The sequence below is a fragment of the Heterocephalus glaber genome, unplaced genomic scaffold (genome assembly GCF_053883595.1).
Source record: "Heterocephalus glaber isolate CG9 unplaced genomic scaffold, H.glaber_assembly_v1.0 deba00001733, whole genome shotgun sequence".
NCBI lineage: Eukaryota > Metazoa > Chordata > Mammalia > Rodentia > Bathyergidae > Heterocephalus > Heterocephalus glaber.
The window spans coordinates 18,040,228-18,108,745 of NW_028258444.1; the positions used below are offsets into that span (position 1 = coordinate 18,040,228).

The window sequence follows — 68,518 nt, forward strand, 5'->3', positions numbered from 1 at the left end:
GGGGCTGTAGCTCAGTGGTAGAGCACTTGCCTAGCACGCACTAGGCTCAATCTGCAACACCACAAAAAATATTAAAAATAAAATAGAAATAAAGATATGTAAAACAACCCACATTCATTCAGTCCAATAAATATGCCCTGTCCATTGTACCACTCCTAACATGATTGCTACCACTAACAACCACTCAGTCTCTCAGCTTCTTCTAGGGCCCGGGGTTGGAGTAGTCCTTGGCCAACCACACCCCATGACTACCCCCCTTCCTGGGAATGGAATGATTGTCAACTCAGAGGAACCGAGTGTCTCTCCCCCACCTTCTTGGGACCTGCCATTATTCATGCATTCCACAAACATTTGAGCCCCTTCCATGTATTAGGCACCGTTCTGTTAATCAGAAGCTGGGGATACAGTAATTGAACTCAGCAAATGGGGTCTGTATTCTCATGGAGCTTGCCTTCTAAAAACAAATGAATAGATGAGAAGACAGTTGATACTAACAAATTCTATGAACTGGGGATGAATTGGAACTGACTGATGGAGAGGCCTACGCTGAGCTGTCAAGAGAGGTTTTTCTGAGGAAGTGACATTTGCATGGAGACCTGAATGACAAGGAGGCATCCATGCAGAGGATCTGGGTAAAGAACCTTCCAGGCAGAGGGAACGGCTCATGCAAAAGCCCTAAGGCAACAGCAAGCTCACTGTGCTCAATAAACAGAAAGTCAGTGAAGCTGAAGACAGCAGGAGATGAGGTCAGACAGGAAGACAGGCCCTGGCTAGTGTGGAAGCTCATCAGCCAGGACAAGGAGTTTGGATTTCATTCAAAGAGTAATGAGAAGCCTTTGGAAGGTGTTAAGCTCGGAAGTGGCATGATATGATTTATTGTTTTAAAAGATCACGCTGGCTGTTGGGTGGAGAATAAATTGTGGGATCAAGGGATGCAAGGAAAACCACTTAGGAAGCTGTTATATTGGACCAGGTGGAAAGAACAGTGGCTTGGACAAGGACAGTAACGGTGGCAGTTGGGAAGTGGAAGGACTCAGATCCTGTGAAGCTGGAGTGCCCTGGTGACCTGCCTTGGTCCTCTCCGTATAGGCACATCAAATAATTATTGACAGGTGACAAATATTTACGAAGCGCCTACTACATGCTAGGCACTGAAAGTTCCAGCCCAGGGGAGAAGCCACGTTCCGCCTTCTTCTGCCCCACTGCCACAGGAAGGTCTAGTCTGGGAAAGTTATTGCCCACCTCAACCCCACCCCATTGGCAGGGCCAGGGGCACACCCCTCACCCCACCCCAACCTGCCCTGTAGCCCAGTGCTAAGCTGGTGTGGACGGTGTGGGGGAGTGTTTACAGGTGGAGAATTGATGTCATAAAAAGAGGAGTTCAAAGTCCTCTCAAGGTCTCAAAGCAAAGACCAGGGGAATCCAAAGCTTTCAGAGTGGGGAGAGGAGTGCAGCTCGAGCCACAAGAACCAGAGAAACCTCTTGATGTCCACAACCACAACCCAGCCTTGACAGCCTCACTCAAGCCAGACTTCCTCCACCTTCACCACCACCCTATTCTTCCCCATCAACTCCCTCCCACACCCCCCTCCCTGGTAAAATTTATGAGTCTCCTATGCCCTCTGGTGGCATATTCCTGACACGGCTGCCCATAGTTACTCTAGCATTTCACTAATCAGAAGCTCACAAGCTCCTAGGGCCAGTTTGGGAAATTCTGGAAATCCTAGGAAGGGCTGGAAGAGTCAATTCATTAGAACAAAGGGCTACATCAGAGTCGGAGACTTCAAGGTATGAGCTAGCTGTCAACGTATTATTTGTACCATTCCAGAATCACCTTTTACTTATAAGTTGAATAAGTCATTTTTGAGCATCTATTGCAAGCAGTCCCAGTCACCAGCGCATACAGAACTCACTCAAGCTCAGTTGAGCAGACACTCTGCCAGAAGCTTTGAGGCTGAAGCTGCAGATGTGAAGGGAGGGCACTTTAGAATTCACTCTGCTGTCAGCAGACACTTCTATTGTTCCTGCTGCCTAATTTCCCTTTGTTCCTGCCTGGTTTTTAAACCTGGTACTCTGGGCTTTCCTTCAATTCTGTGACCACTATCCTTCCAATAAATGTCTTTTCTGCTCACATTAGTTACAGTCTGTTTCTATTTTTGCAACCAAGAAGATGACTGGTACACTGGAAAATGGATCAAGCCTCTTTGAGCCTTAGTTTCTTCCTCAGTAAAAGAAATTGTGATGACTTACATATGTAAGACTGTTTTATTAAATTAGTATATGAGGGCCAGGGATTTAGCTCAGTGGTGCCACCGCCTGCCTTGAAAGCAAAAGGTCCCGAGTTCGATCCCCAGTACCAAAAAAAAAAAAAAACCAATAAATTAGTATATGAGCTATCTGTTCCCGAGTACCAAATCATGATAAATTAGTAGCTTAAAACAACACACATTTATTATTTCAGAGTTTCTACCAATTAGGAGTCTGGATATGGCTTAGAAGGGTACTCTGCTCTGGGGTCACATAAAGCTATAAACAAGGGGTCAGCTGGGGCTCCGGTCTCATAAAGTGACTAAAATGAAAAAGGATCCAATCCTAAGCTCATGTAGTTGTTGACAGGATTTGATTCCTTGTCTGATGTTGGACTGAAGGTAGTTCCTTGCCTCAGAGACACTCCAATATAGCAGTTTGTAGGCCAGGAATGGTGGTACAACTCTGTAATCCTAGTACTCAGGAGGCTGAGGCAGGAGGATCACCACAAGTTCGAGGCCAGCTTGGGCTCCATAGTGAGTTCAAAGCTAGCCTGAATTACTTAGCAAGAGCCTGTTTCAAAAAAAACAAAACAACCCCAACAACAACAACAAAAACAAATTTGGGCCTAGCCTGGGCAATTTAGCAACGTAGTGAGAACCTGTCTCAAAATTAATAAAAAAAAAAAAAGGGCTGGATGTAGATCATTGTGAAGCCCCTGGGTTCAATCCCCAATATGTATGTGGGGGATTGCTTCCTCCAAGCCATCAAGAGTCTGCTAGCAAAACAGAAGTTGAAATCTCTTGTAGCCTAATCAAAGATATACCATCCCTTGAGGCCAGGGGTGTAGCTCAGTGGTGTCATGCCTGCCTGGCAAGCACAAGGTCCTGAGGTGTACCATCCATCATTTTTGTTGGATTAGAAGCAAGTACCTAGGCGAGCCTATACTCAAGGGGAAGGAAATATGCAAGGGCATGAATACTAGGAGATAAGGATCATTTGTGGCCATCTTGGCCTGCTTGCCACAGATAGGAGGCCATTAGTCATCATTCAGGCCCTCTTCAAAATCCCACTTCCTGCTTGGGGGCTTTTAAAGTCCCTTCCAAGCCCAAACTCATCAAAGTTAACCCCTCTTACAAAGGAGAAATTTGAAGATACTCTGTGTATTAAATAGAATCTTTTTTTCAAAGCTGCAGATGGAGTCCTGGGTCTAGTACCGGCTAGGGCTAAGCAAGGTCTCTACTACTGAGCCCTGAGCCCCTTTTTTTTTTCTTTTGTACTGGGGATTGAACCCAGGGTCTTCACACTGCGTTACATCCCTAGCTCAGAATTATTTTTAGGTGTATTAGGAATGATGCTATTTTGATGCTATAAGAATTTTTTTAAATTTTAACATTTTATTTGTTTGTTGTTTTAATTGACAAAATTGTATATATTTATTCTGTACAACATGTTTTGAAATATGTACATGTTATGAAATGGCTAAATCAAGCTAATTGACATATTCATTACCTCACATACTTATCTCGTTTTTGTGGTGAGAACACTCAAAATCTACTCCCTTAGCAATTTTCAGGAATGCCATCCATTGATATTAAGTATATTCATCAGCATATTGCACAATAGATCTCTTGAACTTACTTCTCTTATCAAACTGAAATTTTGCATCCTTTGATAAATATCTCCTCTACCCAACCCTGCCCCTGGTAACCATTATTCTACTCTTTCTTTCTGTGAGTTCAACTTTTTCAGAGTCCACACACAGAAGCAAGATAATGTCTTCTAGGTTCACCCCATATCGTTGCAAATGACACACAATTTCCCCCTATTTTAGGGCCACATAGTATTTGGTTGTGTATATCTGGCTTTTTTTTTTTTTTAGCCCAGCCTGGACAACTTAGAGATTTAGTGAGATCCTGTCTTAAAATTAAAAAAGGGCTTTCATGGAGCCTGTCAAGGGTAAGGCAAGGATAGGCTGATTGGGGCTGACGCTTTTGATATCTAGTTTTCAGGCTTATTTTCTAACTAAGTCTTTTTTTTCCGGGGGGAAATGTGGTAGGTATCTCCCCTGCAGGCTGCCAGCACTGCTGGCACAAGCACATTTGGGGGTCAGGCATTTAGGGCAAGACCTTCTTTTGATTTGGTTTTGACCCAGGTGGAACTCAGCTCTCAGTTTAGGACTTAAGCCCAGGAGGAGAGGAGGTGAAGGGAGGACTCTGCTGCTGAGCTGTTGAGACAGAAGCCAGGGCTGCTACCTCCATGGCAGGGAGCGTGATCAATTCCTACAGTCTTGGCCCCAGAAAAAATTAAAAAGAACTAGAGCCTTTCCTTTCTAGACATCTTCTCTGGTCTCATTTTTCCTGGCAGCCCTCTTTATTTCCCTCCTCCTCTAGAAGGTAACATCCTCCCTGGTTAAGAAAAGTGCCCCGGAAGCCGGAAGCCACCTTAATTAACCAAGGGATCAAATTTAACAGCACCAAAATCGGGACAATCGGCTATCATGTGCCCTTAAAGGGATGCAGTGGGAAAGACACCGTGTAACTAGGTAGTATTCTTAACAGTGGTGTTCATACTGAATCTGGTCACAAAGAGAAAAACTGAGGGACATTTCTAAGACAGTTGGGCTGCATGCTCCAAACATACTCATGCTGGGGACATAGCTCAGTGGCAGAGCCCTTGCCTAGCACACACAGGACCCAGTGTTCACCCACAGTACTATAAAAATATGCATACTAGCGTATGTCCCAATAGCCCCAAATTCTCTAGAGCTCAATGTAGATAAAATTAAGAAAATGGTATGCCGGGTGTGGTGGTGCATGCCTGTAATCCCAGCACTGAGGAGGCTGAGGGAGGTGGATCGCCACGAGTTCAAAGCCAGCCTGGGCTACATTTGAGTTCAGGGCCAGCCTGAACTACAAAGGGAGATCCTGCTTCAAAAAACAAAAATCAAACAAAAAAAATTGGCCGGGGATTTAGCTCAGTGGTTTCGCCACCTGCTGTGCAAGTGCAAGGACCTGAGTTCAATCCCCAGTACCAAAAAAAAATTAAGAAAATGGTATCTGAAAACAAATGGAAGGGCCAGGCTAACATCAAAAATATCAGTGTTATGGAAGGAAAAAAGTGAACAAATTAATCGTTTGGGGGGTTTTTTTGGTACCACGGATCGAACTCGGGACCTTGCCCTTGCAAGGCAGGTGGCGGAACCACTGAGCTAAATCCCCGGCCTTCAAATTAATAGTTTTAATTAACTAAGTATAATAACTAAACATAGTGCATGAAACTTGATCAGATCCCAGATTTTTTTAAAAAGATACTAATGGGGTAGTTGGGGGGATTTTGATTAGGTAATCATGTATATATGTTAAATTTCCTGAGTGTAACTGTCTTGTGGTTATATAGAAATGTCTATATATAAACATGTTTGGTAAACACAGGGTGAAGTGTCTAGGTATGAAGTTGATTTTTACATGGTTCATCAAAATCGCACACCTACAAAGAGATAAAAGCACATGCGGAAGCATTGACAGCCAGTGAATCTAGGTGAAAGGTAGATACATTCTTGTCAATTTTACGAAGGTTAAAATTTTTCAAGATAAAAAATTAGAGCTGGGTGTGGTGGTGTACATCTGCAAACCCAGCACTCTGGAGGCTGAAGCAGGAAGATCACTGCAAGTTTGAGGCCAGCCTGGGCTACATAATGAGTTCAGGGCCAGCTTGAACTACAAAGGGAGACCCTGACTCAAAAAATAAAACAAACAAACAAAACCCAACCAACCAACAAACAAAAAATGCTAAGTCTTTTGAGTTATGATACCAGCAGAAAAATATTCCAAGTGCGGAAAGTTAATAGGACACCATGATCCTCTTAAATTTCACGTTTTCCACGGAGGGAGATAGAGGATGCAACCATAAATTTTTTTTTTGCAACCATAAATATTGACCCAATAGGCATCATGTCAGGTGCCAGCAAAGCAGGGCCACTGAACACTTATTTATTTATTTATTTATTTATATTTTTATTCTTATTTTTTATTTTTTTGGTACTGGGGATTGAACTCGGGTCTTTGCGCTTACAAGGCAGGTGTTGGAACAACTGAGCTAAATCCCTGGCCCAACAATTATTTATTTAGGAAGAATTTAGTATTTGGCATTTCCCCCAGATATCAAAATTTTCAGGGAAATATTCACAATGTTGTTAGTCTTCTTAATTTTTTTTTCAATTTTATTTTTATTTTTTGGTTTTTTGAGACGGGCTTTCACTAGTTAGCTCAGGGGAGCCTTGAACTCACTATGTAGCCCAGGCTTGCCTCCAGTGTGTAGCAACCCTCCTACCTCAGCCTCTGGAGTGCTGGGATTACAGATGTGAGCCATCACACCGGGCCTATTCTTCCTTTCAACACATATTTATGTCTGTTAGGCTGCAAGCACAACTTTAGGTGCCGGGGCTGCAATGATAAGAACTCACACATAGTTCCTGGTCTCATAAAACTTGCATTCTAATCCAGGGAGGCAGCCGATAAACAAGCAGACAAAAATGAAAAGCGAGGGGTGTGATGGGCCTGGGATTTAGCTCAGTGGTTCCGGCGCCTGCTTCAAAAGCAGAAGGTCCTGAGTTCAATCCCCAGTACCAAAAAAAAAAAGAAAAGAAAAGCGTGTTGCACAATCTCACTATATTTTGTGTGATTTCAAGTATATGACATTCTAAAAAAGGCAAAACTCTAGAGACAAAAGATTGGTAGTTGCCAGAGATTAGGTAGGACAGAGGGAAGGATGAATAGGCAGGGCACAGAATGTGTTTAGGACTCCTCTGTGTGATACTGTGCCAGTGGGAACCTGTTGTACATTTGTCCAGACTGAGAATGTACATCAAGAGCAAACTCATGGTAAAGTGTAGATCTCGGATTGTAATGATGTGTCAGAGTAGATTCAGTTAACAAATTTTTCTCTATGGTGTGGAGTGGGATGCTGATGGGTGAGGCTATGCATGTGTAGGGGGAAGGGGTTTGGGAACTCTCTGACACTCAACTTTGCTGTGAATTTGAAATTGCTCTTTAAAAAGTCTAGTCAGAAAAAGTGTGCAGCAGGAAAGCAACATGTGATAAAGGGTAACTGGAGGGACCTACTTTAGGTAGGATGGAAAAGGAAATTCCCTTTGAGGCTGTTTTCCTGTGCATAAAATAGGGGTAAGGGTATTTGCCTTCTCTGAATGTGGACCTGCTGATTCCTTTCTAAAGAATAAAATGCAGCAAAAATGATGAGATATTACCTTTAAACTTAGGTGACAAAAATACTTTGACTTTTATCCACCCCTCTTTCTGTCAGAAGTAAGCTGTCATGCTATGAGTAGCCCTATAAACTAGTCCAGACAGGAAAGAACTGAGCATGTGTTCAAAGTCTGGTCTTCCATTGGGTGCTGATTGGCTTATCAGCTGTCAAAGACATTTTTGGATCAATTGGGAGATTTGAATACTAACTAAAATAAAAATTAATGAAATAGAAAAATTTTTTTAAAAGAAAAATGAAGACCATTGGGTGAAAAAAAAAAGCAAGTTCATAATGGCATGTTCATTGTGATCTCATTTTGCTAAAAAAAAAAAAAAAGTGTGTATGTATGTATGAAGACATACAACCTATCCTATAACCCAACAGTTCCATTTCTAGATATATATCCCAGAGAAATGAATTCCTGTGTCTACCAGAAGCCATTGAGAAATGTTCGTAGCAAAAAGAAAAGGAAAGAAAGAAAGAAAGAAAGAAAGAAAGAAAGAAAGAAAGAAAGAAAAAAGAAATGTTCATAGCAATTTTATTCAGAATACCCAGCTTGGAATTATTCTAAATGTTTTTCAGGGTAACTCAGTGGTAAGGTTCCTGCCTAGCATGCATAAGAGGCCATGTGTCCAATCCCCAGCATCACAAATTAAATGTTCCTCAACAGAAAAACAGATAATGAAATTATGATAATAACTGAATAATAATTGAGGTGAAAATGACTAAAATGTTGGTAAGGATGAATCAAGAAACCAGATACAAAACATTACAGATGCACACTGTACCATCCCTTTTATTTTTATTTTATTTATCCATTTTTTTGGTACCAGGGATAGAATTCAGGACCTTGCGCTTTCGAGGCAGGCATGGTGCCACTGAGCTAAATCCCTGGCTGTACCATCCCTTTTAGATGAAGTTCAAGGACAGGTAAATCTATAATATGATAAGAATCGGAATAACCATACCCACAGAAGTCTGGATACTAACCTGGAAGGGACTAACTGGTAAGGGAAAATTTCTAGGGTGAGGATAATGTCTTAATCTGGATTTGGATATGGTTACACAGATGAAAAATAAATATCAAGGCAAAAATTCATCAAGTTGTACATTTAGTATTTGTACACTCTATATGATTGAGTTATATTTCATTCTGTGCTTTTCTTTTTTTTTTTTCTTTTCATGCCAAAATCAAACTCCTGGGAATTGAGGAGGTAGTTTAGAGGTAGAACTCTGCTTTTAAAAAAAAAAAATGAGAGAGAGAAAGAAAAACACTCCAGACAGATCACATCAAAAGTATTCATACTGGGCCGGGGATTTGGCTCAGTGGTTCCGCTGCCTGCCTCGCAAGCACAAGGACCCGAGTTTGATATCCGGTACCAAAAAAAAAAGTATTCATACTTGGTCATTTCTGGGTGGTGAGAACATGATGTTTTGATTTGTGTTATTTCTTATTTGAATTTTCTAATTTTTCACAATACATAGGCACTGCTTCTCTAACAATAAAAGGTAATTTTAAAAACTGCATTCCAAATACTTGATAATATTATTCATGCTGCCCCACGAAAAGTTAAGAAATGTACTCACCGCATTATTCTTGAAGGAGAAAGGGGTGTGGCCAGGCACAATACAAAAGAATGAAATGATAATCACTGTGGCATCCGGCTGTGGGGGACTTTTCAGGGGAAGTCCCTGGTGCTGAGCACTGGAAGGTCCCAGCGGATCAGAGTATCAGGCCCAAGCACCGGAATGGAAAGAACTGAGGAGGTAGAATCGGAAGACCTGGGTCTGAATCTAGATCCAGTTGTTGACTAATTGTGGCTGTTGGCAAGTCATTTAATCTCGGAAGTGGAAGGAACCTTAGAGGTCTTTCTGTGGGTTAGTCAGAGGGCAGGATCCAAGATCCTGGTCACTGACCCTGTTTGGGTTCTTTCCACTATGTGCTGCTTCCCTATTTGTGATATTCCTACCCCAATAATAACTAACTTTGATATAACAACTTATGCTTTATGAAACAGAAATGTTCCTGTTGAATTCTCACAGGACCTTATGATAAGCAAACATTGTTCTTCCCCTTTTTTAAAGGTAAGTTTCTGAGATAATACATGACCTACAATTAGTGAATGGCACAATCAGGACTTGCTCTCTGGTCTTCAGACTCCAAATCCTGCCTTCTTTCCAAGATGCTAGAAGATCTATGGAGGACCCTGACACTTAACTGCTCCCCACCCCACCCCTGTGGGCCCTTATCTGCAACGGAGGCATGGAGACCTCCCAGAGCAACCCTGAATGACCTCAGCCCTTACCGGTGGGTGCTGAGCTCAGGCCATTCAAGGAAGAACCCAAACTCCTGGCTGTTACCCAAGATGCTTATGAAGTCCAAACCTCTACCTCTGGGCAGCTACTTGGGTTGAGGGTCTTCCAGTTCCCCTTCCCAACCTGGCTCCAGGTTGGCCACCAGCTTTTTGTGCCCTAAAAGTGCCCTTTTCTCTCCCTCTCTCCATCCTCCTCCCACTTTTTTTTTTTTTTTTTTTTTTTGAGACAGGGTCTCTCTATGTAGTTCAGGCTGGCCTTGAACTTACTATGTAGCCCAGGCAGGCCTCAAACTCACAGTGATCCTCCTGTCTCAGCCTCCCAAGTGCTGGGATTACAGCCGTGTACCATCATGTCCTGCCCCCCACCTTCTTTTGGTGTAGTTCTGGGGAATCAAAGCAATGGGCACTCTGCCACTAAGCTATCTCACTCACACACACACACACACACACACACACACACACACACACTGTTTTTAAAAGAAAATTGTCTAAGCAGAACTTAAATTTGTAATCCTCCTGCTCAGCCTGGAATTACAGGCATGAGGCCAACACTCCTTACCAGCCGACTTCCCTCCTCCAGGGAGGCTTCTCTTCAAAGCCCAAGGCCCCTCTTCCCCACCCCTGTCCAGTTCCTGCTTCTCCCTCATACCTTCTCAGGGTCCAGGACTCTACCCTGCCAGCAGTGAGAAGCAGAGTTAAGAGGCAGTGTTGTGCCCAAGGGGCTGATGCTGTGAGCAGCTAGCACTATGCACTCTTCAATAATTCACTCCCAGGGAGGCAGCAGGCATCATGCCCTTGCTCTGAAGCCAGCGATGGTTACCACAATCAGAGCCTTACACTAAGAAGGGACGGGGTGGAGGGCAGGTGGAATGAATAGAAGATACCCAGTCTCCAAGCCCATGCTGGCACCTCTCCCCTGTTCTTTGTGATCAGGAATCCATGATAAAGGCCACACACTGCAGTGAGCCAGTGGGCAGAGAAGGACCCCAACAGTGCTTCACCTCCCTCCAGCTGTTCACACAGGGTCAGCCTCTTGCCCAGGTATCTCCAGGATACCTCTCCTAAAGGATGCCCAAGACCCCTAGCCCCAAGGCTTTGGAAGCCCTGCACTGTTTCAGTTGCCACTGAGTTCCTCCAAAGAGCCCTCACCACTTAGGCCCATAATCTCAGAACCTCCTCCAGGATCTCCACATCCATCCCCATCATCCATCCCTATCTTGCCTCAACCCCAGCTTCCCTGGAAACCTCTGCAGTTTACAAACCTTGTAAATAGTGTGTGTGGGGGTGGATGGGTGGGTGGGTATCAAGAACTAACCCTCGAGCAGTGCTGTGATTCAGAATCCTAAAGGGTTAGGAGTTTGGCAAGAGCAGTTCTTTGCCTCTCATGAGATGAGAAGGTGGTAACGTCCAGCCCCCTGACCTCCTTACTCTCCTCTCCATCCCTAGGCCATCCTAGGGATTCTGTCTTCCATACACTTTCTTCCACTTGGGGTAGCCCTAGAGTTCTGCTCAAATTCCAGCCTCATTCCTATTCCAATCCATTCTGTGGAACTGGAATCAGCACATGCAATGGACCCAATGGATCAACCTAGATCTTAGCCAAGGGGTAACCAAGATCTAAGACTAAAACAAACAAGCACCTACTATGTGTCATGCGAAACCAGACCACAGGCAGCAAAGGCTTGAGAGCCGAGCACCTCAGCCCTCTCATCTCCCCCCTTCACAGGTGAGAGGAAGAACCCCCACATCTACAGAACAGTCACAGTGTCTGCCCCCAGAGTGGGCCAAAGCTGGCTCTGGAAGCCATGGCTGACTTGCCAGGCCCTCAAGAGGCCTGGTTTCAGGAAGGAGGGTGCAGTCTTTCTGGACACTGTCAGCAAGAAACTCTTCAGACATATTTATAGCAAATGCTACATCAGGGGATGGATCCTGAAAGTGCCTTGGAGCATCAAATAACACTGTCAGCCCAGAGGCTGAGGTCAGGAAAAGAAGACTGATTGTAGCCAGAGAGATAGAGGTTGATGTCGGAACTTCCCCAAAGTAATATCTGGAGCTGTCAACGGGGATTCCCTCTTGAAGCTACTTCTGCAGAATTTTCTCAAAAGAGAAGGATTAGGGATCTTTTTTGGGCCGTTAGAATAGAAACAAAGGAATAGACATACAGTAGTGATCTCTGTCCTAGTGGTATACAGATATTTCAAATACCAGGCCCACCAAGCACAGTCATGCAAGTGAGACTGAAATCCAGCTCTACATCACTAGGGCAACCTCTTGATGCAGAGCTACCTCTGCCCAGATTGGCCAGGAGGCCCAGCAGGGGCCCTGCCAAATCTCCTGAGTCCTGGCAACCTGAGGACCTTGGGGGTCAGGAGTCAAGGTGAGCTGAGCCCAGGGCTGAAGGCTGCTCAGGCAGCCATGGGGGGCTGTATGTTAGAGCCCAGGGCCTGAAGGGGCCTACAGAGGGCACAGGTCCCAGGAAGCTATTCGAGATAGAGGCCCTTCTTAGAGTGCCCTGTTCAGATGCTGTGAGGTCAGAGTGGAGAAGGGGACCTGAGCAGCCCTGAGTGGGGAGAAAGAGGGCACGTTCTGGGAGGGTCCCAGAGAGGGAAAATGGGGCCGGTCATCTCACAGGAGGGGTCTGGGAGAGGACTGTTCTGGGGCTGGAGACTGGGCTCTGGGCTCTAGCTCTGAGGTTGCTACCTCTTCTGTGTAGCAGATGGAGAAGGGGTTTGCGGTGCAACAGCTGGGGTGGAATTGAGAAAAAGTGAGGGGTGTGGAACTGCCCCTATGCACCTCAGATCCCCTCTGATAGGCTCTGGGAGAAGTAATTGATATTTCTATTTTTAAAAGGTGAAGATGTTTTCTAGGCTGTAGGTTCAGGCAGAGGGAGCAGAGGAAGGGGGGCAAGGGGAGCCAGGGACAATTGCTTCTCCAATGGAAACTCAAGCTGCCCTAAGGCCCAAAGGAGCTACTCCATTAGCTGTGGTCAGCAGAGGGGAGGAGGGGTTTCTCCCTCCTGTATCGCCAAATGAATGGCAAAGCTTTTGCTCCTTCTATTAGAGCCACAAACAAAACCGAAGAGCACAAAAACCTCCACTCACATACTGAAATCACACACGGTCTCTTTATGTCTTCTGAAGGCCTGAGTAACTTAGGGGTGAGTGGGGGTAGGGGATACAAGATCCCCGGACTAGACCACAGAGGGAGGGGAGGCAGCGCCCTCCCAAAGCACTTTCCAGGTTGAATCCAGCCTGAAAAGGAATTGGGGTGGGGAGACGGTCTTCTCCGAGCTAGCTTCTCCTGGAATGTCAGCTGAACAGAAAGGGAGAGACAGTCTCCCGAGAGTCTCTGGGAATAGGAGAATCGAGAGGAGAGGTCCTGAAGCCCACCCCCCCCGCCCCCCCGCCAGGGAAGTACATTCAAAGAGCTGGGGAAAGTAGAGTTTTAGATGGTGCTGAGGTCATTGGGTCGCAGGTCTATCTCCCTGTCGCTTAAGTGGAGAAGGGTCCAGCCTAGGTGCTGGGGTGTGTGGCAGGACCAAAGAGGCTGAACAGTTCAGAAGGGTGCAGGGAGAGAGGCGACTGGGATTACATCCCCACTCCCCCCTTCCCCCGCCAGAACTTGGGCTTGTCCTGTTTGACGTGCCCGCCCGAGGGCGCGGGAGGGGGTACTGACCCGAGGAGCGGTCCCGCGACTCTACGCTCCCTGCTGCCCAGGCCCGGCTGGGACGCTGCCCGGCCCAGTGGGGCGCCCCTTGAGACGAGGATGGAGGTAGGACCGGTTAGAGCCCGGGGCGACGTGGATCTCTCGAGCCTCACAGGGGTGGGTATAGAGTGCAGCCTGGGGTCCCCTCCAGGGGATCTGGAGGTGGGACTGCAGTTCCTGGAGAAGACTGGGAGAGGGGTTAGTCCTAGGTTTGGGGGTCCGCATCCGGGCTGCGCCCGGCTAGGGCAGCGCCTCCTGCTGGCAAGAGGGCGGACCTGGGTTGCCGCCACCTGGAGGGCGTGCTCGGCCACCCCGACCAGGAAGCCCAGGGGGCGCTGCAGCGGGCCGGGGAGGAGTCGCTTCGTTTTGCCTCGTCCTTCCCTACTCGGAACTGAGACCCTCGGCGCCCGAACCGGGAGGGGAGGGGTGATCCTAGAGATTGCCCGGGCGCGGGGGCGCGTTTCGGCCAGGCTGTCTCCAAATGGATCCCGCAGGAAACACAGGGTCCGCGCCTGGGAGGGGCAGATGAACTTGGCTCCCCGGGAACCCAGAGGGCGCGCCCTGAGGCTTGGACAAGCAAGCGGAACACCAGCATTCTTCCTTTTAGGTCCTTTCCTCCGCTGAGGTCCAGGTCCCAGCCGCCGCCGGATCCCCGCGCTTTTCTTCCTGGGGTGTGGCGCTGGGCGCTGGGTGTGTGGAGCAAGGGTTGGGGGCGAGCAGAACCTTCTTCCTAGAGCGCAGGTGCCTGGGCAGCCTGTGAACCATTCCCGCCCGACGGCCTGCAGCGGCTAGAGCTCGAGTCCCTACCCTTCTTGGGGCGGAGATTGTGGAAGAAGCGGAGGGGGAGGGGAAGACCGGGAGGGAGGGAGAGAGATGGGGATGAACAGGGAACAGGGATCGCGGAAAGGAAAGGCGGAAGTGGAGAGAGGCTAGACTGAAGGCGAAGGGAAAGCAAGAGAGACTGACGAAGGCGGCGAGAAAGGGAAAGGGAGGGAGGGGAAAAAGGGGAGGAACCTGGAGCCAGGGAGGGGAGCGGGTGGTGGAGCCGGGCGAGCGTGGGGCGAGGCCAGGCGTGCAGGCGGGAGCCAGTGTGCAGAGCAGCGGCCGGGTTCTGCTCCTGCCTCGGAGCCCCTGGCCCGGGGGAGGGGAGAGGCCGCTAGCCCGGTCTATGTCTTTTTCTGACTCCAGTGCAACCTTCCTGCTGAACGAGGTAACTGCGGGGGAGGGGGCCCTCCCCAGTAGGTGGGAAGAGAGCTCTGCTCCAAGCTAAGAGGGCCGGCATTTGGGGAAGACTGAAGCATGGGGAGGGAGGGAAACGGAGGCGGTAAAGCCAAGGGTGGAAGGGGCACTGGCAGGTATTGGGACTGGGATGGGAGAGGGGGAACTCACTGGGGAGCCAGAACTGTTGCTAGCTTAAGAGGGCTGTGCCAAGCTTCCGTGGTACCTGTGTCTGAATTCCCTGGGGCCAGCCTAACAACTGCCTGTGCTAGGGACCTCCACCCGGTCCGGAACTTGTAGCTCTTGCCTCGGTTTCCCCCATTCAGTGCCCAGGGATTGGGATCTGCCCAACTTCCTAGTACACTTAGAGGATAGAATGTATTTCAGAGGCTCCTAAGAACTCTAACTCCCTAACCGCTTTATTTAAGCTTTTCCTTGTATGTCCTTCCATGTGACAACTGGCTCGAGTAGGCAGGCGTGGGTGAGGTGAGAAATGAAAGGGGCATTGGGCAGCAGTGATTGGGAGGAGGGGGGATGCTCTGAAGCACCTGCAGGACCCAGGGGATGGACCCAGGAATGAGGAACTAGAACCCATCTCCTGGGAGTTGTTGGCATGACAACTCATGCCTCAGGAGCAGACCTAGACAACATTGTCCCAGCAGGGGATGAAAACAGCTAGATGTGTGAGGAAGAAATGCTGTTGATGGCAGATCTACTGTTACATGCACTCCCAGCACCCGCTGTGGGTGGGGAGAGTCTCAAAAGGACAGGCCAAGAGAGTAGATTCAGAGATGTGAGAAAACCATTAGGACCACCTCCCAGAAGAGTGCTTTGAGGGTGTTACTTTTTCACATCTCTCTCGGTGCTGGAGGAAGAGGAAGAATTGAGATTCAATGAAAAGAGAGGATACAAGGAACACCAAGGACCTGGGAAAGGGCATCAAAGAGTGAAGACTGTCAGAGAACTTCCAATACAGAAAACCCCAATATATAGCTAAGCCCTAAATATGCAGCACTCAGGAGGGAACTGTGAGAGCTGACTGCCTGTCTCAATTGTGACTGAGCCCCTCAGCCACAGGGCCTCCAACAAAGTTTTGTGCTAATTCCAGCAGGAGAAAGAACCCACGGGAGTAGGTGGACTAAGGACAATCTTAAAATGAGGCTTCTTCTCTTTTCTTGCCAAAGGAACAGGAAGAAGTGGCCCGGGTGGGAAGCCAGTTGGTTTGGGTGGTCTTTTCTGTGCATTGTCCCTTTTGTCATAGATTTCATCAAATCCTTTCAAATTTTGGCTTGCTGATTTCTCTCTCTGGCCCAGGGTGGTAAAGAGATGAGCAGCTTCCTGAACTCACCCTCCTGGGAGTGAGAAATTGAGAATGGAAAAGCGCCTAGCTTAGGAACAAGAGCATAGACAAAAGTGCAAGGTCCAAGTGTAACCCGTATGTATCTCACATCCTTCTCTTGGGGCATCCAGGTGGGTGTTCAAAATTTAAAGCAACAATTTTGCTCAGATGAAAAAAAAAAAGGTGGTAGATCTTCGGGGAAAGTTTCTTTAAGGTAAGGGCTGCTACTCTTTCAAATCTCGTGCTCCTTTGAAAACTTAAGTGGTGTAGAGAGTGGTGGTTTGGAGGCTAGAAGCAGGATACTGCTTCCCCGCCCCCGCCTTTTGTAAAAGAGGGAGATTCACTGCCCTTTCCCTTTTCCAACTCCAGTGTACATGGCTCCTATCTTTCGTTCCACCCAGAATACACACACACACACACACACACAAACACACACACGCACGCACACGCACTTCCACCCTCTAGTTTCCTCCTGTATTCCTTTAAATTAACCTAAAACACCCATGTTCTGCCCAGATCCCAAGGAAGCCTTAGCAATGTCTGACACGACCCTTGACAGCAACCTCCATCCTGGCCAGACTAGGATGCAATCTATCCTCACAACAGGTGTGGGAGTGGGGGGATACCCAACCCATCGGAACTTTTCCCCTTCTCAGGGGTAGGGCGACACTGCCCTTTGCTGCAGCCTAGCTAGCACTAGGGGGCCGGGCACTTGTTGGGCTCCTTTCAGGGCGTTGGCCTGGGGACGCCTGATCCATACTTCCCCAGTACTATTGCCGGGTTTGCTTTCGGAGTCGCCTGGGGCCAGACCCGCCGCCTTCTCACCTGGGACCCCCGCCCCGCGCCCGTCTTTCCTCATTTTCCTGTCTGCTCCTCCTTCCTCCCCCTCCTTCGTCACGCTGTCTCCTGCCCTCCCGTCACCCGCGCCCTCCCCGCTCTCCCCAGGTCGCGGTCCGGCCGCCGCGCCCCCTCCCCCGCGCCAGCCCTTTGTTTCCCGGCGGAGCAGTTCCCGGGTGGCGGAGCGAGCGCAGCTGTCTCCTCATCTCTCCTCGCCCCGCCTCCTGCCGCCGAGGCCCGCCCCACCCGCAGCCTCTCCTCCCTCCCTCCCCGCAGCCCCTGCCCCGGAGGTGCCGGGGACCCACCTCCCCCCGCTCGAGGCTCCCCGGGCGCGCCGCCCTCGCCGGCCCAGAGGGCGTCAGGTGGGCGGGCACTATTGTTGCGGGAGCCGGCGCCAGATTCCTCAGCCGCGCTCGGCTCTTGGGGTGGGACCGGCTGGGTTTGGGGGGTGGGGAGGGGAGCGGTGATTTGAGCTCCGAGCAGCTGGTCCTCGCGGCTCGCCCGCTCCTTCGCGCTCTCTCGCGCTCTCCGCCGCCGCCCGCAGGGCTGCCGGGCTCGGTGGCATCTCGGGCGCGGCCCGCTGTCCGCGCCCCAGCCTCCGGGCCGCTCCCGCCCCCGGCGCCGCGCGCTTCCCCCCACTCGGACTCCCCCATGTATGACGACTCCTACGTGCCCGGGTTTGAGGACTCGGAGGCGGTGAGTGCCCGCGGAGGGTGGGGGTGACACCTCCTCTCCCTTTAACCCTTCCCCCAGTTCAGGACTTTGAAAAAAGGCCTTCCTGGCTGGGCAGGACGCGTAGGGGCGCGCTCTAGGAAAGGGCTCCCCACTGCCCCGGACCTGGATTCGGGCTGGGGTATGTGTCCCGAGGAGGCAGTGTTGGGGGAAGGCTCGAGCAGGTGGCCCCGGAGCCCCAGGACAAAAGGGGCAGGCGAGGAAGGGCTGGAGGCTGCGGGTCCGAGGTCGTGGAGATGCAATACACAGTGTATGGAGTTCCAAATTCAGGGTTGGGGGGGTCTGAACACAACAGTTGGAGGGAAGCTGGCGCTTAGGGGGAGGGCCACACTCCAGACCTGTACCTCAAGTAAACGACAATTTGGGGAGCTGGGAGAACATCGGAGTCAGGTAGTAGCTTCTTCAGACAGAATCATAAAACTTGAGCCCCTTTCTCCCTTTCTCCCCTCCATCTCTGCATATTGCCTTGTCTCTTTGCCCTCTCTCTAGCCCAGTTTCGCTCCCAGCTAAAGCCTGGGCACCCAGCACATGAGTGGGCCATCTGACTGAGCTCCATCCATTCCCCAGCCTTCTACCAAGCCTTCCTCAGAGCAGTGGGAGTCCTGAGCTGCTCAGCATGGAGGGCCTGGAGGTGAGGCCAGAGGAGCTGAGGGCCTGGGGATGAAGAGGAAGCTCTTTGCTCAGAGAACCAGGCAACCGATAAATATTTAATTCTCCTCTTTGCTTTTATCTCCTGACCCACTGAGACAAATCAGCTCATTAGGCAGTGATTCCAGGAGCTCAGAGAGAAGGGAGAATGCCTGGAAAGATGGGGAGCAGCCCCCTCCCTCAGATGTCCCACCAGGAAGGCCTTCAGGGGAGAGAACCACTAGGTGGCTTGGAAGGGCCCTGACAGGTGTGGAAGGTGTGCGTCCTGGGCCTGGAGCGCCGTGGGGTGGAGTTTTCTCCCATCTCTGGGCTACATGAGTGCTGAGATGTAGAACACACAGCTGTCAGTCCTTTTCAGGGACTGGACTCCTCCTGAGCCCAATTTTCCAAGGGGCCTTTGGGGCTAATGACGTTGCCTCTAGAGCAGATGATTTTCGAGGCTCTGGTGGACACCTCTTTCTGTCAGTTGAAGGGACAGCTGGCCTATCCCAGGGTGCCAAGGTGAGCTTGAAAATGAGCCTCTCTGTGGGGTTGCAGGGCCCTAGGAGGTTCTTCCTGTCCCTGGTGAGAAGGCAAGGGCCCTTGCAAGGAGAAGGCTGACACATGGGTGGGTTTGAGGGCAGCCTGCTGACCCATTGCTCCTCCTGGTCCCTTTCTGATTCCTGGATCGCCCTCCCCCACTTCTCTTCCTCTTGCCTGGCTCCTTGCTCTCTCGAGGCCCCCTCTGAAGCAGTAGGAGGGAGATCAGGCTCTAAATAAATCCACCGGCTCATCTCCCTCCTCTCCTTCCCCCATGCCAGGCAAGAAAGGAGCTGCAGCCTGCCCACACACTCACCAGGCAAGAGGGGCACCACCAGGGCACTATGCCAACTCTGGCAGCTCCCAAGTACTGAGCCGCTGGCTGTTTTGGCAGAGCAGGGAAAGGGGAGGTAAGACCCCAGCATCTACTTGCCAGGGCAGCCCTGACCTCAGGTGATACCAGAACACGAGAAATGGGTGAGCCCAGACTTGGGAATCATAGAAAGGGGGTTCCATTTCCAGCACAACTCATTAAATATTGAGGGAGAGACTCTGTCATTCCCTTCCCAGGATGAGAGGCCAGCGAACCCAGACACCCCAGGCAGGGGCATGAATATCACTAAATTAGGCTGAGCATGTGGGCAGCAGGGAGCACCAATCTGGGCATCTAGGAGGTACCTGATGCACACTGAGTGGTCATCCTGCCTTGCTTCTTATTTCCAGCCCTCTTGGCCTCTACCCTCTCAGCCTCCCATGTCCCACAGAGATAGCTCTTGTGTCCTAAGAACCCTGGGAAGGAGGTTCCCTTGCCCTATGCAAAGATTCTTTCTGGGGCTCAGCCTTTGTCCTCAAGGGAGCCGGGTTTTGTTCTCAGCAGAGATGGAGAGAAGCAGGGAGGCGCTCCTTGTGTAAAGTGAAAGCTTTCCCCTGTGCTAATCCGGTGCCTTTGGCCTACTGCAGACCTTGTCTTTAGCTTAGGCTCAGGGCCTGGGCTGACAGTGAAGTGAGCAGTCCTCTTGTCCAGCACAGGAGGGCATAGTGGGCATGGTATATGACTTTACCTTTTCTGCTAAGAGTCTGGTTTCTGTTGTCCTCTGTAAGTGGTCGTACATGCTGGTCTTGAGGGAATGTTCCTCAGCCTGAGAAGATCCTACAGGTCTTCCCCTACACATACTCCTTTATCTAGGCTCCTACCCCCTCTCTGCCACTGACATCTCAGAATTGAGAGAAGTAGCCCCTCGGGCTTCTTCCTGTAAAGAGGGAAATGTGAGGCAGAAAACAAAATTCCTCTTTGCCTTAACTGTGGGAGAAACTCAGACATCCTAACTTCCAGCCACTTGTCTTAAAGTCCAGCTTCCATTACGTGCTTGGGCATCTCTTATAGCCTTGAAGATTAACTCTGTACCTCTTCAAATGCACCCTCATCCCCCAAACACCCTTCCTATGGGGAGGACTCACTGACTCTGCTTGCTCACTTTGCCAAAAACCCCCTCCCTACGTCCCTAGGGTCCTGTACCTCTGCTAGGTTGCCTGGCATGGCTTTCCTCCAGGGCCTGATCTCCCCTAGACCTGGGGAAAGGGGTAGGGGGATATAGGCGGGTGGGAGCCGTGGCCCAGTCTCACCTGTGCCAGGGAGATAGCTCTGTGTTGCCCTCATGGTCTGTGTCTTTATTTGCTGCTCCCATCTGGCCACTTGCCCTAGCAGAGTGGGAGGGAGGAAAGTATGGATTGGAGTGGGTAAAGGGGGTGGGGTAACTTCCAAGAGTTGGCAGCTCTGGGTGCAGGCTTCATCCTGAAAAGACAAGGACTCACCAGGTGGGAGAGGCTTCAAAGCTTTGTTGGGGTAGGGAAAGGGACCTGAGTAAGAAGGTGGTGGTTATATCCTGACACTCAAGACCAACCACTATCTTTTTTGGGTTTGTTTGTCTGTTTTGATTTGTTTTGTTTTGTCTTCAGACAGGGTCTTACTATATAGTTCAGGCTGACCTTGAACTCATTCTGTGGCCCAGGATGGCCTCAAACATGAAGCAGTTGTGCCTCAGCCTCCTGACTGCTAGAATTACAGGAGTGCACCACCACACCTGGCTCATTGCTGCACTTTGGCCAGACATAATAAAGGGATAATGTCCAGGCTGCTTTGCAGGCTGATGTGAACAAGAGAGCCAATTCTTCTACAATCTCCAATTTATCATCTTTAGTATATCTCTTTTCCCTTTGCCTCAGAAGACATGGTAGAGGGGAGAAAAGGAAGGAAAGACAAGTTGGCCCCAGAATGTAGCTCAGGGGTTCCGCCGCCTGCCTCGAAAGTGCAAGGTCCCAAGTTCAGTCCCCTATATCAAAAAAAAAAAAGGAAAGAGAAGTAAAAGCTCTGCCCACTGGGTTTGGTGGTGCATGCCTATAATCCAGCACTCAAGAGGCTGAGGCAGGAGGATCACGGTGAGTTTGAGGCCAGCCTGGGCTATATAATGAGACACTGTCCCAGAAAAACAAAATAAAACAAAAAAAGGAAAAGGGCTGGGATTTAGCTCACTGGTGCAGCACAAGCATAAGTTCTTGAGTTCAATCCCCAGTACTGCAGAAAAAAAAAAAAAAAAGGAAAAGCTCTGTTCAAGGCTGCAGTATTAATAGGGCTGGGAGTGGGACAGGGACCCCGATCTTCACACATATGGATTGCACCAGCTTCCCTAACACCTAGGGGTCCTGGAGCCCTTTTCAGGGGATGGAGGAGCATAGGAGTCCAACATCTCCCTAGAAGATATAGAAGCCAGAAGTGACGGAGATACCAGTGTGGGGCTAGGAGGGCACCTCTGTGGTGTCGAACACCTGAGCCCAGGAGTCACAGGCTCTCTCCCATCCTAGGGTTCAGCCGACTCCTATACCAGCCGCCCATCTCTGGACTCAGACGTCTCCCTGGAGGAGGACCGGGAGAGTGCCCGGCGTGAAGTGGAGAGCCAGGCACAGCAGCAGCTCGAGAGGGCCAAGGTATATCTTCTGGGCAGGCAGAAGGGGCCGTGGGCAGGTTGTCCTTGAATACAGAAGAGTATGTGTGCTGTACAGAGGCTCTGGATGACACTAAACTCCCACTGCACTGGCCTCTGCCTTCCCAACCGACCGGGTGCTGAGGTGGGGAAAGGGTCCCTGAGGCACCTCTCACTTGCACGGATGGCCAAATTCTCCAGCACAAACCTGTGGCATTTGCTGTGAGGACCAATGTCAGCTACTGTGGCGTACTGGACGAGGAGTGCCCAGTCCAGGGCTCTGGAGTCAACTTTGAGGCCAAAGATTTTCTGCACATTAAAGAGGTGATTGACATCCCCTCCCTGCAGAAGCCTCTGGAACAATTTTCTAGCCCTGCCTCAGATCCCATGCCTCTTACTTCGGGTCTCCGTCTATTAATCAGAAGTCCCAAACTCCTCTCCTCTTACCCTTAACCTGTACACCCTGCTACCCAAGACCTGGTGCCTGGGGTTTCCACCCTTCTGAGACCTGGCTTGGTCCTCAGTTTACATGTCTGTAAAGTGAGCGGTGAGATTCACCTGCTCTGAGGTCCTCTGTAACGCGATGCTGCCGCCCTACTCTGAGATCCTGTGGCTCAGCCCTGGGTCCCTTCCCTCCCACACCTCTTGCCCACTGCCCCCCTTCCTCCAAGCAGCTCCCCAAAGGCCTCCCTGGCTCCTTACTATTGAAGCCAGCTCTTCTCACCACCCCTTCCTGCTCCACCCCAACCCCAGAAGTACAGCAATGACTGGTGGATCGGCAGGCTAGTCAAAGAGGGTGGGGACATCGCCTTCATCCCCAGCCCCCAGCGCCTGGAGAGCATCCGGCTCAAACAGGAGCAGAAGGCCAGGTGAGAGCAGGGCTGTGGCTCTAATATGAAACACACACCCCAAACACGTGTCCTTGTCCCAAGTACCCAGTTACAGCACACACCACACGTGCATGCATAACCCCCTGCACAGATACACAGCCAGCACGTAAACATTTCCGTCTTACAGATCTACAAGCATACACACAAATGCACACATCCCACATATTCTGCTCTCACCAAAGCAGGTGGGAGTAGAGTGTGCTGGTGCATGCCTATAATCCTACTGGGGAGGCTGAGGCAGGAGGGTTGCCAGGAGTTCTAATCAGCCTAGACTACTTAGCAAGTCCTAGGTCAGCCTGGACTACAGAGGAGACCCTGTCTTAAAAAAAGAAAAACAAACAAAAAGGTGGGTGGGAATTTGTACAACTATTAAATGTATAGAACCTACACAGAGAAACCTTCTCTCTTTCTCTGTCTCTCTCCCTGTCTCCCTCTCTCCCACCCCATCTTTCCCTCCCTTCTTCCCTCTGTTCCTCCTTCACTCTCTGTCCTCCCTTTCCTCTCAGGAGATCTGGAAACCCTTCTAGCCTGAGTGACATCGGCAACCGTCGCTCTCCTCCTCCATCTCTAGGTAGCCTCCCTGGAGCCACCCACCCTGGGTAGTGGGGTAACTAAGACACAGGGGCAGGGGGACTGCATGGGAAGGGGCTGGTGGAGGGATCTGAAGAGCTGGGAACAGCCCAGTGCTCCTCTGGGGAAGGGAATAGCATGCCCCCAGGACCTTTTCCCAACTTTAATATTTTATTTCCTTTTCCAAAAAGCCAAGCAGAAGCAAAAGCAGGTGAGTCAAGGAAGGGACTTGGGCTGGGGGGCTCATGGCTCTTGGCTCTGGGGAACTTTTCTAGGTAGTCGGTGTTAGAGGGACAGAACAGAGGGGAGGGAACCCAGAACTTCTGATTCTGCCTGGAATGCTTGTCAGGCATGAGGCAGGTACCAGGGCCATGAAGTTGTCTGACCTGTCCACTCTGCAGGCAGAACATGTCCCCCCGTACGATGTGGTGCCCTCCATGCGGCCTGTGGTGCTGGTGGGACCCTCTCTAAAAGGTTACGAGGTGAGACAAGATCCTTGAGCCCAGAGAATCATCCCTGTCCTGCCCGTAACAGGAAGGCCCCAGGAACAGTGGGAGGAGTATTCCCCCCATCAGGGTCTGTGGAGGGGCCCTGGGGCTATGCGTGGGGACACTGCCTCTCTCCAGGGCTCTTGGTTAGTGCTGCTGCCCCTGTACCCCCACTCCCAGGTCACGGACATGATGCAGAAGGCTCTCTTCGACTTCCTCAAACACCGGTTTGATGGCAGGTAAGCTGCCCTGGCCTAGCATGGCCTCAGCTCCCCAGATCACTGCCTACTTCCATATGCCTGAGGCAGGTTCCCTCTACAGGCAGAGTTACCTGGGTAAAGAGAGGCTGAGACTTAAACACCAGCTCTGATTCTCCACCCCCACCCAGGATCTCCATCACTCGCGTCACAGCTGACCTCTCCCTGGCAAAGCGATCTGTGCTCAACAACCCTGGCAAGAGGACCATCATTGAGCGCTCCTCGGCCCGCTCCAGCATTGGTGAGGAGCCCCTTCTCCTGCTTCTCTGCCTACTCAGGCACTAGTGAGAACCTTCTTTCTCCCTTTTTCCCTTCCCCAGCTCCTTGTCTTTCTGCCCCTCTCCTCTGCCTGCCCCAGAATCTGCAAGAGCCCACCCTTCTCCTCCTTTCCCTGGTCCTCTGCCTGGCCAGGCTTGCAGTTCCTCCCTGTCCACCACTGGGAGCCCTCAAAGCCATGGGAGTAAGCAGTGGGTGGTGCCCCTATTGAGTACTGCTGCTCCCCATCCTTAGCTGAAGTACAGAGTGAGATCGAGCGTATATTCGAGCTGGCCAAATCCCTGCAGCTAGTAGTATTGGATGCGGACACCATTAACCACCCAGCACAGCTGGCCAAGACCTCACTGGCTCCCATCATCGTCTTTGTCAAAGTGTCCTCCCCCAAGGTAAGTCAGCGAGATGATGGGAGAGGCCTCAAAGCTGCCGCTGGAATGTGACACACCTGTGTGTGCCAGGGCAGTCAGGTTCTCTTTTCTTGCTGCCTGTTACATCTGCTACTGGTGCTGTATCACAGGTGAGGTACCTGCCCAGTTCCTTCCAGGCCCAGCTCTGCCTTCCCTCCTCAGGTACTCCAGCGGCTCATCCGCTCCAGGGGGAAGTCACAGATGAAGCACCTGACTGTACAGATGATGGCGTATGATAAGTTGGTTCAGTGCCCTCCAGTGAGTGCCTGGCTCAGCTGCTCCTTCACCTCTTCTTTTGGGGCCACGGGAGTAGAGAGATGGGTGGAAGCTGCTGCTGAGAGGAAGCCAACATTCTCCCTTCACCTTCCCTTCCCAGGAGTCATTTGATGTGATTCTAGATGAGAACCAGCTAGAAGATGCCTGTGAGCACCTGGCCGAATACCTAGAGGTTTACTGGCGGGCCACCCACCATCCAGCTCCTGGTGCTGGACTTCTGGGCCCTCCCAGTGCCATCCCTGGACTTCAGGTAACCATTTCCAGTGGGCACAGGTGTGCGAGCCAAGCCAGCCAAAGCATGGCTCCTTTCCTTGTCCAGAAGAACATCCTTGGCCTGCAGTTTAGAAGGCTGAGGAGTGGTTTAGCTCTTGGCTCTGTGTAGAGAGCTACTGTAGTGCATATGGACAAAGAAACTTCCTGATGAGTGAGTAAATCATTGAGATGGGTAATCAGAGACGGGCTCTCTAGGCATCAAGAGAAACATCTCCAAACCCTTCTCTCGGTCAGATTGAAGACAGAGCCTGAATCTGTAGGAGTTAAGAGCTCTGGTTTTCTGTGTCAGCCAGGAAGAATGCTCCAGCATGCTTCTTTCTCACACTTGTTTCCTGTGCTTGGGAACTGAGTTAAGAAGGAAGAATCCTCTACCATGCCAGAGGTGGGAGGGAGGCAAAGGCGAGATCTGCTGCCTTGCTGAGAGTTGCATGTGCCCCCCAGAACCAGGAGCTGCTGGGGGAGCGAGGAGAGGAGCACTCACCATTGGAGCGGGACAGCTTGATGCCCTCAGACGAGGCCAGCGAGAGCTCCCGCCAGGCCTGGACAGGATCTTCACAGCGTAGTTCCCGCCACCTGGAGGAGGACTATGCAGATGCCTACCAGGACCTGTATCAGCCTCACCGCCAGCACACTTCAGGGCTGCCCAGTGCTAATGGGCATGATCCCCAAGACCGGCTCCTAGCCCAGGACTCGGAGCACAACCACAATGATCGGAACTGGCAGCGCAACCGACCTTGGCCCAAGGATAGCTACTGACAGCGTCCTGTTGCCTTGCCCTGGCAGGCACAGGCGTAGCTGGCTTGGACACCCACTCCAGGCAGGTTGGAGTTAGACTGGCATTAGGCTGCCACTAGGCTCAGCTCCCACAATCCTGCAGTCCCAAGGTTCTGGGAGAAGCAGGGGGCCCCCTTACCTCCTGGGCACAGTGACCCCTAGACTCCCATTCCAGGTACTAGCTGTGTGTTCTGCACCCCTGGCACCTTCCTTGCCTCCTGCACAAGAAGCTGCCCCATTGGGCAGTGCCCTCAGGCCAAGATCCCCTTAGCAGGGGCCTTCCCACTAGACTCAGGGAAGGGACCCCCCTCAGAGTAACTGGAGGGTGGGGGTGGGGGTGCCACGGCATGAGGAAGAAACAAGATTCCTGAACAGGCACAAGTCCTAACAGTCAAGGGGCTCAGGGCTTGTGCTTTGGGGTCCAAGGGCCTCTACTCACCTCACTGCTATGCATCAGAAATGAAACAATCAAAACCCAACAGCGTGGCAGTTCCACCCGTCAGCTGGAGTGGTGCAGCCACATCCACAGCTGGAGCAGCAGGCAGGTGAGGCTGGGCCAGAGAAAGACCACAGCTGCAGGTCTCGGAGGGAAGACCCCTCCTCACCCACCCAGCAAGCTTAGCATGACAAGACCAGGGACCCAGAGCATGGTCACGCTAAGGGAGGCAGGAGCCATCCTGGACTGGGAGTTTGAAAAGATGCAACAGTTTCACGGCCTCCTCGCCTCTCCTTTCACCCTTGCATCTTGTCATTTCTCTTCTTGCTCTTCAAGCCTCTGGAAGAGGGGTTCCAGACATTTTTCCCTGACTCTTTGCTGCTTGTTAGGTTAGGGCTAGATGGGGAGACATAGGACACAGTGGACAGCCCCAAGGCCCTGTCTACCTGGTTACCCTTGCCTTATGGCTCTAGCGTGTGACCTACAGAGCATGTTCAAGACCCTGTCCCAGCTCACTGTCATCACCAATAAAACCCTGCACCGACCCTCAGGTGTTTGTTGTGTCTACTAGCTCAGGTGGCCAGGTTCCACATTGTGTGGCCCAAGTCTAGTGGAAGGAAAGAAATACTCTAGCCTCTCCTCACACCAAGGGTCCACTGAGTGAGGGGAAGGGGCAGAACTGTGAGGGTACTGTATCCCCAGGCCCCCCACCTCCCCAGGCCCAGGTGTCTGGAGGGAGACAGCAGCACACAAGGGTTTGAATGGTAGGGTAGTCACATTTCCACTGGCCCTGCCTCAGGCCAAAGAGGCCCTAGAAATATCTGCAACTTGAATTCCACATACTTGTCCAGCTCTGAGGGGCAAGGAAGAGCATGGGATATGGGAGGAGGATGCAGCCTTCTCACCGCAAACTAACTCAGCTGGGTACAGCCCACGATGCCCTCCTCCTTCACTGTCCCCTCCCAGGAGCAAGGTACCCAGCAAAGGTCCTGAGACAAGGTGTCAGGCACATGGTGACATGGTAGATGAGTGGTTTCGACTGCCTCACTTACCCAAACTTACAACTTTGCTCTCTCATCCTTGTGCAAAGCTCCCTAGAAGATGTCTAGGGCAGGACTGTTGAGTTTCATGAGATCCTGCTGCTGTGGCTCTTCCATCTCCCCTTGGGTACACAGTCTTATCAACTGATGCCTTAGGCTTCTCCCCCAATTGCCCAGTGTCCTCCCTCCCGTCCTCTGTGATGCTGAGAAGAACCTGGGAGATAAGCTTAGCTAGAACTACACCGTCTTGATATTCATTATTTATTCTTAGAACATAGAAACTCATCTTCTCAGAGAATAGAAAACAAATTTCACTCAGTGACTTAAAGATGGACACAGCCAGCTCGCCCTGTCCCCATATCCACTAAAAAAGTTCCCTGGGGTAGAGACACGTAGCGTGCACAGCACCCTTTGGCATGGGGCTGTGCGCACTTCTAAAGGCTCTCAACTTGTTTTATACTCCAAATGGGAAAACGTGTCAAAATGACAGAGTCCAAGGTCCATAATCCTCACAGTGCCAGATCCCTGGGTCATCTAGGGTAGCGTTAGTGCAGCATACAGTTAGGCTGTCGGGCTTGTGCCAAAGGAGGTCCTGTCCAGGCAGCCAGGTGTTTGTTCAGTCTGGGGGCAGTGCTAACCAGCTGCCCCATTCCCTGGCAAGAGCTGACAGCTGGGTACAATCTTAAAGCCACACCCAAAGGGCAGAATGGGGCCAAAATCTGGTGATTTGCTGTCTCCTATGGCATCTTCCTATCCTTTTGCAGTCCCACACTCAAGCCTTCGCACCTGAGGGTCAAGGCCAGGAAGACTTGCCATTTTCTAAGCCCCAATAACCAAAGAGAAGCTGGAAAGAGGGACATGAGGGTTTTGAAACACAGGCATCCGGCAGCAGCGAGCATGCCCTTAAACCCACGGGAGAGCACTGCGTCACGCGAAGATGGTCTCCTCCCGACGCTTCTTGGTGAGGATGGTGCCTGGCTTGTGCTGGGCATCTGGGTGGTTGGCTAGCTCTGGGGGACAGGAAGATACTGGGCTCTCCAGGATGGCTTGCTTCAGCTCATAGAACACAGCAGAGTCCTCTTTGGTGAGGAAGGTGATTGCCACACCACTCTTGCCTGCTCGTCCTGTGCGGCCGATGCGGTGGATATAATCTGGAGAGCAGGAAGAATGTTACTGGGGACCGCTCTAGCGACCCTGATGAGCAGTCTCTGCAGCACCCTAAAGGTCTCCTCTCCACTGCACCTCTGTGGGCAGGAAATCGACCTCTTGCTACCTGCATGTGATGCACCCACAGCTCTCCACTGCCGACGGCGGTCCCTGCTGCACCGAGCCCCGCTCTCCATGACTAGCCCCACATCTAGCCCCATTCTCCCTAACTCTGAGGACAGAAGTGCTAGCCTATGTGCAGATGAGTACAAGGGCAGAAGCTCTCGTTAGGAGACGTATGCCCAATGGGATGGCATGAGCTCCTCGTTAGAGCGCCCTGACTGAGCAGAAGAACGCAAGGAGCCTCATCTTACTTTGGATTGAAACTGCCTTCCTCAGCACTTACCTTCAATATTTTTGGCCATATCATAGTTGACAACCATAGACACATCCTGGATGTCGATACCACGACCAGCTACATCTGTAGCCACCAAAATATCCTTGGCACCAGCCTTGAGGTTGGACAGGGCAAACTCTCGCTGTTCCTGGCCTTTTCCACCATGCAGTGTACAAGCGTTGTACTGCAGGAAGAACGGCAAGGTGAAGAGAGCAACAGTGGCACGGGAAGATACAGAAGAAGGGAATGGGGATACGGAGTTGGGGAGAGCAGCAGGTGGAGAGAGAAAGAGGCAAGAGAGAATGAGTGCAACTGAAATCGAGAGGACAAGTGAACTGCAGGGACAGGAGAGAACAGTGTAAGGCGCAAGAACAACAGGGTAAGGTCAAAGGCAAACCAGTCTGGGAGATGTGGAGCCTGCCCCATGAGACGTTCTCCACGAGAATTAGGGCAGAAACCAGGGATCAAGAAATCTAAGGAAGCTGAAGTGATGAGGCCACACTCTTCCCTCAAGCACTAGTATCCGGAGTAAAGGACAGTGATTATCAGCATCTCCCTCCTGACCCCACCGGCTCCTCTCCCAGACGCAAAGTCAAACTGCCTTAGCCCACTCTATTCCACAGCTTCAGACCCTGTCAGGAGGGGTCTCAAAACCTTCTTCCTGGCCCTGCCCTATGTAGATAAGGCTCTAAGGTAGCATGGGCTGCCACTGCTGGGATGGACAGGGAGTCCTTTCCCCATTCTCCTAATCCCCTCAAACACCCTTCTCCCCTTGGCCCGGACTTGCTGAATAGTGGAAAGCTTAAGGAATAGGTGAGAATTAAAAGCAGGTGCCTGGGGAGCTCTTGTAGTTTCAGAAAGCACCACCACAGACACCAGACTTGGCTCTCCTCTGCCAAACGTACCCCCATCTTCTCCAGGGATTTAGCCAACACGTCACAACCCTTCTTCTGGTTGACAAAAATGATGATGGGTGGATCAAACCCTTGTTCCAAGATTGCCAGCAGCTTTTTCCTGGGAAGAAGACAAAAATGAGATGCCTAATACCTCTCGCTCCAAGTGAAATACCCAATTTTGACCTATGAACACCAATAGGTCAAGAGCCTTTCATGCTCATAGCATTTCAAAGAAGAAATAGAAGCTCTTAACAGACCCAAGCACTTGCCCTGCAGCTACCACTCACACTGCAAGTTCTTGAAGCTCTTTCTCCCTCCACCTAGTTTCCCTTACCTCTTCTCTGACTCTGACATGAGGAAGACCTTCTGCTCCACACGCTCATGAGGCTTGCCTGCAGAGCCGATGTATACCACAGCAGGTCGCCGAAGATAGCTCCTGGCCAGGCGTTCCACCGCTGGGGGCATGGTGGCCGTGAACATGACTGTCTGTGAAAACAGGGGGCTCAGCCCTGGGCTCAGGCAGACATAATCACATACCCACTGTCGCAGTGGCCACTGAACCCAGGCTAAAGAATTTAAAATGAGTCTTGTTGAAAGTCTGACAGGCATCACCTTAAGAAAGATTGTCCTCTGCCTTCCCATTTTTTTTTTGGTACCAGGGATAGAACTCAGGACCTTGCACTCGCGAGGCAGGCGTCGGAACCACTGAGCTAAATCCCCGGCCCTGCCTTCCCATTTGAAATAGCTATTTATCAAGCACTTTACATCTTATAATGACAGGAACTGAGTTTGCTATCTATGGTCCAAGTAGTAGCACAATTCTTTGGCATCATTTTCCCAGAGCTAAACTAATGGCTCCACCCCGGGACTGTCAGAGGACCATACCTAGACATACCTTATCATTCTAGAAACATGTACTCTGGGCCCACCTAAGGCAAGAGGGGCCTGAGAACAGGTTTGGGAACATGCCCACCTTTTTCCAACCCAGGGAAGTGTCCTTACTTGACGGTACTTGTGTTTTCCTGACTCAAAGTTAGCCAACATCTTTTCAGGGTCTTCAGCTTCATCTGTGTCTGGCTTCTGGTTGCTGACAGGCATGTGCTCTAGGATCTTCTGGACGTCTGGCTCAAAGCCCATATCAATCATCCTATCCGCCTCATCCAGAACCACATAGGTACAGCGGCTCAGCACCAAGTAGCGGTTTTCCAGCACATCAATCAGACGCCCCGGGGTAGCAATCACAATCTGTGGAGTACAGTGGAATCATACATGGCCCTAGCAGGAGCTCCCTTCTTTTCTCTGTAAACTATCCACTCACTTGGGCAACTGACTTCCAATGCTAAGGAACTTGGACCCCAAACTCCAGCCAGTCAGGTGTGGCAGTGACGGTTCCTGAGAACTGACATGAGATCACTTGTTGTTACTTTGGATTTTTCCAGAAATGAATGGAGTCCAATTAAGACTCAGGGGCTAAACACGGGGCAAAATCTGAATAAATTTCTTAGATGGGAGAGACTAAGGAATTCTGAGGAAGGGGCTACAAAAAGGGATTATACTGAGAAGTCTTCAGAAGACTTGATTCCTAAGGTGGACTTCTACAAGGCTCTCCTCCCCTTTTCTGAGAAGAAAACAAAGAGGCACTGACATGGGCTGGCAGAGTAATCACCACACAGGCTTTGACTACGAACCTCAGCTTGGCCAATAGCTAGTTCTGTGTGAGTTCGGGCCAAGTTATGAACCTGAGCTTCAGCTTCACCTGTAATATGGAGATAGATACTTCCTACTCTTACATGGTTATCATGAGAATTAAAAAAAAAAAAAAAATATATATATATATATATCACCCAGGCCCTTTCTTCATTTTACTGCACATCTATTCCAGAAGCTAGAAACAAACCGCCAAGACAGAAAGCCTTCCCAAACAGCAGGTGGCTGCTGGCTATGGAAACAAACCTCACAACCCATGCGCAGCCTGAACCCCTGGTCTTCTCTGGAGATGCCACCAATGACAGCCACAGTGCGGATGCCTAGTGGCTTCCCAAACTTGATGGTCTCTTCCTCGATCTGCTGAGCCAACTCACGGGTAGGAGCCAGGATGATAGCATAAGGGCCCTGGTCTGACTCTTCAATCCTGCGGTAAAGAGGGTGTCCCATAGCTCCATAAGCTTTGGCCCAAAAACAAGAGCAAGACAAAGTCACTCTTAAAGGCAGCCCTGAGAACGGGGAGGCTGGTGGGAAAAGGATGCAGCAATTCCATGTAGACGTCAGAGACTTGGGATAACAAGTTTCTCCAGGGAGTGATTCTTGCCAGCAACAAAATCATACACTTCTTTGATACTGTGATCCAATTATTCCCTAATATCCAGCCCACAATAAAGGTAGCTTCTGATTATACATTTAAAAAACAAACATCAGGAGCTGAGGAGTTGGCTCAGTGGCAGAGCACTTGCTTAGCATGCATGAGGCTCTGGGTTCAATCTCTACCACTACAAAAACAAAACGAACAAAAGCCCAAATGCTCATTTGCTACTTTCACCTTTCCTAGTCCCTAGACAAACCCACTCATCTCGACTGGGTTACCAGCTGACCCCACCTGTCAATTTTGGGGAGCGTAGTGATCCACACCAGTAATGGGATAAGGAAGGCTGCTGTCTTGCCACTGCCAGTCTCAGCCACACCAATGATGTCACGATTCTGTAGTCCAATGGGAATTGCCTGACGCTGGATAGGTGTTGGCTCCTGCAGTAAACCAGAGAAAGAGTAAGGGGAACCTGGCTACTGCTAACACAACGGGCACACATGCCAGTGTAACGTACTTGGGAGGAAACCAGGTAAGGAGGCTCAAGAAGAAACACAATTCCCCAAAGCCAGTATTTCCACCAGAAAGTGATCAAAGGCACCAAATAGTCAAGGAACACATTTCTTATTCCTGAACTAAGTTTGGATCCTAGAATGAAGGAACACAGCAGGGCTCCTGAGTCAATCTGCCCCTCCTTACCTTGTAGCCACACTTATCAATGACCTCCAAGATGTGTGGAGGTAGAGAAGAGTCTTTCCAGGACCGGATAGGATTGGGGATCTTGCCACCTTTGGTGGTGATACTATAGTCCTCACGAAAGATCCGCCAGTCCCTGTCTGTCATCTCATCTAACTTCTTCTGGGACCAATGACGATCATCCCAGCGCTGTTTGGCTTCCTTCTTACGAAGTTTGCGAAGTCTTGCCCTGGAGCAGGGTAAGGATTAAGTAGAATCAGAACCTTCCACCTCCTTTCTGTAGCAACTCTGGGCTTTGCCCAACAACACTTGTTCCCAACCACTCACTCCTCCTGCTCCTTTTCTTCCAAAGTTCTCCTCTTCTCCATTAGGTCTCCATAGAAACGTGACTGCTCTCGTTTCTGCTGCTTTAGGTCAATGCCTGCAATGAAGCCTCGCCCCAACAACTGCACCTGATGCCGTTCTTTGTACCTAGGATTGAGACAAAGGAAAAAAGAAGCTGTTACAACACCAGGCAGGCAGGGCAGACTGCCAACATGCATCATTTTTTCTTCCTGGCCAGTGTCTTCCCTCTCCCAGAGAGCTGGCTGAATACTAGTTTACCCATTTCCCATCCTAGCTTATCTGATTTCTTTGTTTTGTTTTGTTTTTCCAGTACTAGGGGATGAACTCAGGACCTTGCACTTGCCAGGCAGGCACGGCACCACTGAGCTACATCCCCAGTCCCTAGCTTATCTGATTTCGTCTACGTCTGTCGCCAGCAGCTCTTTCTCGGGCTGCCCAGAGTCAAAGATCCAGCACTCCGACCCAGAGCCACTCACAAAGGGTTGTAGTCGATGGATGTGTCTTCTGATGCATCCCACTCAAAGACAAACTTTCGGTCATTGAGATGCCTCGTTCGGCGCCGCTTTTTGATACCTCCCAGGTAACGCTCCTGCCCACAGAGAGAGCACAAAGCCCATCAACCTCAGGGTACAAATCTTACATGCCGAGACCAGAATAACCAAAGACCTCATTTCTGTGTTTGCACCTTAATAGCATGAAGTTCCTTGCTCTTATCCTTCTCTTCCCGGATCTTCTGCCGCCCTTCCTCATCCTCATTTCCATTAGTCTCTCGCTCCATCCTCTCCCTGCGTTCCCGACGTTCACGTTCTTGAGGATCTTCTGGAGACCAAACAGAAAAGCTCAATGGAAGAAAAAAGGAGAAGGAATCTGAATAATGGATACCAAATGAGGGTAAAAAAGGGATAGATTTATGATACAAGGGAAAAGGAGATCTAACAGAAAGACACCTTTTTCATTTAATTTCCACCATCTGTCCCTCTTCCAGACTCTGGAGCAAACAGGTTTCTCTCCCTCCTAAGTGACACTATGATCCTATCCCACCCTTTCCATACAGGGTAGAAAAACAAACCCAGCATCTTCCTGCCCAAGTCTTGGAACTGTTTCCTTTTCTTCCTTTCCTCCTCAAGCATCTTCTGCCGTTCTTCCACCTCCTGCTGCCGCCGCTTCAAAGCTTCAGCCTCCCGTTCTGCTTTGGAGAGGAACTTGGGCTACAAAACAGATGGGAACTGTTAAAGGATCCAGGAGCAGGGAACAATCACGTCACCACTAGGGAGATCACCTGAAAATATTTGCTCAGGCATTAAACTTGCTGAGGAAAACACAAATAGGCCTTGGGCACTAGGAGCTATGGGTTGAACTATGTATACCCCCAAATCCATATGTTGAATTTCTACCTCCTAGTACCTCAAGATTTGACTGTATATAGAGACAGGGCCTTTAAAAAGGTGATGAAGTTAAAATGAGGCCATTAGGGTAGGCTTTTATCCGATCTGACTAGTGTCCTCATAAGAGGAAATTTGGAAACACAGATACCAGGGGCACATAGACACAAAGAGACTTCACATGTAGTGTACAAGCCAAGGAGAGGGCCTCAGAAGAAATACGACTATTGATACCTTCACTTCCAGCTTCTAACTTCCAGAACTGTGAGAAAATACATTTCTGTTGTTGAAGCCACCCAGTCCATGGTATCCTGTTATGGTAACCAGAGCATACTATTACAGACCCTGAAGTTTACCTTAGCCTCAGCTTCTTCCTCAGCCTTTTTCTTGGCCAGAAGTTCCTCCAGGGACAGTGGCTGGGCCTGAAGATGAAACACAGGACTTCAGGCCGTAAAAGCTTTCTCCCATTGGGAACAATAAAGCAGGACTTGAGTTAAAGAGGAAGATAAAAAAATCATTTCTCTTTTTTACCTTTGGCTTCTTATCATGTTCATCATCTTCATCCTTCTTAGAGTCTCTGTCCTTTCGAGATTTAAAATCTTTTCCTCGGCCAGGAGATAGGCTTTAAGGAAAGAGAACAAGAAAGATCCACATAAGTGTACTACCCTAGGCCCTGGATGAGGTTCAAGCTGAGCCCCAAAAGGAGAACGGAAGTTTTCCCGTGACTCAACAAGACTGGTCCACGGTCATCTGTCATGTTCTAAAGTTCTCCTAGCAAGCGTGGCCCCTCTGCCTGCTTAGAAACTGAATTATGTCCCGTCTTGGCCCTATTCTAGTTGCATCTCCTTTTCTAAGACTAATCACTTGTGGGAACTGGGATTTTACTCCTGATGTCAAAAATACTTCCTCTAGTCAGCAGTCGCATGTTGAATAAAATTCTTACCTTTGTAAAACACAATGAACTGGGTCTAAATGGCCACAACTATGACCCAAGGAGACACTGCTATCTATGTCCCCTCATCATCTTTCCTTCCCATTAGACCCAGCAATCCTTCTCCTACCTGGTATGTGCCCAGTCTACAACAGACCTCTGATAATCACACTGAATTTCTGTTAGGAACATTCTGTCCTTCGCCCTGAATTCTAACCTACACATTCAGAGCCTGATAAGAACTTCACACAGAACATTTCCAGAAGAAAGAGATTAAGACACTATGAGATGAAGCTATTCTAACAAATATACGCTGCATATCCTGAGTAGAAATACTGAATGGTATAATGGGGGTAAAGGAGTGTTTTATAGGCTGTTAACCTTTTCAAACCAATTTCTGAATTCCAAGAACAAGCTGAGCCTCAACCTAACTTTGTTTTGACTTTACTAACCATTATACTTTCAAAGGAAAACATGCGTTCTCTAAGAACAGTTGTGCAATTACTACCAAAAGGGTCTGCTAAGAGAAATCAAGTTTCCTATGAAGCTAAGCCAGCTGAGATGCAGCGAGGACGAGATGGGAGCGTCTCGCTAAGACTCACCCCCAGTCCTTCAGTTACCTGGATCGTTTACGGTCCTTGTCCCGACGGTGCCCATCCTTGTCTCGATCTCGGTCCTTCTTATTCCGATCTCGTTCCTTATCTCGTTCTCGTTCTTTGTGCCGTCGTTCTCTAGAAGAGAGCAAATTTAAGAAATCATTTGGTATGAGAAATGGAAAAAATGGAAATAAAGTCTTTGTAAATAGGGAAGGGTGGAGGGGGTGAAGGGAGGGCTAGGAATGGGGAAAAAATAAGAACCAAGATGCATGACGTAAAGGTACAATTCCCAGTGAGAAGTGTAGTTGTGTTGTGTGCCTACAATGTAGCAGTAAAAGAATTTAATAAAAAAAAAAAAAAGAAATCATTTGGTATTTCCATAGTATCACTGCCACTCTGAGAGTGTTCCCATACTTTTTCTCTCCAGTCATGTTTTATAAAGAGGGGAGTGTATTTCCCGAGATACATGAAGGACTTCTAAGAAAGATTATACATGTCAAGAGTCGTACCGCTAAGTATTAATGGCAGTTAAGAGCCCACAGACAACTATGTGAACAGCTGAACCTTGATCACCTGGACCTTCACAAGCTCCCTCTCAACCTTTAAAAGCTGGGTCACTAAGGAAAACTGAAAACACTTGCAGGTCCAACTGGGCTAGAGATACTAATTTTTGAAAAGTAGATGCCCAATACTGGAGGTACTGGATGAATCAATAAAGAAATGTGAAACGTACTCTCCCTTCGCATGTAACGGTCCCCCAAAATCATATTACCTTTCTGCAGACTTGGAACGGGAACGAGAGCGAGAGCGGCTACCTCCCCGCCGCCTATCCCTCGACCGATGCCGTTTCCGATCTTTACATGGGGGAGACTTCCGGTCCCGGTCTCTGTCCCGCTCTCTGTCAGGAGTTCGTGATCGCTTCCTTTCCTCCTTGGAAGGTGATGAGTCTCGGTCCTTTTTGTCAGCCAGCTCTCCTGCCATCTGTTGTGAAAGTAGTGCTTACCATACGTAATTCACTAAGTCTCAAAACAACCCCAAGGTAGATATAGCAGTATACCTACTTTATAGATGAAGTAGATATAGCAGTATACCTACTTTATAGATGAAGCTGTAGTACATAAACTACCTTGCCTGAGGAGACACAGGTAATAAATGCCAGAGTTCCAGCTGTTTGGCTCCAGAGGCCCATTCTCACTCACTATATTATACTGGCTCCCTGTAATTCCTTTTTATATTCACTTCTAAATAAGTAAAATGAGTACACCACATTTTTGTAGTTGGACTGCAAAAGAACATAAAAAACACTAGTGAATGAATGGTATTCTGGGTATTTCTGGAATCACCCTATATTATTTATCTTAGGAGTCTATTAGGTAGGCTAGCCCAGCAGGATTAGTCAACATATATAAAGTTAAAGGAAATAAGTTATCTTGAGCTCATAAAGAAAGCTCAAAAAGAAAAAGTTCAACTTTGAGACTTAGATTATAAGAAGCACCACAAGGATAAAAGAAGAAACAAACCCATTTTTATCCAGATTAAAATAAATGTACTTGTAGGTCTGGAGATGAAGTTCAGTGACAGAGCACTTATCTAGCATGCACAAGGCCCTGGGTTAAATCCCTAGCACAATCCCCACCTCCCCCTCCCAAAACAAGAAGACAGGTGTGGCAGACTGGCCCTGACCCAGGGGGAAGCTGATCAAGATGAGTTCAGTGAGGCAGGCAGGAGTCAGATAATGAAAATGTGTTATAGGCCAGGGCAAAGAGACGTACAAGTCAACTTAACTGCAATGAGAATACCTTAAACAGGATGTGATGAGATCCAATTTTATATTATTAAAACATTACTTTGGGGCCGGGGATTTAGCTCAGTGGTTCCACCGCCTGCCTCGAAAGCACAAGGTCCTGAGTTTGATCCCCGGTACCAAAAAAAAAAAAAGTTAAAAATTACTTTGGTGACTTGTACAAAAACATATAGTTTTACATATAAAACCAATAAGAATGCTATTACAGTACTGTTTATTGGTTCTCCATACCCATCCATAGTTTTTGCATTTGCATTATCAACCAACTGTAGATCAAAAAATATTCATATATTCTATTCTGATCATGTAAACTTTTCTTCCTGCTACTATTCCCTGAGTAGTACATAACAACTACTTATACCACTTAGACTATATTGGATATTACAGGTAATCTACAGATGACTTAAAGTATACAGAACGGTATGCATAGGTTATATGCAAACACTATGCCACTTTATGTAAAGCACATGAGCATCTGTGGATTTTGGTATTCTCAGGGATCCTGGACTAACCTTCCTCAGATACCAAGGGACACTATAGCCAAGGCAAAAGATGACAGCAGTTTATTCTAGAAAGCTGGTAACAGAAATGAAAAAAAGTAAACAGTTCCAGGGTATATTTTGGAGGCACAGCTGACAAGATTTACTGATGAAGGGAGAAAGAGAAAGAGGAGACACAAAGCTCCCTAAATTTACGGTTTGAACCAACTATTGGTTTGTGGTACCATTGGTAAACTAATCAGAGAAGACTAGGAAAGGAATAGATTTAGGAGAAAACTAAAAGTTCGATTTTGGCCAGGTTGATTGTGAGATATAAATAAGAAAACAAGTGGAGACTCCAGGAAAGCAGATGGAAACACAAATCTGCAACTGAGTAAAGTCAAGAGACAAAAATCTGAGTCACTAATAAACAGATGCCTATTAAAATCATGGTGCATTAAAAGATATTACCTAAATAGGCAGCATAAAAAAGAATATAGAAAAAGAAGCCCCAAGATTGAGTTCTAGAACACTAACATTCAGAGGTCAGGCACAGGAAAAACCAGAGAAAGAGACTTGAAAAGAAGCTGCCACTAGTGAGAAAAGATTTTTTTAAAAGTAAAGTATAGCAACAGAGAAACCTAAAACATCTTTCAAGGAGGGGGTGTTCAACTGTGTCAAGTACCATCAAACTGGAAAAAGATGAGAGGGTAAAGAACCACTTACACTTGGAAGAATGAAGATTAATAGTGACCTTGACAAGAGCTGTTTCAATGCCATGAAGGCAGTAGAAGAGAAGCCTGAGTGAAGTGAATCTGGCAGAGAATAAGGAGTGAGAATAAAAAGATAATAAATATAGGCACCTTTTATTATGGATAATTTTGGCCAGGCGGATTTGCTCAAGTCTCTGTATCTTTGAGTCCCTCCTCTGTTCTTGCAAGGCAGACTCTTCATTCAGGAAAGTACTTAGCAAGTATCACCATATGCAAGGCTCAATGCTAGGTGCTGTGTGAGTTACAAAGGAAATCTTGTCCACAGGAAGCTTTTAGAACAGAGTATATGAGACATGTACCAAGATGAAAGCTCCGATTAAGTACTGGAGTTCAGAGAAGCAGTTTATTTGTAAAAGTGGATTCGGAAGGCTCCCATAGAGGAAGTAGTCTGGAGCCCTGACATACAGGTAGATTTTGAAGGTGTATAATTGAGGGTCCAGAAAAAGGGTAATTCTCCTGGAAAGAAGCAATATAGGCGCCCCTGAGGCGGGAAAGCATAGATTGATTCTGGGATAACCAGTTAGTTTGGCTGCAGCACCGGCTATTCGCACCAACAATAACAAAAACGTCTGCTGGGGATATCACAGCCGTTGCGCCTACAGGCAAAGGTCTAGGCCCGTAACAACGTCCAGGGATGTAGCCTGTGCCCCCTGCAGGCAACTCTCACCCTGGGGCCCGCGCCCCTTCATTCTTGCCTCCCAGAGCTTCCTAGACTTGTGCCCCTTCCCTAAGGCATTCTTCCCCGACTCGTCCCGGTGGCAGGGGCCACAGCCATACCCTCACTATTGGTCTCTCTGTAAACTCAGGGGGACCGCCTCCACCGCCTGGAACTCACCACCCTGGATCTGAACCGCCTAACGCGGCCTCAACGTTGCCGAGCTGTCGCCATCTTTCTCGTTTCCTGGTCGCCAAGGTGCACCCGGTCGAGCCGCAAGATGGGAAGGCGAGTTCCTGGGGCTTCGCGGCGCAGGCCAACAGTGAGACTCAGGAACTACTAATCCCAGAATGCACAGCGTGAGCGCCGGCCGGGCCGCGAGGCCTGCTGGGCAATGTGGTTCCCCAAATGTTTGCTTCTTCGATAGAAAAGTTTCCTGTGGGCCAGCTTCCCACACCAGTCTTCCTGGAATCTGCGGGTCTGCCTAGAAACTTCAGTGGCTGGGGGCTATCATGGCTATCATGGCTGGGGGCTTATAGTGGAGGAATTTAAGAGCTTCCTTAGATAACTCTAGCATAGTCTGTAATCCCAGTACTGTGGGAGGCACAAGGAGGAATATTGAGCCCAGCCTGGTCAGTTTAGCGAGACCCTATCTCAAAATAATAAAAAGGCCAGAGGATACAGCCCCAGTACCAAAGAAGAAGGTAGATAACTCTAACAATTATACTAACAACTGCAATTTTTATATATATATATATATTTATTTGTTTGTTTGTTTTTGTTTGAGACAGGGTCTTGCTCTGTAGTTGAGGCTGTTCTTGAGCTCACTATGTAGCCCAGGCTGGCCTGGAACGCCCAGCAATCCTCCTGCCTCAACTTCCCCAGTTCTGGGATTACAGACGTGCACCACCACGCCTGGCTGCAATTATATATTATGTGCAATTATACTAACAACTGCAGTAACAGCAAATAATTTATCGTTTATGGAGACACGTTTTTACAAAAACTCGAGAGATTAGCCCCATTTTACAACTGCACAAACTAAAGTTACAGGATCAGCCTAGTATTTCACAATGGGGGTGGTACAGTTCTACATTGTGCCCAAGTACCCTAGCCTTAGAGGGACTTTTTAGCAAACCTGGCCTGGCAGTGGGGTGAATACTGTATTAACCCTTAGTTACTGTGACAATTCAAAATAAGCCCCTGCAACTAGGCATGGTGGCAAATGCCAATACTTGGGAAGGCTGAGGCAGGAGGATGGTGAGGTCAAGGCCACTTATCTAGATCCTGTCAAAAAAAAAAGCAAACAAACAAACAAAAACCAAACCAAAACAGTGAACTCCAGAGTCCTTCCAGAAGGGTTGTGTCTCCTGGGCCCTGGTACTTGTTTCTCAACATTCTGGACTCTAGCTTCCTCCTCGTCCTTCTCCTCCTCCTCCTTCTTCTTTTAAAATTTATTTATTTAGGGTTTTTTATTTATTTGCTTTTTGGTTTTTTTGAGACAGTGTCTCACTATGTAGTCCAGGCTGGCCTTGAACTCAAGGCAATCCTCCTGTCTCATCCTCCCCAGCGCTGGGATTACCACCTCCAGTTTATTTTATTTATTTATTTATTTGCTTGGTTATTTATTTATTATTTATTGGTACTGTGGTTGAACGCAGGGTCTCATGAATGCTTGACAAACACTGCACCACTGAGCTACATTCCCAGGCCTCTGGTGAACCTCCTGCCTCAGCCTCCAGAGTAGGTGGGGTTACAGGAATGTACCACTACACTTGTTGTCCTCATTTTTTGGTTCCAGGGATCTGGCCACTTGTTAGACTATCTTGTTATTTTTTCTTCTTCCTTCTAGTTCCCCCTGTTTCAGTCCTCCACTGAGCTTTTTAAACTTTATGGACACAGAAGGTAAACACACACACACACACACACACACACTGCAACTGCTAGGGTGGTTGAGATAACCAAACTATCTGGTGCCTCCTTCCTTCCCATTTTTCCATCTTGAGCTTGGTTGTTTCGGTTCCACACGGCTACGGATCTGATTTTTTTTTTCCTCCGAATATGCTTCCAGTTTTCAAGCGGGGCCTCAGGATAAACTCTGACCCTAAAACTCTGAGCATCACACACAGTGGCCCAAAGTAATAGGAGACTGACATGTGCGCTCTTGGAACTCCAGCCTTTGACTTCCCCGCTTCTAGCACGGAAACTGCTAAAGGCAAAGGACGTCTGAGACCTATTGGCTGTAATTCATATAGTGAACACAAGAGGGCTCTCCATCCACAGACTGGAACTCCAATTAGGAATCAGACCGAGGATAAATCGGAATCTAAATCATAGCCACCAGAGTATTGAGAATCTTCTAAGTGCCCAACTCTGTTCTGGACAGTTAATTTACAATAATTATTTTACTTATTTATAACAGTAGTATGATATTGGTATTATCTCCATTTTACTGATAACCCAGAAAGATTAATGATCCCTTCAAGTCCACAGTTTTTTTTAAAGGGGGCATCCTGACGTGGTGGTACACGCCTTAATTCCAGCACTTTGGGAGGCTGAGGTGTGAAGATTGCAGATTCAAGCTCAGCCTAGTCAATTTAGTGACTTAGCGAGACCCTGAATCAAAATGAAAAATTTAAAAAGGGCTGGGGCTAGCTCAGCATGAAGGCCCTGGGTTCAGTCTGCAGTACTCCAAGGAGGGGAGGCAGAATTAGACTCAAGGTTCATTTAACTTCAGAGTCCATGCTTTTCCTCTATTTCCAGGCTACCGTGCCCACTGTCTTTAAAGAAGAGTAAATTGAGACTCAGAAATGTGACAAAGTTTGTCCAAGTTCAGAATGGTAGTCTCCTCTCATGACATGTGTGAGACACTGAGCTTAAAGAATACTCATTGTTTTTTATATTACTCTGCTAGTTCTCTTACAAACAGGCATGCTTGGAGATGGAGACAGGACTATGCTTTAGCAAGGACCATAGGTGGTCTCTTATTTAGGTACACAATGGCTAGCAGTGGATCCATGGGATTATTAACAATGAGACCTGATTTGAGCCCTATCAGTATGATGTTGTGCATGTTATAGGGCATCTCTAGCTTTTCTCTCTACTCATTTACAAAATAGGGACAATAATTCCCCCTTGTCTAGCAGGATAGGGTAGCATGCTAAAAATGCATGTTCTGCTGGGGTGTGGTAGTGCACACCTATAATCCTAGCACTTGGGAGGCTGAGGCAGGAGGATCATCATGGGTTCCAGGCCACCCTGGGCTACATAGTGAGACCCTGTCTCAAAAACAAAAAGAATGCATCTTTTCGCTTGACACAGTGGCATCCACCTGTAATCCCGGTGACTCACTCAGGAGATTGAAATGGAGATCCTCAGTTTAAGGCCAACCTGGGCAGCATAGCAAGACTCCATCTCAAAAAAAAAAAGTCCATGTTCTGCAGCTAGATTGCCTGATTTATATTCATATTCTACCAATTTCTAGCTGTGTGGCCTTGGATACATTAATCCCTCTGAACCTCAATTTCCTTGTCTGTACAACAAAATAATACCTCAAAGGGTTATTACAGGAATAAATAACATATGTGGACATGAAGGCATCATTAATCTTTCTGAGTTATTAGTTAAATGGAGATAATAACAATATCATACTATTATGATAACTAGGTGCCCCCAACCCATACCAAACATATTACAAAGGTAAGCTATTATCATTTAAGTTGAATCTGACAGTGTAAGGTAAAGCCCTCACCACAGTGCTGATCACACAGTAACTTTTAATTTCCAGGACTACACTATGAAACTTAAAAAACAAGGGACTGGGGATTTAGCTCAGTGGTTCCGCCACCTGCCTTGCAAGTGCAAGGTCCCAAGTTCGATCCCTGGTACCAAAAAAAACGCCAAAAAAAAAGAAAGAAAAACAAGAGCAGTGAGTCACAAAGGGTAAGGGAAATTGAGGTCCCTGCTCTACTATCAATAGGCCCTGGAACTGAAAGTTCAGTGATAGATTTCACCTCTCCTTGAACTTAGAGGACACTAGCAGGAGCCTACTGCCCTTGGCTTAGTTTGTGCACCTTTTTCTGGGGGTCGGACTAAGCAGCCTGATCTCTACAGATGATTTCTCTCTCCTTTAGACTCTAGGGCAGTGGTGGCAAACCTATGGCACAAGTGCCACCTCAGGGCTGTTTATTATCATTGAAAGATCTAAAAGGTCTGCCATCACTGCTCTAGGGCAATGGTCCTTGGCCAGAAGTGATTTTTTCCCCCAGGGGCACTATCTGGAGATTTTCGTTGTGACAACTGAGGATGCCACTATCATCTAGCACCTGCCAGAGATGCTGCTAAACATTCTATACTGCAAAGCACAGCTCCCCACAAAAGGCATTCCCTACTCCTCAGTGACTCCACAGTCAATCCAAGGCTGAGAGCTCCCGCTCTAGGGCTAAGGAGCTTGGATTTGGCTCACTAGGGTTTGGGTGAGACTGGGTCAGAAACTGAGGGGAAGGGAGGAGTTGCTTGTTGGAGGTGCTAGGGGACTATGGGGGCAGCCACTCTGCAACCACAGAAAGGCCTCAAGATAGCTTTTTCCTGATTATCAACAGCCAAGAAAACAGAGAAAGAACAATGAAGCCAAGTTCTCTATATGTATTATATTTTTCATTAATAAATAGGTTTTCTTCTTTAAACACAGAACATATAACAGATTGAAACACTCCCCCCTCCCCCCAATTCCAAAGACAAGAGTCTATAAAACAAACGCCAGCTGTGCTGCCCTAAGGGCAGGAAAAGTCTGGTAACCCCCTCCCGGCCCAGCCCCTGCAGCACCACCAACCCCACACTGCAAGAGAAGGAGGTCTGGGGCTTCTCCCTTGGACCCTGGGGACTCAGGTGAGAAGCGTGTGAATGTGCGATGTCACCTCTCCATGATGCATGGGCCATGCAAAATGAGGCTTCCCTCTCGTGGGCTCTGACCAGCTGCTGCCCTCTGATCTCACTTGTGAAGCACCTAGGCTAAGCTCCCGAAGAAGCTGCCTCTTGGCTTCCTAGCTCTCCGTTCCTCTGCAGCTCCATGAAGGGGGAGAGAGAGCCCGGGGACCCCTCCCATCCCCCGCCTGCATGGAAACATGGTGCTGAGGGGGAGGCTCCTGGAAGCCCCCAAGCCCACAAGGCCAGCATGCCCCCGGAACCCCCACACCTTTCCCTCCTCTGGAATGGCGGGCCTTGGCACAGCTGCCCCTCCTCAGCCTAGCGCCTGGCTTGGGTGTGATGGTTCTCACTCAGTGGCAGGTCCTCGAGCCGGGCCTGGCCCCTCCTCATCCCATTCCTGTCTCCTTCCAAGCTCTCACCATGGCCATCTGAAAAACTCGTGTCCAGTGTCCTAAATTGTCTTATCCTCCCTCTCCCCGGGCCTCTGCACCCCAAGGGAGGAAGTGGGGGGGTGTCTCCCCCTCCAACTCCCACTTCACATAATGGAACAGCTTTTGGCTTTTTCCTTCTTGAAAGTAGAAGAGATGAGTTCGGAGCGACTGGAAAGATGGAGCAGTCTCTTGGAGAGGCTCCGGACAGGACTCTTGGGGGGCATCGGGCTGGGCTTGTTCAGACACACCATGGACGCCATCCGGAAGATGCTGTGGATGCTCTTCTCTGAGGTGAAAGCCGAGCCTTCCAGGTAAATTTCTGCACCCAGCTGCTTGGCCATGGCACAGCCCTATGGGAGGAGGGCAGGGTCATTAATGCAGTGTCCCCAATGACCGAGAAACACTATAGCCTCCTGTGTGCTGTTCCAGATGCATCCACCACCAGCCCCTGTCAATTATTTTTGTGAAGGGAAGCCTAACTACACGTTCAAATCACCTGGGACACTTCTAAACTACACTGATGCCAAGGAAATCAAAATTTCTGGGAATAGGGTGTACACATTAGATGTTTATTTTTGTTGGAATTTGAACTGATGAACCTCGGGTTCTACCACTGAGGCACAGCCCCAGCCCCAGCATGACTATTTTTAAGAGCTTCCCCAGAAGACTCTAATGAGGAACACTGGCTTAAAAGAACTCATCCTGTATGTATTAGGAATTATCCAAAGGTCTTGTTAAAAATGCAAATTTCCATATCTTTCTCCCAGATGATTTTATAGGTATGGAGCCAAGAACTTGAAATTCTGACAAGAACTTCTAATGATTCTATCCAGGTGGTCAACAGAAAACAATCTTAGAAATGCTAGCACACACAAGAATGGCTCACCTGCTAGCCCACAGGTACCCACTACTCCTGTTGAAGAGACTGGTTTGTTAATTATGGACAAACACCTCACCTCAGTTTTCACTTGCCATGGTGAGAGAGTCTGAGCAAGGCCCATATTTCAAGGCCCCTGCCATAACCTTCCCCATGCCATCCCCTGCTAACACACACCCCACCTGCTCATAGGAGATAGGCGCCTGCTTCTGGTGGGACAGCTCCATCAGCGTGCTCAGGTCTGTTCGAAGGTCTGTCTTGCAGCCAATGAGCAACACACGGGTGCTGGGACAATAATCTAGGATTTCTGTCCTCCACTGAGGAGCCAAACAGGAAGAAGGGAAGGTTAATGGGGAAGGAATCAGAGTCAGTGGCAGATAGATAGCAGAAGAAGCCCAGGTGGCAATGTCACACATACCACCCAGATTATCACCAGTCCAGCTCTCCCTCTGAGTCATGGCATCTCCCCTTTACTAATGACATCATCTTCCTGCCTAGGCGGTCTTTGACTCTGCCCCCTCCATCCAGCAAAAGGGCCTCAAAGGTCCAGAATGCCAGGGGGAAGCCAACCAATCTCTCCCTGAGGGAAGAGCATAACTCAGAGTCTTCTAGAAAACCAGGCTCAATCCACAAGGCTTCCAGGAGTCCTCAGTATGCAGACCTTGCCACCCAGACCCAGGCATTTCTTACAAGAAGGTCAGCTCTGACTGCCTGATGCGCTGGGGTGAGGGTCTATAGAAGCTGCCTCTGCAAGGGCCCATCCTGGCCCTCAGACCATATCACCAGCAGGTTCTCTGCTTCCTAAGTCTTTAGTGACACCCCTCTTTGCTGGTTCTCTAAAGAAGCAGTACAGGAATGGGAAGGACAGAAGCCAGAAGGATGAGGAGACCTAGGCTCTAGTCCAGAGCTGTAGCTAATTCTGTGGCCTTGGGAAAATCTCTCCTTTCTCTGGCCTCAATTCCTTCCTACCCTCCCTCCCTCCTACACCTCCCCTTTAAGACAGGGTCTCACTAAGTTGCTAAATTGCCGAGGATAAACTCAAACTTTCTAGCAAACCTCCTGCCTCAGAATCCCAGGGGGCTGGGATTACAGGCACCACCGTGTCCGGCAACCACACCTGGCACACAAGACAATTAAATGACAAGGTCCTCAAGATTCTTTCTTGTTCTCCTGTTGGGTTAGAAACTGTAAAGTGTAGCTAGTTTTACCTTTTTGAGAGCACTGTCCACTGTCTCCGGACGGCTGATGTCAAAGCATAATAATACTGCGTCTGAGTCACTGTAGCAGAGTGGACGGACATTGTCGTAGTAGGGAGATCCTGGTGTAGGGGAGAAAGAGCTGGTGGTAAGCCAAGGAGCCCTGGGGACACCTTTTTGTTTGTTTTGGTACTGAGGATCAAACTCAGGACCCTGTGCTTGCAAGGCAGGCACCAGAACCACTGAGCTAAATCTCCGGGGGACACCATTTTTGACCCCTTAGAATCCACCTATCTCCCAGGGGAATGTGCCATGGCCTGGAAGCTTGGGACTACCTGCCAGATGGCTGTGCACAAATATCATGTCCCTTAGTTCTGAAAAAGCAAAAAAGGACAAAATAAAAGGGAGTGGATTACCTTTAACCCTGTCTGGGGCTCCTACAGTGGGCTTCATTTAAGGTCTATTCATTTTTTGAGTCCCAAAAAATGCTCCCAACCCGTATGGAGAGGAGGCCAAGGCCTGTTTAAGGTCACTTCTTGGAAGTCTGCCTGCTGCCCAACCTCTGCTCCCTTCTTCTGCTCTGGGGTCTCCTAGATGAAGAAACGAGCCTGCCTGTTACATAACTGGCTGCCTTTACCACGGAGTTAGAACTCTAGGAAGCTGGGGGGCAAAGGACAGCATCAGGGACTCAGTGTCCCACCCTCATTCACCCAAGTCAGCTTACGTTGAAATTGGAAAAGGAATACTGTAACCCCTACCCCTAAGACCTAAGGGAGCCAGTCTCAAAGGCAACAGGACCAACAGCTGGCGACTGAAAGCTGGAGCAAGGGTCCTCCATTGGAAGGGAAGTAGGCAGTGTAAACTCAGGGGTCTGCTAGGGGTGAAAGCTAGGAGCTGAGCCTGCCCCCCCCTCCACCTTGGGGAAGGAACAGTAGCGGATTTGGAACCCAGACAATCCGTGCTCAGAATAGCAAGCAGCCCCTCTCCCTGTACCGCAATCGCCATGGAAACTGGAGGGAATCCAAGCTGGGGTGGGGGTGTCAGTCATTAAAAAAAAAAAAGTAGTAACGGGGAGGTGGGATAGCTGCCTGATCCTTCGGCAATCTGTCCTTGTCCCTCTCTGAGGTGGGGGTCTAACCACCGCAGCACCCGAGCAGAGAGGCACTGCAGTACTGGGAGGGGGGAGGGGAAGAGCGCTCCATTTTGGCTCCAATCGATCCCCCTCCCCTAAGGCCAGAAAGTAAATCATGGGAATAGCTTCAACCTTGGCCCCAGTAGAGGAAAGCCCCATCCCACACATTTACTGCCACTTCCTCCTTCCTTATGGGAACCTAATTTCAAAGAGGGAGTCCAAGGATAACTGATAGCTTTCATCCTTTTAGAAATTAGGGGGTGGGGCGCAACAAGGTGTATGGGGACCACACTTGCTAATTTTCCATTATCTGGATTAGGGATTCAAGGGCTACATTCCGACTCTGGGAGGAGGGGGAAGCAGCAGGAGGTTGGGGGTGGTGATAGTGAGAGAAAACCTGCAGTAAGGGTTTAGGAAGATTGGGAGGTGGGAGGGTAAAGCAGAAGAAACACTATGCATCATGTAGCCACTCTGCATTCCCATCCCAGCCAGCCAGCACAGCACAGTTCCAAACCTGCCTCCTCAGCCTTGGAACTGCAACGGAGGAAGCACACCAGCTTGAGGAATTTTTGCTTGGCCAGGACCAAGAAGAAGTCTCATTTTCTATCCACCCATCCCTTACCCCCAATCTTTGCAGACCTCAAAACTGGAGCATGGGAACAGCTCTTTGGAGGAATCAGGTGGCATATTTATTATATGTAACAGGAAACCCCTAGTGATTTATAGTTCCTCTTTAATCTCAGACTGAATATGCATTTTTTGGCAAGAAGTGGGTTTTTACATTCTTTTTTCCATTGCTCGCTTTTGCTCCTTAATTAGGACTCTGAGCCTACCTGTCTAAAAAGGACTGAGGTAAAGAGATGGTGGGAAGGGCTCAGAACCAAAGCAAAGATAGCCCAGCATGAAGGGCTTGGGGCTGAGAGCCTAGAAAAATATTGCTTTCTACATTCTGGAAAGACAGGGTATCTTGTACCCTGGTACCTTTCAGGTAAACAGATCAGAGCCAACCCCCCTTCATCCAGCAGGCCACTGACCACAACAGGACCTGTGCCCTATATTAAGCCATCTCCCCGCCCTCCAAAATGATGATGCATCGCTTCATCCCGGAGCCGCAGCGGTGTGACAGTGAAGCTGAGCTGCGGCAGGCAGACAGCAGTGGCTGGAGATACGATGGAGGGGGGAAGCCTGAATTTCGACAAGAGTCCCCCAAGCAGGCTCATCTGCCCCGCCACGACTGCGTCCAGGAGCATGGCCTCCTGCCTCTTATTTAACTTTGTTCTGGGGAAAGCACAGCCCTGTCTGAGTGTGTGTGTGTGTGTGTGTGTGTGTGTGTGTGTGTGTGTGTGTGTGTGTGTGTGGTGTGTTGGGGAGCAGGGAGTAGAAATGGAGAAGTCCTGCTCTCAACCCCCGCCCCCCGCCCCCGCCCCGGAAGCATTCCTGGCTCCCTTTACCTCACCACTCCCCCACACCAGCCCTCTCAGAAGGATGGAACTCAACTCAAGAGAAGCGAGTGGCCTCTGGGTTCACCCATCCTGCACTCCTGGACCACAACTGAGCTAACAGCCCCCACACCCAATCAAGGAATTTTTAGGTCCCTTCTTTCCATTTCTTGGCAAGTACGTTTCTCCTTCCCGACAAAGGAGGAAAACAATCTCTAAAAGCCAGCAGCTGCAGCAGACATGTGGAGGTGGTGGGAGAGAGGGATTTGGGGCCAAAGTCTTACCTGAGGTATCCCACAGACTAAGCTCCACTCTCTGTTCCTCTGTCTCCAAACAAGCTGTATAATTCTCAAACACGGTGGGCACATAGGTCTGTGAAAAGAGAGGAGCCATTCACACCTGGGCACCTCTGCCCTGGAGCCCTCCTGTTAGCCCTAGCTACACAAGAAGCCACTCAGCCACCCTCTGAGACACTCGTGTCAGGCACTGAGGAAGCAGAGGAGGGGATACATGGCAGGACGGACCCTGTGGGGCAGGAGGGAAAAGACTGTAGAGGAACAGGCACTTTGTTCTAGGGCAGTAAGAAATGGGAATGACCCCTCAGCCAGATACGAGCCCCCCATATCCTAGCTACTCAGAGACGCATGCACAAACAACCCTCTCATCTTCAGACTGATCGGCCTCCTAATTTCAGAGAGACAGCCCATTCTAACCCCCGACTTGGCCCCTCAAGCCCCTCAGCCCTGGTGAAAGACAGAAAGGAGCAGCAGAGCCTGCATGGGGCTGCACTCATAGAACCTGGGGTGGGGGGTGAAAAGGGAGGAGGAGGCAGGGATTACGTCAAGAAGAAACAAACCCCAGCTTCTCCGCTGCCTCCAGTTCCCTCTCCTGAGAGCAGACTCCAGGGATGAAGGAAAGTAGGAGGAGATCGGAAGGGTGAAGAGGTGAGGAGGAGCCGGCGGGGCAGCAGAACTGGGACAGGTCTCAGGGGAAGCTACGGCCAGGCGGCTCTCCAGTCAGTATCAGCTGAGGGCGGGGCTGGCCAGGATGAGGGCGCCGGCCTCCCGGGCAGGTTGGGAGGGACCCCGGGCGAGCAGGGGCAAAGCCGGCTGGCAGGCAGCTCACCTCCGGATAGCAGTCCTTCGCTAGCACCTGTAACATCGCTGTCTTCCCACACTGTACGTCCCCCACCAGCACGAGCTTACACCTGACCACCACTGGCTGCGGCGCCCGTCTCTCCTTCATGGCTGCAGCCTCCGCGGGACTTGGACTCGGTTTCAGGGAGGAAGGGGCTGCGTCAGATACCCCTGCACACTACTTCCTAGGCTCCCTCCAACTGAGGAGGAGGCCCGCACAGCCTCTTTATATCTCCTAGCTGAGCCAATCACAAGAGGAGGCGGACACTGTCCAGGCCAATCCCTGAGAGGTGGGATCCCCTCCAGCAGCCAATGGTAAGAGGATCTGAGTCAGCGCCTTCTTCCTCCCTTCCCTTTCTCTTAAAGCTGCATGGTTGCTTCCTCCTGAAAGGGGATTCCCATGCCGTTTTGTATTTCGTATTTGAAAGGGTGGAGGGACTTGAAGCAAAATTAAAAGAAGTAAGCGTCCAACAGGTATCGTCAAAAACCATACACTAGCCATGGAAGCAGAAAGTGAGTTCAAGCTGAAGTTGTACGGACTGTCCCAGGAGAATAGGACCTGCCTAAACTATGGACAGGTGTCACCTGGGGGGGGGGGGGCAGGGTGTCCACAGAGACCTCTGACTGCTTTAATCCATCTAATTCCTGTTCAAACCAATTCCCACTTCTGGCTTCCCAACATTACTTCCTGCTGTTCTCTTCCCCGCTTTGTTGTTGTTGTTGTTCTTGTTGTTGTTGTTGTTGTTGTTGTTGTTGTTGTTTGAGACAAGGTATCAATAGGTAATCCAGGCTGGACTTGAACTCACTATGTAGCCCAGGCTGACCTCAAACTTGTGGTGATCTTCCTGCCTCAGCCTTCCAAGTGCTGGGATTATAAGCACGTGCAACCATGTCAGGGACTTCTGTCTTCCCTTTTGTAGTCCAAGTCTCTTCCTCAGGAATCACCTTGACCAAAACAAATGAATAAACAAAGAACAGCTCCTGACCCAGAACTAGGCAGAGAGAAAGGAATGAGGGAGATTGCAGTAGGGATGGGGACAGGAAGACAGCAAAATAAAGCCGCTGTCTGTTGGCCAACCTCTCATCGCAGGCCTAACAGGATGCTTAAAGGTGTTTGTTTTGCTGCCTGGGTCCAGTTCCCTGGATGAATCAAGTGCAGGTCTAGTTCCAGGTTGACGTCAACTGACGCTGAATATGTATCACCTGGTTAAAGTCCAGCCATGAAGACTGGCTGGGACATTGAAATCAGAAGTGCTATTGGCTGGGCATGGTGGTGCACACCTGTAATCCCAACACTCTGGAGGCTGAGGTAGGAGTATAGCCATGAGTTTGAGGCCAGCCTGGGCTGCATAGTGAGACCCTGTCTCAAAGGAAAAAAGAAATAGGAGAAGAAGAAGGAGAAGGAGAGGGAGGAGAAAGAGGCAAAAAAAGAAGAGGAGGTAGAGGAGGAGAAGAAAGAAGAAGAAGGAAGGAGAAGGAGAGGAAGAGGAAGAGGAAGAAGAAAAAGAAGAAGAGGAGGAGGAGGAAGAGGAAGAAGAAGAGGAGGAAGAGGAAGAGGAAGGAGAAGGAGAAGAAGTAGTAGTTGTTGTTGTTGTTGGAGGGCTAAGGTCGGGATGAGCTGCAGTACAGAGCTGCCTATGGGCCCTGCCCCTCAGTGACATTCCATCAGAGCCTCCCTTCTAGACAGAGCTATGACATAGACCACAACCAAGATGCCCTAAATACGGCCTCCAGGAGATTCACAAATGGAGGAGGACCAAAGCTGGGCACACTTGAGGGCAGTCCAGGGCCTGTCTTAACCTAAATTAAGCCCAGCATCTCCGGACATCCCAAGTCCTGTTCCATCTGTACTCTTCATTCACAGTCATTGCTACTGCAATGGGGACATTTTCCCTGAAATAAAATAGGCCTTCTCAAGGTCTACAGGGCCAGATCTCTGGGATTAAGATTTCCAACAGCTTTACAAGCAGTGTGAGTGTCCCCGAGACCTCCACGTCTGAGCTGCTGGGGAATGGCTCTGGGGTGCAGGCTGCACTACCCCCACCACCTCCCAGGACCCAGCCATCCAGAGGCTACTGGAAGCCGTTCATTCTGCTTTCCCAGCTGCCTGGAAGTTTCTTCCCTTTACCTCCCCCCAGGCCTCATCCTCAGCCTTCCGACAATGTTCCATCTGTGGAATTTGTCCTCTTCTTGCCCTCCTTCAGCATCCCGACACCTTCTCTGAGCTGCCCAGGAGAGAGTTCCAGAACAGCTGTAAGGTCATAGATTGCCTCAGCCTGGAGTCCTGTCCCTCAGACTGACCTCCTGTGCCTCCCATCCCCACCCTCTGTCTCATCTGAACTTCCTTCCGGAAGCATCACGAGGGGTCCCAGGCACCCTCCTAACCTCACATGGGTTTTCTCCAAGGGCATCCCCAAAGGTTTCATCCTTTCCCACGTGTTCTCTCCCAGCCTCTCTTTCACACAACCTTCCACCATCTACTCCAAAAGCACATTCAAAACAGGTTAAAAACTGTTCCTGTTGCACTCCTGTAATCCCAGCACTCGGGAGGCTGAGGCAGGAGGATCGCCATGAGCCAGAGGACAGCCTGAGCTATAATAGTGAGTTCCAGGCCAGCCTGAACTACATAGCAAGACCCTGTCTCAAAACAAAAACAAAAACTGTTCCTGCTAAGCAGAAAGCTTCCTTTGGCTTCTAACAAGATTGCTGTGCCTGGGCTCCTAGGAGGTCGAAATTCTAGGAGCTGGTGCCAACACTGATTCTTCCATGGGTGGCTGCATTTCAGGTCAGGCAGCAGAAAACCTGAGCTGTGAAACAGCAGCCTCAAGCTGTGTCTCCAAAGATATCTTGTAGGTCACATGGTTATGAGTTGTGGTAGGAAGGGGGGGCAGTTAGGTCAGGAGGCAGCATAACAACATGAAGAAGATGGAGCCGGAGTGCAGCAGGTTGGAGTATGGGACCTAGCTCCGCCCTTAAACTGTGTGCTTTTGAGTGAGTCACTTCCCTCTCGGGGCTCTTCTTTCTTTAAGTGTTATTTGACAGGTTTGACTAGAGAAAGGGTTTTTAGACCATTTTTCACAGTTAGGTTCCCTTCTCCAACTTTGTTTCAACCTCTTCCAAGTGTCTATTTAAAATTCTGTAGGGCTAGTGTGCACTTCGGCAGCACATGTACTGAAAATTCTGTAGGGCCAGGGATTTAGCTCGGTGGTGCTGCCGCCGCCTGCCTCGCAAGTGCAAGGTCATGAGTTCAATTCCCGGTACCAAAATAAAAAAGTAGAAAATTAGAAAAAAAATTAAAATTTTGTAGCCAGGGCCAGGGATTTAGCTCAGTGGTTCCACCGCCTGCCTCATAAGCACAAGGACCGAGTTTGATCCCCGGTACCAAAAAAGAATTCTGTAGCCAGAGTAATACTTTTTTTTTTTGGTACCAGGGATCGAACTCAGGTTCTTCTGCTTGCAAGGCAGGAGGCAGAACCAATAAGCTAAATCCCCGGCCCCAGAGTAATACATTTATAAGCGAGCTCTTCCTTTAGGACATGCCTGTGTGCCATCCCAACATTCTGGGAGGCTGAGGCAGGAAGACTGCAAATTGTAGCCCAGGCTGGACAAATTATCAAATCAGTGAGACCCTGTCTCAAAATTTTAAAAAGGCTGGGGATGTAGCTCAGTGTGAAGACCATGAGTTCAATCCCCAGGACCACCAAAGAAAACAGTTTCTTCCATATTAGGACCAGGAAAGTTTAAAACAATGCTATAGTTGAAAACATTATGCCCAGATGAAAGACGCCAATCACAAAAGACCATTTATATGAAATATTCAGAATAGGGAAATTCGAAGAGACAGGAAGTAGATTAATGGTTGCCTAGGGCTGTAGGGATTCGGGGAAATGGAGGGTGACTGCAAAACTATAGTTTAAATTGGTGAATTGTATGGTATACGATTATATCTTTTATTTTATTTTATTTTATTTTATTTTTGTACTGAGGATCCAATTCAGGACCTTGTGCCTGCCAGGGAGGCGCTATGCTGCTGAGCTAAATCCCCAGCCCTATACGATTATATCTTGATAAAACTATTACTTTGAAAAATAAGGTTATAATTCTAAATTTTTATAGTTTTCATTAATGTTGAAGGACTGTTTACTGCATGGTTTATCTCCTCAGTCATTCCCTATTTTTTTTTTTTTTGGTAGCGGGGATTGAACTCGGGTCCTTGTGCTTGCAAGGCAGACGCCAACACCACCGAGCTAAATCCCCGGCCCTTTTTTTTCCTTTTGCAGACAGAGCCTCACTATGCAGTGCAGGCTGGCCTGGAACTCGCTACGTGGCCCACGCTGGCCTTGAGCTTGTGCCCGTACTCCTGCCTCACCCTCACTGTCACACCTGCACTATCACACCTGGTCTTTAACTTTTTTAAAAAACAGCTTTTCTTCTTGAGCAAATGTTTAAACACTTTAAAAACTAGAGGGGTTTGAAGTATATAGCTCAATGGTAAAGCACTTGCCTAGCATGTGTGAGGCCCCAGGTTCAATCCCAAGTACTGCAATAAAATTTAAAAACTATAAAGTTAGAAAGAATAATACAAGGGACCCCATGTACCCATCACCCAACTTCAACAATTATCAGCACAATATTGATTCATCTGCATCCTCACCCACTTCTCTCCCCTACACCTCCTGTACTAGATGGTTCTAAAGCAAATTTTAGATATTATATCATTTCATGCATAGACATTTCGGTTTTCATCTCTAAAAGAAAAGGGCTCCTTTAACACAACCACAGCACCATTATCAAACCAAAAATGAATAGCCTAACTCTTTGATATTGCCAAATTCCCTGTCAGTGTTAGTTTCCCCAATTGTGTCACACATTGATTTATTCAAATCAGAATGTAAACAAGGTCCAAACACTAAATTTAGTGATGAGGCTCTTTCTTAAGAAAACAGGTTCTTTGTTCTACAGTATCTTCCATGATCTAGATTTTGCTGATTGTATCTCCGATGGTGTTGTTTACATGTAGCATGCTCTTTTATGAAGTAAATCTTTTGCAGAATCCCCAAAGACAAACTAGATGAAAAACAAAACTTCTCTGGTTGAATCGGAATGGGGGCCATGTAGTGGGCTTCACTGAAACTTCTCTTCTCCTCCTTGGGTCCCTCCAAGGGAAAAACGCCAGGGAACACAGTTTGAAAACTAGAGTCTAGATGATATCCTCTACCTTCAGTGTGTGTGTGTGTGTGTGTGTGTGTGTGTGTGTTGCCACATGCTCAAAGCTCAGAGAGCTGCCCTATCATTTTTTGGTTTTGATTACTCTGATAAGTTCCCTATCTGGGTCAGTGGCATAGTACACAAAGATATTCAGGGTGGTAGAAGATTAAAATTCACTCTGACTCTTAACAGAGAGTACACAAGCTCAGTACTTTCTCTGCCCTAGGAACTCTTGCAAAGAGCTTCCGGGTGCTAGGTACATCCCTTAATCCCAGCACCCTAGGAGGCTGAGGCAGGAGAATCACAAGTTCAAGCCCAACAAGACCCTATCTCAAAATAAAAAATAAAAAGAGCTGGGGATGTAGCTCAGTGCAAAGGTCCAGGGTTCAATCACTAGTGGGAGACGGGTCCCAAGCGCCCTGCACCTTTGCCTCCCAGGAGTCTGGCAGGGCCATGCCCATTCTCCCTCTCCTTAATATGACTTAGGAGCTGCGCTCCATGGTGTGAAACTGCACCTTCTTATGGTCTCAGTGGTCTCTGGCCCCCAGCGCTTGGGGACACCTGACATTTTGACTGCTGGCATTTTGGCTGGAGCAACTAGCCCCTGCCTTCAGAGAGTCTAAGCAAGCAGATCAGCAAGAAGCCTGGTGAGTAATTAAGACCAAGAGCAGCAAGAGTGAGGGTGGAGGTCTGTATCTGGCTAGGTGATCATGGAAGATGATGCTTTCACTGGGTCTCAATTCCAATCTGAAATTGGTGAGAGAAGAGAAAGGATGTGCAGAGGTGCTAGGCATGGGCAAGGACTGAAGAATCAACCCATTCACTTGGATAGACAATTCAAGGGCGGGGGAGAGCAGTCTGCCTGGGATCATAACTAGGAAGGGAAATCTGCTAAAAACAAACACACTTCAGATCCAAAGATAGAGTGTTTTGTAGTTTAAAGAAGTAGATACATACAAGTATACCCATATGTCCTTCTTCATTGTCAGGGCCCTCCTGCTGAAGACCACCAACTGACACCTGTAGTTGAACAAAATCAGGTTCATTGTCTCATTACAGCAAGAATGTTCACCATGGCGGAACTGAGGCACATTCAGTAAAACGTCATTCGAAAATTGGGATTTGAACTTAACTTGGGTAACTAAGGGGAGAGGTCAGGGAACTGGGCCTTTGCTCTGGAGTGGATGCTGTCAGAAAGTGGGATATCTGGGGCTGGGGATTTAGCTCAGTGACACTGCTCCTGCCTCACAAGCATAAGGTCCTGAGTACCATCCCTGGTACCGGAAAAAAAAAAAGAAAGTGGGATATCCTACTGTTATCCAGAAGGTAGACGAATTAAGCAAGGCTAAAACTGTTATTGTTTTTTATTTGTTTGTTTGTTTTTCAGAGCAGAAGGTAGCGGAGGGAACTCAGCAGCAGCCATCTACAGCACAGGACACTGGAGAGACCATGGCCTGTGGACCTTCCTGCCACAACCCCAGCATGTGGCTGAGAGAATTCTAAAAGAGGAACAACCTTGAGGACAGAGAAGTGGACTGAGAAATGATGCTGACCCTGAACCAGGCCCACACCTTCTCCGGTTTTCCAAGTGCAGAGACTTCCTCTTTCTCCCACGTGACACATCTGTTACTTATCCTTCGGTCACCCTCCTTTTTTTTTTTTTTTTTGCAGTTCCATGGATTGAACTCAGGACCTTTTGCTTGGCAGGCCGGCTTTGTGCCACTGAGCTACATCCCCGGCCAGTGCTCACCCTCTTTTTGCTCACCCAACACTACCTCCTTGCTCTGAAAGCTCCTTCCTGATCTGGCAAAGACGGACCTGAGTGTAACACTCCCCTGCCCCGGTGCCTGGATTTCCTGCCTGCAAAGTGAGGTATAGTGGGGAAATGACTGTAAGGAAACTTAGTTTCTCTAGTCCTGAATGGCTGGGTTAAAAATAAAAACAAGAAACTACATAGGTGGCATCCATCCTCAGCTTAAGGTCTTCTTATGGGTTCAGGTCACTTCTTGCCTAATATGGTGGTGTACGCCTGTAATCCTAGGTACCCGGGAGGCTGAGCCAGGAGGATTGAAAGTTCAAAGCCAACATGGGCAACTTAGTGAGACCCTATCTCAAAACAAATTTTTTTTGTGTGGTACTAGGGATACTAGGAATTGAACTCGGACCTTACACTTGTGAGGCAGGCACGGCGTCACTGAGCTAAATCTCCAGCCCTGCTATTTTATTTTTTGAGATAGGTTTTCACTGTGTTGTCCAGGCTGGCCCAGAACTTATGGAGAAATATATATAATATATATAATATATATAAAATATATAATAATAAATAAAATAAGTAATTCTCTCTCTCTCTCTCTCTCTCTCTCTCTCTCTCTCTCTCTCTCTCCCTCAAAACTGGTGATTGGAACCCAGGGCTTTTTTTTTTTGGTACCAGGCATCGAACTCGGGTCCTTGCACTTGCACAGCAGGCAGCAAAACCACTGAGCTAAATCCCCAGCCCCCAGGCTTTTTTCTTTGATACTGGGGATTGAACTCAGGACCTTGTGCTTCTGAGGCAGGCGGCGGAACCACTGAGCTAAATCCTTGGCCCAATACGGCCTCATATTTTTATTCTTAGTTGACACATAGTAATTGTACATATTTATCAGGCACAGTGTGACATTTCCATACATACGTACAATTTATTTTTTTTTATTATTATTTTTTAATGGTGAACAGAGACCAGGAGAAATAGTTTTATTTGCGCTGCAAGCTGGAGCCTGAGTAGGACCTGAGATAGTCTACTGAGCTAACGATAGAGAGCAGCTTCTAAAAGGGCAGTTAGGTTCGTCAACCAAACAGACGACTGTATTTCCACGCAGCCTTACAGTTATACAATCAATGAAAGACCTGCTGGGAGCTGGGCGTGGTGATGCACACCTGTGATCCCAGCACTCAGGAGGCTGGCAAATATATTGGTCACTAAGTCACCCCAGCGTGCCATCATTACAAAAGAAGTACAGGTTTTCCATCGTCATGAAATTTCCCCCAAACCCCCAACCATAAGTATTACAAAACAAAGTGCAAAACAGATCACGTTTTACAGATCGTAAGCGTATTTTCAGCATTTAGCTCAGCTATAGATCTATCAAGCAGCGAGGGGATGGTCTGTGCTATCCCAGGGCAGTCCTTCCCATGCTCCTAGGGGGCAGGGCTGAAGAGCAGAGGAAGGGTCGGGCAGGGCAAGGCAGGCGGGGGCACAAGGGCTAATCTCCCCCAGTTCTACGCGCAGCAGCTGAAGCTTGATGGGAGAGCAGGACTGGTTGACACTCGAGGGGAGGGTCCAGGCCCTGTGTTCAGTCAGAGTCACTGCTGGAAGAGGAGGAAGAGGAGGAATGCTTGCCATGCTTGCCATGCTTGTGGTGTTTGTGCGCCTTTTTATGAGCTTTCTTCATTTTCTTCCTCATCTTCTTATCCATCACCATCCCTGGGCACACCATGCCAGGGGCCCAAGGATTCACAGGAGGCATGCCAGGGCACGGAGGAGGATAAGGACCTGAGGGTTGGGGTCTTGGACACACCAGCAGGGGCACAGGATAACCAGGCCCACACGGAGGGAAAGCTGGGTTCCCCGGGGGAACTCCTGGGGCGGGGGGCAGGAGCCAGGAGGAAAGGCTGGACTGGCAGGTGGTGCATGTGGTGGACACACAGGATAGGCACCTCCAGGGCACCCAGGGTTGGGTGGACATGGGTTTGGCCCTTGATACCCGGCACTGGGATTCCACATGTTCAGGTGTTTCCCCCAGCCTTACAGCCCCCAAAGAGGAGTCCATTGCAGGCCAAGAGACCCGCCCCTGGAGGAGAAAGGAGAGGAAGGAGCCCAAGATCCTCAAAGTTAGCCGACACGCTCCTGCCTCCCCATATGTACAATTTACAATGATCCAATCATGAATTTGGCATATCTATCAGCCAGACATTTGTCATTTCTTTGTGTCAAAAGATTTTTATTCCTTCAATAATAGGTATCAGAGTTTTCTGTCACAGTCAGAAATACATGTTCTCGGGGCCTGATGACACACACCTGCAATCCTAGCTACTCAGAAGGCTGAGGCAAGAGGATTGAAAGTTTGAGGCAAGCTTGAATAACATAGTGAGAGCCTGTCCCAAAACAAACAAAATGAATAAAAAGGGCTGAGGATGTAGCTCAGTAATTCAAGCTTGTAATTCAATCTCCTCCAAAAGAAATATATTGCAACACATTTACACTAGCTAAACACACACACTAGATATAATATATAGATGTAAAACAAAAAGTAATATATAGGTATAGGGGTATGGTTATGTCACACTATATCTGTATCTACGTATCTCCTCAAGTTTCCTGAAACATTTATTAAGCACAATGGACTCTGATATTTTCTACTCCATTAAAAAGAATGCTTGTCAGGACTTACTAGAGTTGATTTCCCTCTCCACACTGCTCTAACAAACCCAGTGAATACTCTGGGCCTTTTCACTGCCTATTCCCTCTGCCAGGAGTGTCTTTTTCCTGATCATCCCACCTGGCCCCTGTTCATTCTTTAGACAAGTTAGTGTCACCTGCCCAGAGGTCACCCAAACTAAAATAGCTACTGATCCTTCTCTGTCGTGTGCTCAGTATAGCCTTTATCACTGTGTTTTTCTGGTTTAATGGGTTTTGTTTTTCCCCCAGTAGTGGGGATCAAACTCAGGACCTTGTGCTTGCAAGGCAGGCGCAGTGCCACTGAGCTAAATCCTTGGCCCTATGGTTTAATGGTTTTTTTGTTTGTTTACCTATTTTCTGTTGATTGTCTTTCTCCCTTACTAAACTCATTAGGGCCAGGCCCCTTCTCAGGATTGTGCCTAGAACAGAGCCCCAAGCACAGCAGGAGCTCAGTGACATGGCTGGAAGGAAGCATTGTCCAGACTTTTGCTTGGTTTGGGCCTTGGCCTTCTCTACAATGTACAGAGTTGGACAAGGCCCAGGATCCCCTCCAGCGCTACCCATCAGTCCAGTTTTCCAGGACACACCAGAGCTTGGGCTCCAGAGGTCAGGCTGTTTACCCACAATCCCTTGTACTAGCTGTGAACAGACACTGAAGAAGGATCTTACTGGACCCAGTCAGAGAATAATGGAAAGGCATAACTGGAGCCAGTGGACACATCGAAGACAACAATGCTGGTGTACTTCCTGTATGGTAACTGCTCTACCTACATGGTCCCCCTCAGTCCTCAATCTCAGAGGGTAGAAGAGGGCCTATGGAACACTGTGACACAGTCCACTCAGAGACAGTTGGACCCAGTTCAAAACCAGTATCTGACACATGCAGGGCAGCACAGGTTGAAGGCTGGCACCGGCTCAAGCCTCACCACACAGTTTGAACCCTGGCCCTACCCAATTAGTTGTGTAACCCTGGGCAAATCACTTACTCTTTCTGAGCTTTCTCCTGTCTCAGACGGAAATGGCACTAATTTGCATTACCTTATGTCTTTCCAGCACGTCTCCAGGAAGCCTTCCAGGGGACTGCAAATCTGAAGCAAACCGGGAGTTCCCAGCTGGCCTCCTCCCACTTGACCCATGGGCTCCTGGCCTCTGAGGACAGCACGCAGGCTGGCAGGCTCTGCATGCCAAAGGCCGAGGTCTGGCTCCAGGCTTCAGGACTTTCTGACCTGTGACCTTAGACAACCACCTGCTAGAGGAGCCACAACCTCTGGGAGCCTATTTCCTCAACAAGGACTGTAGACTTCCAGAGCCAGGCCTTCATCCAAACCTGGGACATTCTTCTGATGGCCTTGGCCTCCCCCACCCCTTTCAGGAAGTCCCTGAAGGAGAGCAAATAGAATTGCCACAGAGAGCCCTAAACTTTTGCTCTCCTGGCAGTACTGATTGAACCCCAGACCTCACACAAACCAGGTAAGAGCTCTGCCACTGAGCTACATCCTCAGCCCATTTTTAAAAAACAAATTGAGACAGGGTATTGCTAAGTTGCCCAGGGTAGCCCCAAACTTGTGATCCCCCTGCCTCAGCCTCCTGAGTAACTGGGAATACTTATTTCCTTGCTTGCAGTGCTGGGGATCAAACTCAGGCTTCAAGTATGCCAGGCAAGCACTTCACCACTGAGCTACATCCCTAGCCTTTTCTTTCTTTCTCTTTCTTTCTTTCTTTCTTTCTTTCTTTCTTTCTTTCTTTCTTTCTTTCTTTCTTTCTTCCTTTCTTTCTTTGAGACAGGGTCTCACTTTGTAGAACAGGCTGGCCTTGAACCCACGGCCTAACTTTTATTCTTTTCTGTTTTGATTTTTGAGACAGGGTCTCACTCTGTAACTCAAGCTGGCCTTGAACTCACTATGAAGCCCAGGTCAGCCTCGAACTCATGTAAATCCTCCTGCTGACATTACAGGTATGTGCCACCACACCTGGTGCCTTTTATTTTTAAAAGCCTTTTCTCCCCTCCCCCAGCTTCCTCCAGGTTGAATAGTAACAATTGCCCTCACCCGGCTAATTCTCAGCCCTCTAGCACCTCTCTGGGGCCACCTCCCCAGATCACGGGCATCTTCTGACACAGGCAGCACTAGGTCCAGCTCCAGAGCCCTGGCTGAGGATTGAACTGAGTTAAACAAGAAGGCTGAAAAAGAAGCCTGTGTCCCCCAGGACCCTCAGACACAGTGAATAGCATTCTATTTTGTTTTGTTTTTTGTTTTTGTTTTTTGAGACAGGGTCTCACTATGTAGCCCAGGCTGGCCTCGAACTCATGATGATCCTCCTGCCTCAGCCTACCAAGTGCTGGGATCACAGGTGTGTGCCATCAACGCCTGGCAACATTCCATTCTTGAGGCCTTTGCCCCTATAAGGCACTGTGCTGAGTATTCTCTTCATGTCTTCACTTAAAACTCTCTACAGCTCTATTTGTTCAGTACTATCTTACTGATGATGACACCGGAGCACAACTGGTGGGGTGTGGGTCCTAAATTCATCTGATGCCACAGCTCTTCCTCTGAATCAGGGTGCTGTCACAACAGAACAAACCAAGATCCACAGGAATAGAGTGGGAAAAAATGGCCCAGTGAAGGGAGCTTCTAGGAGAGATAAAGGATAAAAACCCCCAGACAAGTTCAGGACAGTGTTACAAGCACACGTTAGGGAGCATGGAGGGGGCAGAGTGAGGGAGGCGGGGGGCGGGTGGGTAAGTCTGGGAATTCTCAGCAGAAGGTAAGAATGTGTGGTGGGGGCCAGCGGGGTTAAAGAATGGTCAGGGAAGAAGTGCCCGGAGCCCACGCTTCGGAGAGCCAAAGGATCAGGAAGTGGCTGGTATGTGAACTGTGTTTCATTTGTCAAAGTCTAAAAACATACAGAAAAGGAAACACACAGACACACACAGACACACACACACACGCACGCACACACACACACACACACACACACACACCTCTCTAACCAGAAATGGGGAAAACTGGTCACAGCAACAGCTGAGAAATTAGAGACAGGAATTTCAGGAACTGGGATAACTCAGTGACCTGAGCTTGGAAATTCCACCCCATGACTCGACAAAGCTCTCCAAGCCACCGCCGGTCTTCCCATCAGAGGGAGTGCTTTCCAGCAGCCTGGGCCAGATAGCGGAGGGGGGTGCTCTGCCCAGCCTGTGGGTGTGGGGTCCTCATGTAGCCCTCTCCACAGCAATAATCGCCCCAACCACAAGAATCCTTTACAAGTGCACATTAGATCCCAGCAATCATGTGGAACAGTATTGTCCTGGAGTCACGGCTGAGGACTCAGAGGCACAGAGAGTCAAGTCATTTGCCTAAGGTCTCACAGCAGGCAAATGGCAGCACCAGGGCCTTGCTGAAGTTGCAATCCCTTTGAAGGACTTAATGAAAACTATTTACCCACTACCCAGAAAAAATAATTATAATCACCTAATACACATTTTATATTTAACTTCAAGGGGTTCAAAAAAGTTCCTAAACCCATTTAATAGTAAGGAAAGTAGATAGCAGACCTTAGCTCCCACCTTTATCCCCAGTCCCATAGTCCATAAACAAAGCAACAGTGTCTGAAGGGGGATGGCTTACAACCTCTACTCTCCCAGGACGGGGGCTTCACCCTCCTGGGCTGGATGTGAGTCCCCCAGACTGCTTCGGGTGAGGCAGGGATACGGTGGCAGGTGGCAGGGGTGGGCAGGAAAGCCATACTGGACTCTGGGGAGAAGCCTGAATTGTGCTGTGCTGGAGGATGACACTTTTCCATCGCCCCCTCAGGGTATCCTTTTCTGGCTGAGATTTGGAACTGCCCAGCCTAGGAGAGACGAAGGCCTCCTCCCTTAATTAAATGCCCAGGGGTTACTATGGAAACAAGAGCTTCCAAATCCTGCCCAGACAATGGGGAGAGGAGCTGTCTCCAGCTCAGACAAGCAAAGCTTCAGGGGCCTCACTGGGGACAGGAATGGGGGCCAGACGGTGAGAAAGAGGGGGTGCCAACCAAAGAGCCCCGCCTCCCCTGGAGCCAAAAGTGTGGGAAGGGGCCTCTGAGAAGTGAGGGGTTTGTCTGAGCCAAGCAACCCTCCTGGAAAAGGGGAAGGGAATGGGGGGCGGGGGGCGGGAGCCAGGAACTGAACACCTCCTTTGTTCCCAGCCCAGCGGAGAAAGCCAGCCAAGTTGGTAAACAAAGGGAAGAGGCCAGAGGGTGGACAGCTCAGCGATAAGGCCTGGGACTGTGAAGAACTGAGTAAAGGAGCCCAGAGAAGGAAGGGAGATCTCCAGAGTCCCAAGGACAGGCCCCATTGGCAGTGACTTTGCACACACAGGACACATGTGTGACAGACAGGCACCTCTACAGAAACTCTGGTCCTTGGGAACTCCAGCCCCCAGCGTTCCTCTGTCCCCCACCTCTCCTCTCCTCTGGAGCCCTTTTTGGTCTATCCTCTGGAGTGTCTGTTCCAGGAAGGCCAAGGGCTGTCTTCTCTTTAAGCCTGAACGCCTGCAGTGGGAGTGCCACATAGATGCTTCAGGGACTTGGGCGGCTCGTGGGTTCGTTGTGTCTTGTGGAGAGGAAGGACCCCTTTTAGAAAGATGACAGTTCCAAAGTTCATGCCAGGCACTGTGCTGAAAGCAATATAGCCTGTTACTTACATCCCCTATAACTCTGGGAGGTAGAAATTAAGCTCTTTTTACAAGAGAGTGGAACCTGAGGGAATTACGTACATCAGGCCAGGGCTCCAGCCAGCAAGTGGCAGAGCTAGGATTGAAACTTAGGTTTGTCTGACTCTTCCTAATTTTCCTATCTTTGCTTCAAAAGCTTCTGGGAAACTTTTCTGAGTAAGCCCACTCTGTTCTTACACCTTCATTCTCCCACTCAGTGTTACCTAAATACTTCTACAGAACCGGTGCCCAGTTTATAAGCTGGTTATTTAAAGGGTTTATGCATAATTTGGTTGTTTGGAACCAAAACACATTTTTTCCCACAGGGAAAAAAAAAGTGTTAAATGGGTCCAGAAAGACCACTTGACCAGAATGCCGCTGACAGTGGTACATCTAGTTGAGGACTAGCCTGGGGCCACGGCCATCATTAATAATACTGTTTCCTAGAGAAGTACATCTGGTTCCAGGGCACAAGAGAAAGTGATTTCTTTTTTTTTTTTTTTTGGCACCAGGGATCGAACTTAGGTCCTTCCACCTGCGAGGCAGGCGCCGGAACCACTGAGCTAGATCCCCGGCCGAGAAAGTGATTTCTTTCCACACTTTCTGCTCCCTCTGCTCCTGCATCCTGTGGCTGGCTCTGTTTTCTATCCCATGCAGTGCTGGGCTTGGGGGGGTGAAAATAAAATATAAACATGGGTGCTGACCCAATGGAGCATTTCCTGTGAAGTCAGACCTGGGTGAAAAAAGGTTAAAAAACCAAACCTTCAGAGCTGCAAAACACTGCACAGGTGGTGTAGAGCAGGCTCGAGGGTGGAGGAGGGAAGCAAGAGGGCTGTCTGCAGGTGTTAAGGCTGAAGCTCTACTGGGCCAAACCAAGACCAGCAAGGGACAGGGCATCAGAAGTTTCTTTGGTAAAGGAAGAGCTTCCTATTAAAATCTCTTTTAAAAATGGACCTCTTGGTGAAGCAGTAAGTTCTCTGCTACGAAGAGTATTCACAAAGGGAGAAAGCAGTCCTGGACTGGTGGACCTCGGAGAGCCCTCTAAATTCTTAAACCCACATAGCGAAGTGATGGGGTCTATGCCAGGAACAAAGAGAGGGTCCTTGCCCTCCTGGAGTTTACACCCAAATGGGACGGTCTGGTACGAAATAAATAAACACAACTGAAAACAGGAAATTGTAAAGGTGACACAGGCTATAAAAGGTACATGGCCGGGTGCTCCTATGAGGGGCTCAGAAGGGATCTCATTCAGCCTGGATCTGAGAGGGCCTCCTCACTGAGGCAGAGATCTGGAGGCTAAGAAGGGGCCTGGGTGTGTGTGCATGGGGAGGGTGTGTTCAGAACAGAAGCAAGAGCATGAAAGCAGGCCCTGGGTCAGGGAAGCGCAGTGTGATCGGACAATTGTAGGTAAAGGAAGAACTCCAGGGACACTATTGACAAGAGAGAGGGGGCTGCATCTTATAGACTTCTGTGGGAGAAGAAACACCCTGACCTTCTCCCCACACCCCCAGACCCACTATGGTACTGGGAATTGAACCCAGGCCATTCTACCACTGAGCTACATCCCCAGCCTTTTTTGTTTTAAGATAGGGTCTTACTAAATTTCCCAGGCAGGCCTGGAACTTGCAATCCTCCTGCTTCAGCTCCCCATCCTGGTGGGATAACAGATGAGCACCCACTTGATCTTATCTCTTATGGAGTTGCCCCTTTCCATCCAGCCCTGACCCCTAGCCAGAGTCTTCAGCAGCTCCACTGAGTGGAGTGGGGAGGACTCATCATAACTCACAGCTCTGCCCACTGTCCTGGGGCTTCTCCAGCAGCAGGTGCTCCTTGTACCTGGTCAGCGACCTAGGAGGTGGCATAGTAGAAGTCTTACCTGTCATGTAGGAGGCCCAAGTTCAGTTTTTAACTCTTGAAACTCCTTTCCCTCTCAAGAGGTAGCATAGTTTACTGGTGAAAAGCACAGACTCTGGCACCAGCCTTCCTGACTCTCTCACTTGCTGTTTGACCTTGCCAAGTTACTTAACTGCCCTGTGCCTCAGTTTACCATCTGTAAATAAGGCTGATGATCATGCCTATCTCTTAGAAGTATTATGAGCTAATATTTACCATGGGTTTAGGACAGTGCTTGGCCTACAGCAAGTACTATATGTGTTTGTGAAATAAACTGAATCACTGGCAATGAACAAATGCCTCCCTTTTGGTCTCATCCCTTAGGACCTCATCAGGGGCCCAGGGCCCAGGTCTGCTGCTCCCTCTCCAAACCCACTTTTCTGTCCAAGGCTGCCTCAGGCCATAACTCTGGTACTTTAAAAAGTGGGTGGAGCTGAGCTCACCCCCAGCCAGCCCTCCGCAATCCCCAGAAGGAAAGATGTTCTTGAGGGTAGGCTGCAGTGAAACCCAGGCCTGCTCACCTGGCTCCCTCTCTCCCCTCCAACTGTTTTCCAAGGCTGAGAGTTTTCTGAACACACCAAATGTCACTGACCTACCTCCTGCTGGGAGCCCCACTTCCTGGACTCTGGGCCTGATCCCTACTAAGCCTGAATTTAATGCTCTGCCCACAGGATCTCAGACCACACAGTGGTCTTCCCCACTTGGAACCTCCACTTTGCATCCTAACCACTGGCTTTCTGTCCCTGTCCTTGAGGGTGGCAGCTGTCTCCTTGCCTCTGCTGCATCCCAGGGCTACACACGGCACTCACCCCAGCCTCCTTTCTTACTGCTCCTCCCCTGGCTTCTCTGCATGCAGCCACACGGGCCTCCTGTTGGGCTACCAGGTTTGCTGTTCTCCCTCCTGGGGCCTTTACCAGTGCTTTCCTCCCTGCCCGGAGTGCTCCTCTCAGGTCCTCTGTTGGCCTCTGCAGGGCCTCGCTCCCCCATCACTTCCTCCAGGAAGCCTGTGTGCAGTCCCTGGCTGGTAGGTAGGTGGCCCTCTTTGGGGGTCTCCCAGAACTTACATTTCCCCTCTGGGGGTGAGCTTCTGTATTTGTCTGAGGCTCTTGATGCTCTGTAAAGCTTAGTCAGGGCAGGATCACCCTCACCTAATTTGCCGCTGTATCTCCAGCCCTCAGCACAGGACCAGTACAAAACAGATAGGGAGGGGCTGGGAGTGTAGCTCAACAGTACAGCATTTGCCTAGCATTTGGGAGACCCCAGTTCCA

General features: G+C 49.1%; 3 protein-coding genes, 1 long non-coding RNA gene and 1 pseudogene across 22 annotated transcripts in view; 2 read left to right on the top strand and 3 right to left on the bottom strand.

The window, feature by feature from the left end:
- The first annotated feature begins 12,939 nt into the window (after positions 1-12,939).
- Cacnb3 (calcium voltage-gated channel auxiliary subunit beta 3) lies at positions 12,940-26,997 on the top strand. 8 transcript variants are annotated; one of them, XM_004863073.4, is made up of 14 exons: positions 17,523-17,622; positions 18,148-18,289; positions 21,685-21,807; positions 22,005-22,127; positions 22,557-22,672; positions 23,200-23,264; positions 23,455-23,474; positions 23,665-23,745; positions 23,932-23,990; positions 24,140-24,249; positions 24,519-24,670; positions 24,851-24,946; positions 25,065-25,214; positions 25,679-26,997. In XM_004863073.4, the coding sequence occupies exons 2-14, from the start codon at positions 18,275-18,277 to the stop codon at positions 25,991-25,993; spliced, it is 1,425 nt and encodes a 474-aa protein (XP_004863130.1). In that variant the 5' UTR covers positions 17,523-17,622; positions 18,148-18,274; the 3' UTR covers positions 25,994-26,997. The 8 variants fall into 8 exon arrangements, with proteins under 8 accessions (XP_087056362.1, XP_021098704.1, XP_004863126.1 ...); XM_087200236.1 differs by lacking the exons at positions 17,523-17,622; positions 18,148-18,289 and adding an exon at positions 12,940-12,984; XM_021243045.1 differs by lacking the exons at positions 17,523-17,622; positions 18,148-18,289 and adding an exon at positions 13,578-13,598.
- Positions 26,998-27,734: 737 nt separating this feature from the next.
- Positions 27,735-40,220, bottom strand: Ddx23 (DEAD-box helicase 23). 12 transcript variants are annotated; one of them, XM_087200226.1, is made up of 19 exons: positions 40,067-40,180; positions 37,975-38,079; positions 37,302-37,457; positions 36,948-37,156; positions 36,200-36,310; positions 35,180-35,270; positions 35,005-35,070; positions 34,336-34,474; positions 33,952-34,082; positions 33,743-33,855; positions 33,249-33,392; positions 32,925-33,150; positions 32,520-32,665; positions 31,880-32,057; positions 30,929-31,171; positions 30,261-30,412; positions 29,936-30,044; positions 29,040-29,214; positions 27,735-28,638 (listed from the first exon to the last, which is right to left on the bottom strand). In XM_087200226.1, exons 3-19 carry the CDS (start codon positions 37,362-37,364, stop codon positions 28,415-28,417), a joined length of 2,520 nt encoding a protein of 839 aa, XP_087056352.1. In that variant the 5' UTR covers positions 37,365-37,457; positions 37,975-38,079; positions 40,067-40,180; the 3' UTR covers positions 27,735-28,414. The 12 variants fall into 12 exon arrangements, with proteins under 12 accessions (XP_087056352.1, XP_087056349.1, XP_087056356.1 ...); XM_087200223.1 differs by having other exon boundaries at positions 33,952-34,085; positions 40,067-40,177; XM_087200230.1 differs by having other exon boundaries at positions 33,952-34,085; positions 37,237-37,457; positions 40,067-40,177.
- Positions 40,221-44,515: 4,295 nt separating this feature from the next.
- On the bottom strand, positions 44,516-51,223 carry Rnd1 (Rho family GTPase 1). Its single transcript, XM_004863066.3, has 5 exons — positions 51,013-51,223; positions 50,172-50,259; positions 47,329-47,438; positions 46,303-46,437; positions 44,516-45,593 (listed from the first exon to the last, which is right to left on the bottom strand). Exons 1-5 carry the CDS (start codon positions 51,130-51,132, stop codon positions 45,348-45,350), a joined length of 699 nt encoding a protein of 232 aa, XP_004863123.1. The 5' UTR covers positions 51,133-51,223; the 3' UTR covers positions 44,516-45,347.
- Positions 51,224-58,945: 7,722 nt separating this feature from the next.
- On the bottom strand, positions 58,946-61,487 carry LOC147821514 (proline-rich protein 13 pseudogene; annotated as a pseudogene).
- Positions 61,488-61,647: 160 nt separating this feature from the next.
- Positions 61,648-68,518, top strand: part of LOC110345528 (uncharacterized) — a 13,545-nt gene continuing 6,674 nt past the window's right edge. The window contains exons 1-2 of the long non-coding RNA XR_002388921.2: positions 61,648-62,139; positions 62,533-62,623. This is a non-coding gene — a long non-coding RNA (uncharacterized LOC110345528). The remainder of the gene's footprint in view (positions 62,140-62,532; positions 62,624-68,518) is intronic.

Excerpts from the sequence above, each read along its gene's own strand:
- Ddx23 (XM_087200225.1), bottom strand. The coding sequence starts at position 37,364 with ATGGGCCTCTGGAGCCAAACAGCTGGAACTCTGGCATTTATTACCTGT. Across the intron at positions 31,172-31,879 it reads GGCTGCGCATGGGTTGTGAG|ATTGTGATTGCTACCCCGGG; the intron begins GTTTGTTTCCAT and ends TGTACTCCACAG. Across the intron at positions 29,215-29,935 it reads AATCCCTGGAGAAGATGGGG|TACAACGCTTGTACACTGCA; the intron begins GTACGTTTGGCA and ends TTCTTCCTGCAG.
- Rnd1 (XM_004863066.3), bottom strand. The coding sequence starts at position 51,132 with ATGAAGGAGAGACGGGCGCCGCAGCCAGTGGTGGTCAGGTGTAAGCTC. Across the intron at positions 47,439-50,171 it reads TAGTCTGTGGGATACCTCAG|GATCTCCCTACTACGACAAT; the intron begins GTAAGACTTTGG and ends CCCCTACACCAG. Across the intron at positions 46,438-47,328 it reads TGGACAGTGCTCTCAAAAAG|TGGAGGACAGAAATCCTAGA; the intron begins GTAAAACTAGCT and ends TTGGCTCCTCAG.
- Cacnb3 (XM_004863068.4), top strand. The coding sequence starts at position 17,578 with ATGTATGACGACTCCTACGTGCCCGGGTTTGAGGACTCGGAGGCG. Across the intron at positions 23,265-23,454 it reads CTCTCCTCCTCCATCTCTAG|CCAAGCAGAAGCAAAAGCAG; the intron begins GTAGCCTCCCTG and ends TTTTCCAAAAAG. Across the intron at positions 24,947-25,064 it reads AGTTGGTTCAGTGCCCTCCA|GAGTCATTTGATGTGATTCT; the intron begins GTGAGTGCCTGG and ends TTCCCTTCCCAG.